Source organism: Arachis stenosperma, chromosome 2, assembly GCF_014773155.1.
Source record: "Arachis stenosperma cultivar V10309 chromosome 2, arast.V10309.gnm1.PFL2, whole genome shotgun sequence".
Classification (NCBI taxonomy): domain Eukaryota; kingdom Viridiplantae; phylum Streptophyta; class Magnoliopsida; order Fabales; family Fabaceae; genus Arachis; species Arachis stenosperma.
The window spans coordinates 87,669,426-87,741,514 of record NC_080378.1 but is presented as its reverse complement, the minus strand read 5'-3'; the positions used below and the strand labels follow the sequence as shown (position 1 = coordinate 87,741,514).

Genomic DNA, 72,089 nt, shown 5'->3' with positions numbered 1-72,089 from the left:
CAACTAACGGGTATCAAGATTTTTTAGTATTGGATATCATGTTTCAGGGACCAATATATATATAAACACTATTCATGTTAAAACGTACCTCCATTTTCTTAGGCTCTAACAATTTTTCTTGAGCCACTAATGGAACCCACTTTTATCCTAAAATATCAAATACAAAAGTTGCAATGAGAATGAAACAAACCATAGGTGTATAATAATATACTAATAGATTTATTTAGTGATCATGATATTACATCAGAGAGTAAAATATAGTATACAGTATGACCTATTAAATATAGTTACTACTAAACTTACTCCCCTTCCAGGTTTTTGCGATCATTAAAGCCCCATGTAAGTTGTTTCAAAGTTGAAAGTTCTGCTTTATTAATCAAATGCACAGTAAGCACTAGACGGCAAAAAATAAAACTTCAAAAGTAGAATAAGTGTAAGTGATACATCAAATAATTAACCTTTTCAATGACAAAAATATATTTTACTCAATAATATGCCACCGTCAACAAAGCACATGAACATATTTATTTTCCTTAATCTTGTAGTTAACACACACAGTTTGAATTATACTAACCACCAAAGTTATTATACTATTCATTTATTAAAATTGTATCTTGGTTTAGTAAAGATATCACTCAGAGTATGTTAACTAATGGTAATTATCGAGTGAGCACGCAAATCATATGCAAATCTATCTACAATACTAACACACTCAATCCAATTGTAGGAACATTTAAATAAGTGAAATAACTCAAGTCTCACTCAATTCCTCCTACAATACATAATATGCAAATTCCAATTCCTCAAAATATTTCTATCCAAAAAGAGACAAGGCATTTTTCTTTAAGTTCAAAATGAAAATAAACTTCATAAAACTAAAAAAATATACAAACAAGCATAGAAACTGAAATAGTAAACTCAACCTTTACTTATTTTCACGAAGCTGACTTTTCTTGATGTCATCCTACACCAATTGGCAGGATGTTGGTGAGTTCGGCTTTCCATGAGTTAGAAGACCGTGAACTCATGCTTGTTTTGTGTCGCCATTTTAGGCCATTAGTGTGAACTTATTTTAGGCCTCTTGGAGGGCCAATTTTAATACTTTGCTTATTTAGCTTATTTGGATATCTATTTTGTTGGCTTCGGAGGTGATCGATTTTTTGGGGTAGCCGTTTAACTTATTTGGATATCCGCTTTATTGGCTTCGCGGGTCATCGATCTCCGGGTCACTGTTTTTTGTTATTTGAATATCCGTTTATTTATTTGGATATCCGTTCTATTGGCCTTGGGGTGATTGATCCCCGGGTAGCTGTTTAACTTATATGAATATTTGTTTTGTTATTTGGATATCCATTTTGTTGGCCTCGGGGTGATCGATCCCCGGATAGCCATTTACTTATTTCGATATCCGTTTTGTTATTTGGATATCCGTTCTGTTGGCCTCGGGGGTGATCAATCTTCGGATAGCCGTTTGCTTATCTGGATATCCATTTTCTTGGCCTCGGGATGATCGATCCCCGGGTCGTCATTTTTTATTATTTAGATATCTATTTTATTATTTGGATGTTCGTTTTGTTAGCCTTGGGGTGATCGATTCCTGAGTAGCCGTTTACTTATTTGGATATTTATTTTGTTATTTAGATATTTGTTTTGCTAGCCTCGGGGTGATCGATTCCCGGGTCACCGTTTTTTGTTATTTGGATATCCATTTTGTTATTGAATATCCATTTTGTTTCCCTCGAAGTGATTGATTTATGGGTAGCCATTTACTTATTTGAATATCTGTTTCGTTAGTCTCGGAGATGATCAGTCTCTAGAGTGGCCTGATAAACCACTATTTTATGGTTTATCTTATGCTCAATTGAGTGGTTTTTATCAACCCTTTACTCACTTATTCATACAATTCGCATGTTTTACATTTTTCTTCCTGATTTTGTGCTATGATTGAAAATATGCTTCTTTGATCTTATATTTGCTTATTATTAATCCTCTCTTATTACCATTAGATGCCTTGATATGTGTGTTAAGTGTTTTCAGATATTATAGGGCAGGAATGGCTCATAGGATGGAAAGGAAGAATGCAAAAATGGAAGGAATACAATAAGTTGGAGAAACTACTAAGCTGTCCAGCCTGACCTCTTTGCACTCAAACGGCTATAGCTTTAGCTACAGAGGTTCAAACGACGCGGTTCCAGTTGCGTTGGAAAGCTAACGTCCAGAGCTTCGATTTGATATATAATATGCTATAGTTGCCCTGACGCTAGGTGACGCGAACGCGTGATTCACGCGGATGCGTCGCATCTGCGAACTTCAACCCGCGCGGCCGCGTGGGCGACGCCTCCGCGTCACTTGGCCGCGACCTGTACGGACCAGAAAGTACTGGAAGTGACTTCTGGGCTGTTTTTGACCCAGTTTTCGACCCATAGAATACAGATTAGAGGCTATAAAGTGGGGGAATGCATCCATTCATGATCATGCTTTCATAATTCACTTTTCATGTTTTAGATATAGTTTTTAGAGAGAGAAAGGTTCTCTCCTCTCTCTTAGGATTTAGGTAGAGTTTTCAGAAATTAGGATTTAGGACTTCTCTTAGTTTTAGGAGTGACTCTCGATCCCAAGTTCAATGTTCTTTGTATTTATTTATTTTCAATGTTCCATGTTTGGATTGATTTTCTTATTTAAATATAATTTGAGGTATTTTCAGATCTATGATTTGTGTCTTTTATTTATATAAATAATTTGGATTTTTCTGTTACCCTTTTGGCTTTGGTTGAGTAATTGGTGACGCTTGAGCTGTCAAATAAAGCAGTGGTTGAAATTGGGAGTTGCTAATTAATTTGAGTTCTAATAACTCTAGCCTTTCCAAAGGAAAGACTAGGACTTTAGGTATCAAATTAATTAGTTGATGAGCGGATATTTTATACGCTTTTTGGGGGTAATTTCATGTAGATTTTAGCATGTTTTAATTAGTTTTTAGTTAAATATTATTAGTTTTTAGGCAAAAATCATATTTCTGGACTTTACTATGAGTTTGTGTGTTTTTCTGTGATTTCAGGTATTTTCTGGCTGAAATTGAGGGAGCTGAGCAAAAATCTGAGTTAGGCTGAAAAAGGACTGCTGATGCTGTTGGATCCTGACCTCCCTGCACTCGAAATGAATTTTCTGGAGCTACAGAATTCCAATTAGCGCGCTCTCAACGGCGTTGGAAAGTAGACATCTAGGGCTTTCCAGCAATATATAATAGTTCATACTTTGCGCAAAGATAGACGACGTAACTTGGTGTTGAACGCCAAGTACATGCTGCTGTCTGGAGTTGAACGCCAGAAACACGTCATGATCCGGAGTTGAACGCCCAAAACACGTTATAACTTGGAGTTCAACTCCAAGAAAAGCCTCAGCTCGTGGATAGCTTTAGTCTCAGCCCCAGCACACACCAAGTGGGCCCCAGAAGTGGATTTCTGCACCAATTATCTTAGTTTACTCATTTTCTGTAAACCTAGGTTACTAGTTTACTATTTAAACAACTTTTAGAGACTTATTTTGTACCTCATGACATTTTCAGATCTGAATTACATACTTTTTGACGGCATGAGTCTCTAAACTCCATTGTTGGGGGTGAGGAGCTCTGCAGCGTCTCGATGAATTAATACAATTACTTTGTTTTCCATTCAAACACGCTTGTTCTTATCTAAGATGTTCATTCGCGCTTAATTATGGAGAAGGTGATGATCTGTGACACTCATCACCTTCCTCAATCCATGAACGTGTGCCTGACAACCACCTCCGTTTTACATCAGATTGAATGAGTATCTCTAAGATTCCTTAATCAGAATCTTCGTGGTATAAGCCGGATTGATGGCGGCATTCATGAGAATCCGGAAAGTCTAAACCTTGTCCGTGGTATTCCGAGTAGGATTCTGGGATTGAATGACTGTGACGAGCTTCAAACTCCTGAAGGCTGGGCGTTAGTGATAGACGCAAAAGAATCAATGGATTCTATTCCAACCTGATTCAGAACCGACAGATGATTAGCCGTGCTGTGACAGAGCATAGGAATGTTTTCACTGAGAGGATGGGAGGTAGCCATTGACAACGGTGACACCCTACATAGAGCTTGCTATGGAAGGGACCTTGCGTGTGGGAAGAGGACTTCAAGGAAAAGTAGAAATTCAAAGGACAAAGCATCTCCAAAACTCCAACATATTTCTCATTACTGCACAACAAGTAACGATTTGATTCTCATTTATTTTTCTAATAATTCCAAACACTTTTACTTCTTACAATTAAATCCAAATAATCTTATTGGCTTCCTGACTAAGATTAATAAAATAAATATAGCTTGCTTCAAACCAATAATCTCCGTGGGATCGACCCTTACTCGCGTAAGGTATTACTTGGACGACCCAGTGCACTTGCTGGTTAGTTGTGCGAATTGCCAAAGAGTTAGATTGCATTTCGTGCACCAAGTTTTTGGCGCCGTTGCCGGGGATTATTCGAGTTTGAACAACTAAAGGTTTATTTTATTTCTTAGATTAGGAATAATTTATTTTTATTGTTATAGAGTCATTAAAATCTGATAGGATAGTTTCTTTTCAAAAATATTATTTTTCTTAATTAATTGTTAATTTTTCGTGAGTTTAGTGTCTTGTTCTAAGTTTGGTGTTAATTGCATATTTTATATTTTTCTTTGACTTTTCGAATTTGTGTTCTTTGTTCTTCATTGATCTTCAAGTTGTTCTTGTTGATCTTTCTTGTTGATCTTGAGTTTTTCTTGTTTTGTGTCTTTTCTTGTTTCGCTTGTGTTCTTTTTAAAGCATTAATCTTCCAAAAGGAATATACCTATTCAAAACAAGTGTTACATTTACTCCCAATTGGCTAGAACATTGGTTTATATTCTTGATGATTGGGCACCTGTTCTTTTGAAAATCTTTTTACAAAAATAATTTTTGCTTGATTTAATCCTGTGCCAAACTTTAAGTTTGGTGTTCTCTTTTTTATTTTAATATAATTTTCGAAAATTTTATTAAAGTTTTCTAAAAATTTTAAGTTTGGTGTTCTTCCTTTTGTTCTTGGTGTTCTTGTGAATCTTCAAGGTGTTCTTGAGTTTTTCTTGTGTCTTGATCTTAAAATTTTTAAGTTTGGTGTTCCTTGGTGTTTTCCCTCCAAAATTTTCGAAAATAAGGAGCATTGGATCTAAAAATTTTAAATCTTGTGTCCTTTATGTGTTTTTCTCTTTCATCATAAAATTCAAAATTCAAAAAATATATATATATATATATTTTCTAACCAATTTTAAAACTACATTTTCGAAATTTTTTACATAAAAATTCAGATTTCAATTTCAAATTCTTTCGAAAAATTTTCACAAAATATTTTCAAATTTTTTTATATTCCATTTTTATTTATTCCACATCTATAAAATAAATAATATCAACACACATACCATCTCCCTTGCTCCATCATGGAACTAAGTGGAAATGCACAGTCCAAGAGGACTTTGGGGTCATATGCTAGCCCCACTACTGCTTCATATGGGAGTAGTATCTGTATACCCTCCATTGGAGTTAATAGCTTTGAGTTGAATCCTCAGCTCATTATCATGGTGCAGCAAAATTGCCAGTATTCCGGTCTTCCACGGGAAGAACCTACAGAGTTTCTGGCACAATTTTTGCAAATTGCTGACACAGTACATGATAAGGAAGTAGATCAGGATGTCTACAGATTATTACTGTTTCCATTTGCTGTAAAAGATCAAGCTAAGAGGTAGTTAAATAACCAACCTAAGAACAGCATAAAAACATGGAAGCAGCTGTCAGAAAAATTCCTGAATCACTATTTCCCTCCAAAACGGATGACACAGCTAAGGCTAAGCATCCAAGGCTTCAAACAAGGAGATAATGAATCCCTTTATGATGCCTGGGAGAGATACAGGGAGATGCTAAGAAAATGCCCCTCTGAAATGTTTTCAGAGTGGGTGCAATTAGACATCTTCTACTATGGGCTTACAGAAAAAGCTCAAATTTATCTAGACCACTCAGCTGGTGGATCTATACATATGAGAAAAACAATTGAAGAAGCTCAAGAGCTTATTGATACAGTTGCCAGAAATCAGCATCTATACCTAAGCAGTGAATCTTCCATGAAAGAAGAAGCTAAAACAGTAACTGCTGAACTCAGTCCTGTAGATCAGGCTAATGAATTCAATCAGCAATTAGACTTTCTAACTCAGTAGTTAGCCGAATTCAAGGAAATACTACAGGAAACAAGAAATGCTAACAGGAATATGGAAGTACAGTTAAAGCAAACAGAAAAGCAACTGTCAAAACAAATAGCAGAAGAATGCCAAGCAGTTCAATTAAGAAGTGGGAAAACATTAAATACCTCACTTCAAAGCAGCAGAAGGCCAAGAAATGAACAAATGGCTACTCAAAATCCCTCTGAGGACAATCAGAGCCCAGAGAGGAATAATGCTGGCGCTGAACGCCCAGACCATGCTCATTCCTGGCGTTCAACGCCAGAAACGAGCATGAATCCGGCGTTGAACGCCCAAAGGAAGCATGGTTCTGGCGTTCAAACGCCAGTAACAAATAAGGAGGTGGCGTCTAACGCCACTCCAGCTTCCACCCCTGGCATTCAAATACCAGTGGAGGATCAGTCACATACAAGTGCTGATAACAACCCTTCTAAAAAGGCTTCCCAACCCACTTCTGTAGGTAACAAACCTGCAGCAACTAAGGTTGAGGAATACAAAGCCAAAATGCCTTATCCTCAAAAACTCCGCCAAGCAGAACAGGATAAGCAATTTGCCCGCTTTGCAGACTATCTCAGGACTCTTGAAATAAAGATTCCGTTTGCAGAAGCACTTGAGCAGATACCCTCTTATGCTAAGTTCATGAAAGAGATCTTAAGTCATAAGAAGGATTGGAGGGAAACTGAAAAAGTTTACCTCACTGAAGAATGCAGTGTAGTCATTCTAAAAAGCTTACCTGAGAAGCTTAAAGATCCTGGGAGCTTTATGATACCATGCACATTAGAGGGTATTTGTACCAAGCAAGCTTTATGTGATCTTGGGGCAAGTATCAACCTAATACCTACATCTACTATCAGAAAGCTTGGTTTAACTGAAGAAATCAAACCAACCAGGATATGTCTTCAACTTGCTGATGGCTCCATTAAATACCCATCAGGCGTGATTGAAGACATGATTGTCAAGGTTGGGCCATTCGCCTTTCCTACTGACCTTGTGGTGCTGAAAATGGAGGAGCACAAGAGTGCAACTCTCATTCTAGGAAGACCTTTCCTAGCAACTGGCCGAACCCTCATTGATGTCCAAAAAGGGGAAGTAACCCTGAGAGTCAATGAGGAGGAGTTCAAGTTGAATGTTGTTAAAGCCATGCAACATCCAGACACCCCAAATGACTGCATGAGTGTTGATATTATTGACTCCCTAGTAAGAGAGGTCAATATGGCTGAGAGTCTCGAATCAGAGCTAGAGGACATCTTTAGAGATGTTCAGCCTGATCTGGAGGAATCAGAGAGAATAGTAGAACCTCTGAAAATCCCTCAGGAAGAGGAGAAACCTCCTAAACCCGAGCTCAAACCATTACCACCATCCCTGAAATATGCATTTCTGGGAGAAGGTGATACCTTTCCTGTAATCATAAGCTCTACCTTAGAGCCACAGGAAGAGGAAGCACTAATTCAAGTGCTAAGGACACACAAGACAGCTCTTGGGTGGTCCATCAGTGATCTCAAGGGCATTAGCCCAGCCAGATGCATGCACAAGATCTTACTGGAGGGTGACGCCAAGCCAGTGGTTCAACCACAAAGGCGGCTGAATCCAGCCATGAAGGAGGTGGTGCAGAAAGAGGTCACTAAGTTACTAGAGGCTGGGATTATTTATCCTATTTCTGATAGCCCCTGGGTAAGCCCTGTCCAAGTCGTCCCTAAGAAAGGTGGCATGACAGTGGTTCATAATGAAAAAAATGAACTGGTTCCTACAAGAACAGTTACAGGGTGGCGTATGTGTATTGATTACAGAAGGCTCAATACAGCCACCAGAAAGGATCACTTTCCTTTACCATTCATAGACCAGATGCTAGAAAGACTAGCAGGTCATGAATACTACTGCTTCCTGGATGGATATTTAGGTTATAATCAAATTGCAGTAGATCCCCAGGATCAAGAGAAAACGGCATTCACATGTCCATCTGGAGTATTTGCATACAGAAGGATGCCATTTGGCCTGTGCAATGCACCTGCAACCTTTCAGAGGTGTATGCTCTCAATTTTCTCTGATATGGTGGAAAAATTTCTGGAAGTCTTCATGGATGACTTTTCAGTGTTTGGAGACTCATTCAGCTCCTGCCTTAACCATCTAGCACTTGTTCTAAAGAGATGCCAAGAGACTAACCTGGTTTTAAACTGGGAGAAGTGTCACTTTATGGTGACTGAAGGAATTGTCCTTGGGCACAAAATCTCGAACAAGAGAATAGAGGTAGATCAAGCTAAGGTAGAGGTAATTGAAAAATTACCACCACCAACCAATGTTAAGGCAATCAGAAGCTTTCTGGGGCATGCAGGATTCTACAAGAGGTTTATAAAGGATTTTTCAAAAATCGCCAAACCTCTAAGCAACCTGCTAGCTGTTGACACGCCATTTATCTTTGATAAAGAGTGTCTGCAAGCATTTGAGACTCTGAAAGCTAAATTGGTTACAGCACCAATCATATCTGCACCAGACTGGACATTACCATTTGAATTGATGTGTGATGCCAATGACCATGCCATTGGTGCAGTGTTGGGACAAAGGCATGACAAGCTTCTGAACGTCATTTACTATGCCAGCCGTGTTTTAAATGACGCACAGAAGAATTACACAACCACAGAAAAAGAGCTACTTGCAGTGGTTTACGCCATTGACAAATTCAGATCCTATTTAGTAGGATCAAAAGTGATTGTATACACTGATCATGCTGCTCTTAAATATCTACTCACAAAGCAGGATTCAAAATCCAGACTTATAAGATGGGTGTTGCTTCTGCAAGAGTTTGATATAGAAATAAGAGACAGAAAAAGGGACAGAGAATCAAGTAGCAGATCACCTGTCCCGAATAGAACCAGTAGAAGGGGCGTCCCTCCCTCTCACTGAGATCTCTGAAACCTTTCCGGATGAGCAACTCTTTGCCATCCAGGAAGTGCCATGGTTTGCAGACATTGCAAACTACAAGGCAGTGAGATTCATACCCAAAGAATACAGTAAACAGCAATCAAAGAAGCTGATCACGGATGCAAAGTATTATCTTTGGGATGAGCCGTATCTCTTTAAGAGATGTGCAGACGGAGTAATCCGTAGATGTATGCCTAAAGAAGAAGCGCAGAAGATCCTTTGGCATTGCCATGGATCACAATATGGAGGACATTTTGGAAGTGAGCGAACAGCCACAAGAGTCCTCCAAAGTGGCTTCTACTGGCATACTCTCTATAAAGACTCCCGAGTGTTTGTGCTTAATTGTGACAGTTGCCAAAGATCTGGCAATCTACCTCACAGTTATGCCATGCCTCAACAAGGGATCTTAGAGATTGAGTTGTTTGATGTATGGGGCATTGACTTCATGGGACCTTTCCCACCATCATACTCAAACACTTATATTCTGGTGGCAGTGGATTATGTATCCAAATGGGTGGAGGCTATTGCAACACCCACTAATGACACTAAAACAGTGTTAAAATTCCTCCAGAAACACATCTTCAGCAGATTTGGTACCCCTAGAGTATTAATCAGTGATGGGGGTACTCATTTCTGCAATAAACAGCTTTACTCTGCTTTGGTTCATTATGGAGTTAGCCACAGGGTAGCCACTCCATATCACCCACAGACTAATGGGCAAGCTGAAGTCTCAAATAGAGAACTCAAAAGAATCCTGGAACGGACTGTAATTAACCGTAGAAGGGATTGGGCAAGGAGCTTGGATGATGCTCTGTGGGCATACAGAACAGCATTCAAGACCCCTATAGGGACCTCTCCATACCAGCTTGTGTATGGAAAGGCATGTCACTTGCCAGTGGAACTGGAACACAAGGCCTACTGGGCAACCAGATTCCTAAACCTTGATGCCAAGTTAGCTGGAGAAAAACGATTGCTCCAGCTAAATGAGCTAGAGGAATTTAGACTCAATGCTTTCGAGAATGCAAAAATTTACAAGGAGAAAGCAAAAAGATGGCATGATAAGAAATTGTCATCCAGGGTCTTTGAGCCGGGACAGAAAGTTCTGCTATTTAATTCTAGGCTCAAATTATTCCCCGGGAAATTAAATTCCCGGTGGAGAGGTCCATATGTAATTACAAGTGTATCACCATATGGATACGTAGAGCTTCAGGATAATGACTCTAACAAAAAGTTCATTGTTAATGGACAGAGAATTAAACATTATCTTGAAAGTAACTTCGAGCAAGAATGCTCAAAACTGAGACTTAATTAGAGCTCAGTGGTAGTCCAGCTAAAGACAATAAAGAAGCGCTTGCTGGGAGGCAACCCAGCCATTTACAAAGTCTATTTACTAATTAAATAAATTTCCTTTTTTTACAGGTATGTGTCCAAGTATCTTCAAAGGGTAAAAATAGCAATTGATTGAATTCACAGAGTTACAGGGAAATTTGGAAGCTCACTGGCGTGAAAAAGCCAGTAAGAAACATTTTGGGCGTTGAATGCCCAAAAGAAGCACCCACTGGGCGTTCAACGCCAGTAAGGGTAGCCATCTGGGCGTTAAACGCCAGAAAGGAGCATCTTCTGGGCATTGAACGCCAGAAAGAAGCACCTTCTGGGCGTTTAACGCCAGATTGTTAGCATCCTGGGCGTTCAGAAAAACGCTCAGTGACAAAGGACTTCCTGGCGTTCAACGCCAGAAAGAAGCATCAGATCTGGGCGTTGAACGCCCAGGAGAAGCAGCATTTGGGCATTAAACACCCAAAACATGCATCGTTTGGGCGTTTAACGCCAGGATGGTGGGGAGGAGGTAAAATTCGTTTTTCTTTACAATTTTTCTAAACTTTTATGTTTCAGTTCATGATTTCTTGCATAAACATGTTTCAAAATGTCATCCTTCAAAATCAAATTAGTTTTCTAAGAACCCTAATTTCTAAAATCCCTTTTTCAAAAATATCAAATATATCTTAATCCATAAAGACAAATTATTTTCCAATCCAATCCAACTCTTTTAAGTTTGTTTTCAAAACTCAATTATCTTTTTTTAAAATCTTTTTCAAAATTAAAAATTCAGATTTATCTTTTTAATTATTATTCATATCTTTCTCTTTTTAAACTATAACTTTTTCTAATCATATCTATCTTTTCTAAATCATATCTTCTATCTTATCTTTTTCTTATTTTCAAAATTTCCCACCCCCTCCCTATATATTGAATTCGGCGCCCCTCTCATCATCACCATGCCACACTTGCTCTCCTCCTATCCCTCTCCTTTCTTCTCTTTTGCTTGAGGACAAGCAAAGCTCTAAGTTTGGTGTGGTTATCCGTGATCACAAAAACATACTCATTAAGATCATGGCTCCTAAAGGAAAACAACCCACCCCAAGAGGCAAGAAAGAGAATACTCCAAAGCCACTTTGGAATCAAGGGAAGTTCTTAACTAAAGAACACTCAGACCATTACTACAAAATAATGAGTTACAGATCAGTGATCCCGGAAGTCAAATTTGATCTGAAAGAAGATGAATATCCGGAGATCCAAGAGCAAATTCGAAACAGGAACTGGGAAATTCTAGCCAATCCTGAAACGAAAGTGGGAAGGAACATGGTTCAGGAGTTCTATGCTAATCTATGGCAGACAGACAGGCAAAGAATAATTGGAGCTGCTCTCTATGACCATCGGACCTTAGTCAGAGGAAAGATTGTTCATACCCATCCTGACAAGATCAGGGAGATATTTAAGCTTCCTCAATTGAAAGATGACCCAGACTCCTTTAATAGGAGAATGATGAGGGTAAATAAAGGTCTAGACAAGATTCTAGAGGATATATACATCCCTGAAGTCAGGTGGACCACCAGCACGACTAGCACCCCAATTCAACTCAAAAGAGAAGATCTAAAACCAGTAGCCAGAGGCTGGCTGGATTTCATTGGGCGTTCCATATTGCCCACCAGCAACCATTTTGAAGTTACCATTAAAAGAGCAGTAATGATTCACTGCATCATGTTGGGAAAAGAAGTAGAAGTCCATCAACTGATCTCATGTGAATTATACAAAATAGCAAACAGGAATTCCAAGGACGCCAGATTGGCCTATCCAAGCTTAATTTCTATGCTTTACAAAGATGCCGGAGTAAAGATGGGAATAACAGAGTATATCTCAGTTGAGAGGCCAATCACTAGAATATCAATGGACAGACAACTGCTGCAGGATGATCCAACCAAGAGGAGAGCACAGGAAGTCCTCCCAGAACTCCCTCAATTCGAATATTGGGAACATTTTGAAGCTTCTATTTCCAAATTGCAAGAAGCTATGGACCAAATAAAGGAAGAACAGAACAATCAAAGTAGCATGCTTTGCAAACTGCTTAAGGAACAGGAAGAGCAAGGGCATGATCTAAGGGAGCTAAAACGCCAAAAATTAATTGTTGAAAAGCACCCCACAGATTAGAGGAACATCTACTTCTCAAAACAACAGGTTGCTGTGTTCCAATTTTTAGCTTTAACTCTGTGATAGTGTTTTTATAGAAATTTACATTAGGAGATATATATATAGTAGTAGTAGTAATTAGTATAGTATATCTATTCTGGTTTTATTCCCAATTAAGTTATAATTTATTTTTCTCATCATCATCAGACATGAATAAAATAGTAGATAATTAGAATAAAGAAGTAATTTTCCTTTTTTTTGAATTCTTAATAATAAAAATTATAATTAACTATATGTGGTGGCAATACTTTTTGTTCTCTGAATGAATGCTTGAACAGTACATGATTTTGATCTTGAATTTTATGAATATTGGCTCCTGAAGGAATGAGGAACACGAAAAATATTGTTGATGATCTGAAAAATCATGAATTGATTCTTGAAGCAAGAAAAAGCAGTCAAAAAAAAAATATTTGGATCAAAAGGAATAAAAGCCAACAGCCCTTAAAACCAAAAGGCAAGGGTGAAAGGGATCCAAGGCTTTGAGCATCAGTGGATAGGAGGGCCTAAGGAAATAGTTCCGGGCCTAAGCGGCTAAATTAAGCTGTCCCTAACCATGTGCTTGTGGCATGCAGGTCCAAGTGAAAAGCTTGAGACTGAGTGGTTAAAGTCGTGATCCAAGGCAAAAGAGTGTGCTTAAGAGCTCTGGACACCTCTAACTGGGGACTCTAGCAAAGCTGAGTCACAATCTGAAAAGGTTCACCCAGTCATGTGTCTGTGGCATTTATGTATCCGGTGGTAATACTGGAAAACAAAGTGCTTAGGGCCACGGCCAAGACTCATAAAATAACTGTGTTCAAGAATCAACACACTACGCTAGGAGAATCAATAATACTATCTGAATTCTGAGTTCCTATGGATACCAATCATTCTGAATTTCAAAGGATAAAGGGAGATGCCAAAACTGTTCAGAAACAAAAAGTTACAAGCCCCGCTCATCTAATAAGAATCTGAGCTCCATTTAAAACTCTTAGATATTATTACTTCTTAATTTCTTTCATCCTACTTTATTCATCTAGTTGCTTGAGGACAAGCAACAGTTTAAGTTTGGTGTTGTGATGAGCGGATATTTTATACGCTTTTTGGGGGTAATTTCATGTAGATTTTAGCATGTTTTAATTAGTTTTTAGTTAAATATTATTAGTTTTTAGGCAAAAATCATATTTCTAGACTTTACTATGAGTTTGTGTGTTTTTTTGTGATTTCAGATATTTTCTGGCTGAAATTGAGGGAGCTGAGCAAAAATCTGAGTTAGGTTGAAAAAGGACTGCTGATGCTGTTGGATCCTGACCTCCCTACACTCGAAATGGATTTTCTGGAGCTACAAGAGTTCAATTAGCTCGCTCTCAACGGCGTTGGAAAGTAGACATCCAGGGCTTTCCAGCAATATATAATAGTCCATACTTTGCGCAAAGATAGACGACGTAACTTGGCGTTGAACGCCAAGTACATGCTGCTGTCTGGAGTTAAACGCCAGAAACACGTCATGATCCAGAGTTGAACGCCCAAAACACGTTATAACTTGGAGTTCAACTCCAAGAAAAGCCTCAGCTCGTGGATAGCTTTAGTCTCAGCCCCAGCACACACCAAGTGGGCCCCAGAAGTGGATTTCTGCACCAATTATCTTAGTTTACTCATTTTCTGTAAACCTAGGTTACTAGTTTACTATTTAAACAACTTTTAGAGACTTATTTTGTACCTCATGACATTTTCAGATCTGAATTACATACTTTTTGACGGCATGAGTCTCTAAACTCCATTGTTGGGGGTGAGGAGCTCTGCAGCGTCTCGATGAATTAATACAATTACTTTGTTTTCCATTCAAACACGCTTGTTCTTATCTAAGATGTTCATTCGCGCTTAATTATGGAGAAGGTGATGATCTGTGACACTCATCACCTTCCTCAATCCATGAACGTGTGCCTGACAACCACCTCCGTTCTACATCAGATTGAATGAGTATCTCTAAGATTCCTTAATCAGAATCTTCGTGGTATAAGCCGGATTGATGGCGGCATTCATGAGAATCCGGAAAGTCTAAACCTTGTCCGTGGTATTCCGAGTAGGATTCTGGGATTGAATGACTGTGATGAGCTTCAAACTCCTGAAGGCTGGGCGTTAGTGACAGACACAAAAGAATCAATGGATTCTATTCCAACCTGATTCAGAACCGACAGATGATTAGCCGTGCTGTGACAGAGCATAGGAACGTTTTCACTGAGAGGATGGGAGGTAGCCATTGACAACGGTGACACCCTACATAGAGCTTTCCATGGAAGGGACCTTGCATGTGGAAAGAGGACTTCAAGGAAAAGTAGAAATTCAAAGGACAAAGCATCTCCAAAACTCCAACATATTTCTCATTACTGCACAACAAGTAACGATTTGATTCTCTTTTATTTTTCTAATAATTCCAAACACTTTTACTTCTTACAATTAAATCCAAATAATCTTATTGGCTTCCTGACTAAGATTAATAAAATAAATATAGCTTGCTTCAAACCAATAATCTCCGTGGGATCGACCCTTACTCGCGTAAGGTATTACTTGGACGACCCAGTGCACTTGCTGGTTAGTTGTGCGAATTGCCAAAGAGTTAGATTGCATTTCGTGCACCATTAGTCCACTTGGCCTGCCTTTGTTTAGTAAAGGTTAACTAAGTGAGATCAAAATCCAATTCACATCACAGTTGATAAGGATAGGACTTCCAGTTCTTATACCTTGCCAAGAGTTTATTTTATAGTTATTTATTTTTATTGCTTTGAAAATATACTTGTGCCCATTGCCCAAATTCCAAAAACCCCAATTTTACCTTTTTCATAGCCAATAATAAGAACATACCTCCCTGCAATTCCTTGAGAAGACTGACAAATGGATTTTTGCCGGTATAGAAATTATTAAGTAGTCAATCGTAGTATAGTCTAAACCGACGCAAAATCCATCGTCAAAGTAAATCTACAATCTATAATCGAGAGTATTAGTCCCGAGTCGTTCTTCCCTAGGAATGCTACAAGGATGCATGTATTGGTTAAGTGGTCTTTTTGTGGTTTGAAGAGTGTGGCATAAAAGTGCGAATAAAAGAAAACAACAATCAATCAATATTAAAAGCCTTGGCCAAGGTTGAACATTGGAAGTCCCATCACTATAGCTTCCTTCAATTGCGATAACAAAGGAGTGTTGCTTCACTTAGTTAACCCCTAATTATAGAGGAAAGTCAAGTAAAAGTAATTAACTCAAGTCACAAGTCCTAGTCTTACCCTAGGGAAGTCTAGCTTTAGTGCACTCTAAGTCAATTAGCAATCCTCAATTCTTAATCAACAATTGACATCCATTATTCAAGTGTCTCCAATGACTCAACCACTAGGCCAAGTGAGGGAATTCTACTCCATATCTAAAGTTGGCATTTTCTCAAACATGTGGAGAGCAAGAATGAAAGACATAGTAAAATTGAGAAGAGATTTAGAATTAAAGCAATTCAACACAAGAGAAAACAACAATCAACAATGAACAACAATGAAAATGAAATCTTTATTGAATCAATAGAATCCAAAACAACAAAGCTAATTCTAAGATCTACAAGAATTGAACAATTACAACACTAATTGAGATTAGAGAAGAGGATCTACAACATGGACAAAGTAAATTGAGAGTGGCAATAGATCTCACCAAGGAGTGGTTGAGAATTGAGAAAATGAAGATGAATCCTAGAGAGAAGTTGGAGTTTCTCTCTCTACAAATGTAACTAACTACAAAAATATCTACCTAATGATCTAGAATTAGTCTATGGATGTGAATGTGTGAATGTTATGTCAATCCCCTTCAATCCTTGGCCCTTATACGCATTTTGGCGCCAAAGTTGGTTGCTGAAACCTCTCAAAATCGCCAGGCACGTGTTGTAATAAAAGAATCACGTGCGGGCTACGACGCGTGCGCGCACGATACGCGTGCGCGTCCCTGGCCAATTCTGCGATGTGCGCGCGGGCGCCTTGTGCGCGTACGCGTGCTTGGCCGAGATCAACTCTTTGGCTTTTTGTGCTTCTCTCCACTTGCATGCTTTCCTCCTTGCTTCCTTTGATCCATGCCCAGCCTATTTCAACCTGAGATTACTAGCAAGACATCAAGGCATCTTATGGAATCAAAGAGAAACTAGAATTCATCAAAATAAGGTCTAAAAAGCATGTTTTTACACTTAAGCACAAATATGGGATAGATAACAAAACCATGCTAATTCCTAGGCTAAATGTGACAAAAGGTTATCAAAATATTCTAAATTTAATACAAGATAAAGCCTCAAATTGGGGTTTGTCAAAGACGACCCGAGGTTTAAATACTCGGTTATCAATTTTTAAAGGGGTTTGTTACTTGTGACAACCAAAACATTTACACAAAGGGATTTTTGTTGGTTTATAAACTATATCTACAACGCGACTATTTTTTATAAAATTCTTTACTAGCAAAAATTCTAACGTCATGGCCGCTTTATTCGTACCGTTTGTTGTGTTGATATGAACGTAAAAGAAAAAAGGATGTTTTATGAATTGATAACTTGATTTATTGAAACTTGAACAAGATGGGGCCTGGTTAAAACCTCTTGTTGTTTTTGGGTAGGAAAGAGTGTCCTTAAACAAAGTAGAAGGAACATGAAATAAAAAAGAAAAGAAAGTTTACAACTTGGTTGGGTCTTTCCCAATTGGGGGTTAGCTTTCCCTCCCCAGGAGGGGGCCGATGTCATTACTTTAGGGCTTCTTTAGTTGGTGGGTTGTTTCGTGTGGTGGTGTTGCCGTGGTACCATTTACTGGCTGTTACGACCTGACTTACCTCTTCATCGTTTATGTACTCCCTTGCCATGATTTGAATTTCATGCACGTCCAGATCGGTTTGTTTGTGAGGTGCTTCCTGAAGTCCTTGTTCATTAGTTCATTAGTTAGACAAAGACTGACCGCGGACTCTGTGACCCCATCGACTGTCTGGTGCATGAAAATTAGAACTGTGCACAGCTTGGCCGGCAACTGCACTAGTTCGTCTAACTAATACCTCAGGTGAATGAAGGTCAAATCCCACAGAGATTGTCAGATTGAGCAAGCAATGGCTATCTTGTAGATCTTAGTCAGGCAATCAGAAAAGGGGGTTGTTCGTTGAAAACATAAAAGAAATAAATAAACAGAAATACTCTAGTCATGGTTGGGTCGCCTCCCAGCAAGTGCTTCTTTACCGTCACTAACTTCACTCCTTATAGTGAACTTCCTTCTTGTGCTCTCATGGATGAGCTCCACATGTTCTAGAGATAGAATCCTATTCATAGTGTGTAGAATGACTGGACTGTCAGTGAAGACCACTCTCATTCCAGGTGAGAGGTCTTTAGTGGGGATCTTCTTGCCCCTCCGGCCTTTAGGCACTTTCTTCTTACTGTCTTCCTTCTCAGAGCTTGATGATGGTTGCTCAACACCAAACTTAGATTTGGTGTCAGAGGGCTCTGTTATGCTTTGCAATGAGGGAATTGGTGGAAGCACTAAGTGCTTGCCAATTGTGCCTTCTTCAAATGATGTAGAGTGAGATTTATGAACTTTGAACACAAGAAAGTCCTCATACAATCTCAGGACTAGCTCTCCTCTTTCTACGTCAATCATGGCTCTTCCAATGGCAAGGAATAGCCTTCCAAAGATGATGGACTCATCCCTGTCCTCCCCAGTTTCAAGAATAAGAAAATCAGCTAGAAGGTACAGATTTTCAACCTTTACTAGGACATCCTTTTCTATGCCATAAGCCCTTTTCAGTGTCTTGTCTACCATCTCTAAGGAGATGTTAGCAGCTTGCACTTCTAGAATTCCCAGCTTCTTCATTACAGAGAGAGTCATGAGGTTGATGCTTGACTTAAGGTCACAGAGAGCTTTCTTAAAAGTTATTGTCCCGATGGTACAGGAAATAAAAAAGCTTTAAGGGCCTAGCATCTTTTGAGGCAGCTTCCTCTGAACCAGGAGACTGCACTCTTGAGTAAGTACTCCTAGTATGTGAGGTTGTTGGAATTACATTGTGCAAAATTTCTGCAATTTCTACGTAATTGGCAGTAGAATAAACGAATTTCTGGGAGCAATCCAGACAAAATTTTGGATGAAATTATTTTTCTGTAACACTTCAGTGTGTCTTGAATGTTCCATACAAATTTCAAGGAATTTGGCCAAGTGGTTTACAAGATATAATTTTTTGAAAACAGTAGCTGCTGCAGAATTTTTTTGGTTTTCTAGTTCTGCAGTGTCAATTTCAAACTACTGGAACTTTTGTTTTACTTAACATTTTGAGTTTATTTTAAAATGATTTTAAAGATCTGTAAGTATATTTTAAATGAGTACAAATTTCATGTCCATAGCTCTTTTGTAGAGTTAGTTATGCCTCTTGGAAGCTAGGCTGTTTGCAGGAACTTCAGAACTAATTTAAAGAAATAGGGCAGTCTTTCCAATTGACATTTAATTAACCAAACAAGGGATATGAACCTGAAACTTGTTGATTCTGAAACTTAGGGGTGTTGAGTATAATCTTACCAAAATTTAGAAGCAACATATTAGAATTGAAAGTATTATGGATTTTATAAAAACGCTGCTGCTTGCTGTTTTTCTGAATCTTTACAAGTGCAGCAGCAGAATTTTAAAACTTTGTATAAAATTCAATTCTAATTCAAATGCAGTAAAATCTAATTCAAAGTAAAGATTAGGATCTTTAGAGTGACCTTAATAAGAGAGATATTCTGTGTGTAAGCTTTCACAACGAAAAAAAAAATCACATAATAAGACAGCAAGGTGCTGTTCCAAAAACCTAGAACAACAGTCTCGGTTTCTCCTCAATAGCTGGTGTTAGACTACCCAAAAAAATATGGTTCTTAGTTCTTTAGAAACTTAAGTTTGATATGAACGCATAGACATAAAGTTTGCATGAATCTGAGTCCGTTTGTTATATTAATTATTAGTTATAAGATTGGTCGCCAAAAAGGTATTAGGCTAAATAAGTTAGGAAATGAATAAGAATGCAAATTATCCCTAGGAAGGTTAAAGTTAAAAGGTGATGCGGAGGTATGCTTAGTAATATGGTGATGTGGAGGTATGCTTAGTTATGTGGTGATGCGGAGGTATGTATGTTTATAAGGTGATGCGGAGGCATGATGAAAAGATAGGAAATAAGAAACAATGAATGAAAATGATAGTTGAATGTTATTTGTTTGACTGGTCCTTTGTGCCAAACTGCTAATGCAGAAGTGCCCGCCTGACTGATAGCCTAAGATTGCTAATGCGGGAATGTCTGCCTAACTGATAGCATATTGTATGTTGAATGGGCCTTTGTGCCAAATTACTAATGCGAAAGTGTCCGTCTAACTGATAGCCTGAGATTGCTAATGCGGAAATGTTCGCCTAACTAATAGCATTGTTTCTTACTGTGATACACATTAAAATGTTATTATGAGGAGGCCTATTGACACGGGTAACCATGATGCCAAGGTGTCTAACTGACACAGTAAAGAAACCATATTCGGGGTTCACTCCGAGTAACGTCGGGTTGCGGGTAGACAACCGATGCATGAGCTCATGGCCTGCACTAGGAACAGGCATGTATCATAAATTGTTTGCACATTTAATTGTGATTTTTACTGTTCATTCTTTCTGCAATGTGCCATTTGCTTCTTGTTAATTCTCTATTTTCTGATTCTTGTCTGTATTTTAAGATTATGACGTAACTTTCTCAAAGCTTAGAATAAGGTAATAGAGTTAGGAATAATAGTCATAGAGAATAGTGTGAGAACGACATTCATCCCAAAGAAAGATGCCAAGAAAGAGTTATGTCAGAACCCACGATACGGAAGTAGCCGAGAGACTTAGTAAGCGAGTTATTACAATAGAGGCAAAACTCTAGGTTTCACAAGAGAGATGCGCTTTCACGATGTCACCTTACTGGGAACCATATAGGTTCTCACCCCTTCCTTTTTCTTTTCCCACAGATGGAAGATCCAGACTTGATCGCCGCCACAGGAGTTATGCTCAGAGGGGTACCAGAGGAGCACGTGTTGTCGGACCCTACAGAAGATGCTCGAAACTACTCTTGAGTTGATGGTTGCAAAGTCGTGCCTCAACGGTAGAAAGAATGTATGATAGATGGTATTCATTCCTTAGATTTTGCTTTCCCTCTCTTCTGTAGTGTTTTTGAGGGATAGGACTTGATATTTTCTTTTCTTTTAGCCCAGGTACCAGCTTAGGGGTTTTCTACATGAACCAGGTATCTAGAAAGTTGTCAGTTGTATATATATGTGTGTGTGTGTGTGTGTGTGTGTGTGTGTGTGTGTGTGTGTGTGTGTCAAGTTTGTATGAACTAACTTAAGACGTATATATGTATGAAAGCTTTTCTGTGATCTTATTGCTAAATTTAAATTTTGCTATTAGTCTGGTGTTTATTTTATATTGTATATCTATGAAGATGTTCATGGTTTTGTTAATAGGTTTGTTAAAAAAAGTATGTGATAAAAATAAGTTAACATATGCAATTCTGTTAGTACGAAAAGCTTATATGTAGTAAATATTATCGAGTCTAGAGTTTTATAGGGCTACTGGGAAGTAACACCTGATGACTGACAGTGATCCAGACTTGTTGGAAAGTGGGTTGTTACAAAGTGCACCAGGTCGTCCAAGTAATACCTTAGGTGAGTGAGGGTCAAATCCCACAGAGATTGTCAGATTGAGCAAGCAATGGCTATCTTATAGTTCTTAGTCAGGCAATCAAAAAAGGGGTTGTTGGTTGAAAACATAAAAGAAATACATAAGAACGGAATACCAGATAATTGTGAAAGCAGTGATAAAGGTCAGTTAAGGCTTTGGAGATGCGTCATCTTTCTGGATTAACTTTTCTTACTGTCTACTTCAATAATGAATTATTCTTTCAATGGCAACAGTAATTAACTAACTCATATAGCATCCTCATCAAGTTAGTCTCTTCTCTCTCTGGCAGACCACCATATCCGAGTAACTCATGTAGCATCCTCATCAAGTTAATCATGGCTTCTTACTACAGCCGAAGACGAAGCTCTAAGCAATCCGTTTCCCTTCACGATCCTACTCAAAATGCCACAGATAAGATCGGATCTTCCAGATCAGAGAGTGCTGCTTTTCTGACTCTACCCTTAGTGCCACAGAAACCTTAGCAGCCCACGGTTAACGGAATTTCATGTCACGTATCCAAAGTTGCCCAGGTACTCTCTTGGAATCCGTAATGCATTCTCTAGCTGTAGTTCAATTCTATCTGGGTCAGGACTCTCCCGGAATCCATGTAGAACAAGGATGATTGTCACGGTTCATCCTCAATTCATAAGATAAAGAATGAGAATGCATAAGAGAATAGAATCAACATATTGAAATAGAATAGTACTATTATTAATCCATGAGAATCAGCAGAGCTCCTAACCCTAATTGAGGAGGTTTAGTTGCTCATAAGTTACAGAAAACAATCATGAAAGGTTCGAATGGGCAAAGATCCTAACAATGGTGATCTTTGTTGTATTTATACTAATCAAATAATGAAAGGAATACAGAAATATGACAGAGTAGACTCTTAGTGCAAAAATCCACTTCCGGGCCTACTTGGTGAGTGTTTAGGCTGAGCTTGGGGTGAATCCACGTGCTTAGACTCCTCTTGAGGCGTTGGGATGCCAGTTTTGGTCCTTCTTGGGCGTTTGGTCACTAAGGTTACTCCTTCTTGGGCATTAAACGCTAGACAGGGGGGTCAAATGGGCATTTAATGCCAATTTTGGACCTTTATTTCCAGAGAAAAGTATGAACTATTATATATTTCTGAAAAGCCCTGAATGTTATCTTTCCAAAACCATTGAGAATGCTCCATTTGGATCTTTGTAGCTCTAGATATGCTCATTTGAATGCACCGAGGTTAGAATCTGACAGCATCTGCAGCCCTTTCTCTGTCTCTGGATCAGACTTTTTCCAAAACTTGCCAGAATCACCCAAAAATCACCTAAAAACATAGGAAAAGCACCAAAACTCAAATTAGCATCCAAAAAGTGATTTATACACTAAAAACTACTAAAACTCAATGAAACTTACTAAACATAAGGAAAATAGTACTAAAAAGTGTATAAAATATCCGCTCATCACTGTCAGGCACTCATCGTTGAACCTGTCAAGATATTTTCTTGTGGGTTTATTTTGTCTTTGTGTGACTCTGAGCAGGCTGATCGGGTGTTTTGCTTTCGCAATCCGTGTGGTGAATTGCGTGACGAAATTCTTGAAGACATCATCTAAGCAGGATATCTAGCTTTTTGAGAGGGCGTTGAACCACTTGATGGCCGGTCCAGCCAATGTTACCGGAAAGGGTCTACACCAAACTGCATCGGCTGCTCCCTCTCGGTTTATCTTAGCTTCGAAGGCAGTTAAGTGTTCCTAAGGGCCATAGTGTCGACGTATTTCATGTCAGTTGGTTTGTTGAAACCCTTTGGCACCTTGACCTTTAGGACTTCGCGATCTGCTGTTATTCCGGCGCCTACCGTGATGTCGGTTTGGCAATCTCTCGTTTCTTTGTTTTTTTTTTTTTTGCGATACGATCCGGGAGATTACTTCACTCATGCGCTCCAGTTGGTAGTTGATCCGATCCTCCAAGGTCTGCATCCGATCTTGGAGCTCTTGGATTACCTAATTCGCTTGCTCTCCCAGACCGTTGAGCAATTCTACTTTTGTTACTGATCCGTCTTTGGGTCGTGAGGATAACCCAATTTTAGAATTGTCGAGTTCGATGATCGTTTCGAGGAAGGACTCAAAGATTGGGTCCGAAACACCATCTAAATTAATCTTACATTTTTTATTATTTTATAGATTTAATAAATAAAAATAAACTAATAAATATTGTTATACCTATTAGTATATAAATATTATATAATTATTGAACAGTTTTCGAAAGCTTTTCGAAAACCATCCTATCATGATTCAAGTTTGTGTCACTATTGTGCTTAAATATAGTAATTGACAAGACATCATAATGATACTAACATGTAATAGCAAAAGAAATAGTCACACTAACCAAGATTTTTTGGTATTTACTTCAAAATGGTTATTTTTTAGTGAAATGATATAAAGAAATTAAATGAAATACAATATTTTATAAATATCATGAATGATTCTAAGTTATATATATGAGTGAAATTAATTTTTTTGTATAAATCAAACCTACTAAGCTTGATTTTGACTATTTAATATTGGATTCGATTTATGTAAAATGAAGCTAATAATTTTGATTTAGTAAGAGTAACTTCTATGAAGGTAAATCAAAATTATAAGAGTCGAACCACCTAAGATAAATTGAATTCATTGTTCAATTTTTAATAGTTTTGATATCCATGGTAAATTAAAACCACTTAATTCGATTTATTGTATTTTGATACACGAATAAGTAAATCAAGTACATTGCAAATCTTTATAGTACCTGTTCTGGGGGTTATCTAAAACTTTGATTTGGGCCTGAACGTGAAGTCTAAATCCCTTTGGTGGCAGCATCCGACTTGACGATGCCGAAGTGTCACTGATAGAACGAATCCCCACACCTTTTCGTACTATTGTATCAGCAAGTGCACTAGGTCGTCCAAGTAATACCTGAGCGAGTCAGGGTCGATCCCATGAGAATTGTGGCTTGAAGCAAGCTATGATTGTCTTGCAGGTCTTAGTCAGACAGATCAGAAGGAGTTGGATTATATTATGTAAACCTTGTATGATTATATGTCATAAATGTTGAAAGTGGTAAAACCAATTGGATTAAATAATAGGAATAGAGTTGAGAGTTGGAGTTGCTTTGTCTTTCTGAAATAACTCTGGTATTACTGTCTTCTTTGCTTAAGAATGATCTTCTTCTATGGCAGGCTGTAAGTGATCAAAGCCATTGCTCATGGTCATTGATCTCCTCTGCTACAGAATGAACGCCATTGGCCGTGCTCATTCAATCTGACGAAGGGTGAAGCACTTAGCAAGTCATTCTTCTGGTGATCCTACTCAAAACACCACAGACAATGTCGAATCTTCCGGATCAGATAAAGCTGCTTCTTTGGATTCTAGACTATACCATAGAGATCCTAATCTCCCCAGAAAATGGCTGAACTGGTGTCTCGAGAATTCCCCAACGAAGTCGTGGATTAACCGTCTGAGAGATGTATAAACATAGTTGTTGGCTCATGCTTTTCTTCCAGGTATTCACACGAACCCAAGTAGACGTAGGTGTTTGTCAGGCACGTTCATCTTAATGTGATGAACAGAGCTAATTGATTAGATCATCCTATTCACCATGATGAAGATCGGATATACATCTTAGAGATAGATCAAACACGGATCAAAGAAGAAACAGTAATACTTTTATTAATTCATAGGACTCAGCAGGGCTCTTCCCTTCAACCTAGGAGGTTTAGAAACTCATACTGAAGTAAAAACAAAGCAAAAACATGTATGATGTGTAAAAGGTTCAAATATCTCTGAATTACATAAATAAAATCTCTTAAATACTAAACAGATGACTAGTAAGGATAAAACAGTCTATTTAAGTAAGGATAAAACAGTCTATTTAGTGCTAAAATTCACTTCTGGGGACCACTTGGTGAGTGTTTGGGCTGAGCTTTGATGAGATCCACGTGCTATGAGGACTCTTGGGCATGGAACACCAGCTAGGAGATCCTCCTTGAGCATTTGTACATTGGTCTCTGCTCTTTGGGCGCTGGACACTTGGAAGGGGGCAGGTAGCTGGCGTTAGACGCCAGTTTTGGGCCTTCTAATCCAAAGCAAAGTAGGAACTATTATATATTGTTGAAAAGCTCTGAAAGTCATCTTTCCATAGCTATTGAGATCACTCCATTCGAACTTCTATAACTCCAGAAAAGGTCTTCCGAATGCAGGCAGGTCAGATCTGGACAACATCTGTAGTGCTTTCTCTGTCTCTGAATTAGACTTCTGCTCCAACACCTCAATTTCAGCCAGAAATTACCTGAAATTGCCCAAAAACACAAAAACTCATAGTAGAATCCAAAAATGTGAATTTAACACTAAAACCTATAAAAAGTCAATAAAAACTAAGCAAAACTACTAAAAACTATATGAAAATGATGTCAAAAAGCATATAAAATATCCGCTCATCAGCCGCCTGTCCGAATTCCTCGTGAGGAGGTGGAGGTAGTACCTGCAAGAGACTCTGATGCTTAAGTTAGCAAGGGTTCTGGGCAAGTTTTTAGTAGATTGGAGAGTGAGTTATACCTGGGGTGCCAGTGTATTTATAGTAGAGTTTGATGACCTCTTTGGTGGCGGTAGTTCCATCTTAGCTTATCTTATATCTTGGAAGTTTGTTGGAGTCTATCTTTTGGAAAAGATAGAATTTGGGTCTATCTTTTGGAGAAGATAGAATTTGAGGCTTCTAAAAGCAACAGCCTGCCATGTGGAGCTGAGCCCCTTGGACGGTGTCTGACCTCTTCAGAGAGGTCGGGTAAGGGATAAAGGTCACCTTTCAAGGTTGGACCTTTTATCCTTATTGGGCCTAGCTTCATGTTTGGGCTAAGGTATGAACAATACCCACGACATCTTCTAAGTTATTTACAATAATTACAAAAAATTCTTACAATAAAAATTTTTAAAATTTTATAAAAATGCTTAGTTTAAAATTGTTACTAAAATTTTAGTTGTACTCGTTATAAAATAAATAATTACAATAAAAATTTTTAAAAATTATAATAATATATAAATGCAAAATAAATGAACGATTTTAAAATAGGACAATTTTTTTAATATTAAAAGCCAATTAATCTAAAAACGTGATTTAAAAAATAAATCCTTCTTTTAATTACATAATTATGAATTTATGATACGAAAAATAATTTTCAAAAAATTATTCTAATGCTTGATTTTTTGACATTGAATTATTTATTTAAATAGTTAAATTTTTATCTAACCCAATCTAATAAAATAAGTTTAAACCTAAATAATTATTACTATTATTATTACTATATTGTCTATATTCACTTATTGTAAATAATTTTATAAAATTTGAAAAATAAAAATTCTATAGAAGATGTTTTGAGTACTATAAAAATTTATAAGTCAATTTATGTAAACTCATTCACTAAAAAAAATTTTAAAGTACTCATAACATCTTCTAAAAAAGTTTTAAAATTTATAAATTTATTTAAGTTAGTTGTACCATATTAAATCGTTTATTTATTTTGTATTTATATATTGTTACAATTTTCAAAAATCCTTATAGTAATTATTCATTTTCTAATGATTATAACTAAAATTTTAATAACAATTTTAAATTAAACATTTTAATAAATATAGTAAATCGAATTAAGTACTTTCGATTCACCATTGGCATCAAAACCATTAAATCGAAACTAATAGATTCGATTTATCCTGAGTGTGGTTCGACTCTTATTAGCTTCGTTTTGCATGGAATAATCCAAATCGAGCTTAGTAGCTTCGATTTACGTGGAAAAGCTAGTTTTAGGACATGCATATAAAGTATCACTACAAGAAAAAAGGCCTGCCGGCACACTTTTTTCTTGCCACGCTTTAAAAGCGTGCCCAAAAGTAGTCAATGGCCACGTTTTTGCGAGGGTGGCCACTTATTTGAGATTTAACCACGCTTTTTTGTACCACGCTTAAAAAACGTGGCCATAGAAGAAAATCGGCACGCTTTTACGAGAGTGGCCACTTATTTGAAATTTGGCCACGCTTTTTTACTGCCACGCTTGAAAAGCGTGGCCATAAAGGGAAATCAGCACGCTTTTACGAGGATGGCCACTGATTAAAAATTTGACCACCAATTTTTTTGGCACGCTTAAAAAATATGACCATAGAAAAAAACCGGCACGCTTGAAAAGCGTGGCTATACCGTGTTTATTTTGGCACCGTAAAAAAAAGTGCCAATAGAATTTCCTCCCCTAAAATTTAGTTTCCCACCTATTTTTTCTCACACAACTTTTTTTTTCTAAGTTATCTTAACCCTAAACATGATAACAATAACCCACCTATTTTTTCTCACACTTAACTTTTTTTTTTCTAAGTTATCTTAACCCTAAACATGATAACAATAACACACTAACTTTACTTTTGTTACCAAATTCACTTTTCAAACCCTAAAAGGCGCCGTCACTCGTTCAGCTTCATCTTCTCGAACCATCTTCATCATTGCCCTTCATCGCCTTCATCGTCACCTTCATATCATTCATTACAGTGGTCTTCCTCGAGCTTGCCATCACCGTCACCGTCACCGTTAGTGGTCGTTGTCTTCCTCGACGCTGCTTTGAAAGGGTTTTGAGTGGCTTTTCCTTGAAAGGTTCAAAAAACCCTAACCCCAATCACGCCGCATCTATCTCACTATTGCCACCCTTCGCGCTCAAGATTGCAACCAGGTTCGTCGTTGTGTTAGCCAGCTCGCCATTCCTCGCCAGTTCACCGTTCTGGTCCTCGTGCTGCTAGCCCCTCTCTCTCACGGTTCTGCTTGCTTTTCTGTCGCGGTTCTGCTCGCCGTGCTACTCGAAGGTTAGTGCTCAATTGTGCTCCATCTTCGTTTTTTTTAAAATGCTCCAGTTAGAAATCAATCAAGAAAATTGGATGATTAATGGAATGTTTTCTGCTGTTAACTTTCTATTGAATTGATTAGTGATTAGCTCTTGCTGTGCTGCTGTTTTAATTTGTAAAATAGATGATTATCGAGTGTTTTCTGCTGTTTTATTGCTTGCTATAGAGAAGAAGGAACGAAGAAATTGTCAGCACGCTTTTAAAGCTTATTTTCCCATCGTCAGCCTCTAGCCGTTCTCAGCGCCCTGGTGTTTTCGTCGTTCTCAGCTTCGTCGTGCTCCATCGCAGTTCGTCAGCTGTCTTGCAATGTCCAGCCTCTCTGCCACCGTCCAAGCCTCTTTGCTTCTGTCGTTGCATCTTCTAGTCTCTCAGGATTTTTTATTTTTTCTGAATTCTGATTTTAACTTCTTTTTATTTGTCATAATTTGTTGTTATGATTCTGATTTTTAAATTTTGTTTAAAAATTTTCAAGTCTTAGGGTTTTTGATTTTTTTAATTCTGTTTTTTGTCGCAATTTGTAAATGAAAGTGCTGATCAATAATTCATTGAAGCTGAAAAAGTTCAATTTTTGATACTATGTTTTGATTCCCTGCATCTTCCACAGCGCCGTTCAGGTCTTAATTATTTCTTTTTTTTGTCGGTGGCTTTTTCTTACTGTTGATTGGATCTGGTTTTTTCTCTTTTTTGGTGTGTCTTTCTCTATTTGTTCTTGATTCATGCGTAGTAATTGAATTGTTCATTAGACACAATTAATACCGAATTATAATTGTCTCAATATGTGACTCACACTACTATTTTATGATTAAATTTAATCTTAGTAATTCTTATCTGATTGAGAAACAGTTGTGATTGGCTTGTTTGTAATGTATATAACTATATAGCTCTTCATTCTATGGATTAATTTGGTTGTTGGAGAAATAATAGGTGTTAATTCTAGACATTTCACATCAGATTATTTTGGGGGTGAAGTGTTATGGGTTGACTTTAGCTCTATAGAGTGCATGGCTGTAAAAGCATAGTTAGAGAATAAATTGAGATATGGATTATGAACCTCGATTTCCATAACTGATGCATGAGTTACAGTGTCACAAAATGTCAGAAAATTCAATGATGCACATACATATTTTTTCGGAAAATTATAATGGAAACCTGTGTTTTATTTTGTCACATGATGACTTATTAGGATTGTATGTTCTGTTGACACAAATTTATGGTGAAGATGAATAGTCATTTGGATTCTGGGAGCAAGGTACTTGAGTTTTTAGTTGCCCTTCCATAGTTTTTGATTGCGGATGGCGGCTCATGACGGTGAGCCAAAAATCCGCCATAAAGTTATAGCGGATGGCGTTGCGGAAAATGGCGAAAATGGCGGATTACCTAAAAAATACACATATATGTACAAAAAAACATGCAGAAAATTGCAAATATAATAAACTATAAAATCTATCTATATAAGCAACTTTCTAGTCATAAAACATCTAATTAATATAGCAAATAGAGTAGCAAATTTAGCAAATAAACATCAACAGGAGCAGCACCAACAGTAGGACTAGCAGAGGCAGGGGTAGGGGCATTAGAATTAAGGGCTTGTCTAGAAGTGGACATAGTATACTGAATGGAAAAAAAATGGAAGAAGAGAAGTTTAACACTGATTATTGATAAAGAAGGGGCAGCATGGAAGAGAGAAAAGAAAAAAAACAGGAGCAGAGAAGATGAAACACGTACGAACCAGCAGTGATGAACAGGTGATGAGCAGCAGTGATGAGAGAACAGAGACGAGCGGCGCGACGGGCGGAGCGACGGGCGGCTAGATGGGCGGCGGCGATGGCAGCGTGGTGAAGAAATCTGGGTCGCAGGGATGAGAGAACAGAGACGAAGAGAGGGATTTTTTTGAAGAGGCAAAGGAGGTAGTTTTTGAATGAGGGGCTGAAAATTAGGGTTAGTGGTTAGTGGGATCTGACTTAGGTTTATTAAATTACCCAAGCCACCCTCAAATTTTTTTGAAAAACCTGAGAAACCCCGCTATTTCCGCCATGCAGATTGCGTCCCGCCATGGCGCCACCGCAATTGCGGCCGCCATGGCGCCCTCCGTTATAACCCCATCGCGGCGCCGAGTAAATGGCGGCAGGGTCAAAACCCGCCACGCCATACCGTTATGGCGCCGCCATAACCGCCATTTAAAAACACTGTGCCCTTCTAAAAAAAATACAATGTACACTCTCTATTTAGATTTCAGTTATTTTTGTAACTTTTATGCCAAACAATTTATCCTAGCTTTATGTTCTAGCATTTGTTATTGATTAATATAGTTTGATGCAAGTATATAGTTGAGCCTTAGTTGTATTTTACTTAATACACTCTCTATTTAGATTTCAGTTATTTTGTAACTTTTATGCCAAACAATTTATCCTAGCTTCATGTTCTAGCATTTGTTATTAATTAATATAGTTTGATGCAAGTATATAGTTGAGCCTTAGATGTATTTTACTTAATACACTCTCTGTGCTTTTCCTTCTTTTGTCATTGTCCTTCCTCTTTTTTAATCTGTTACTTGGCCAGACAATGACTCAATGGGAACAATGAAAGATAGAAAGAAAGAATAATTTTAAGAAGAAAGGTAAGTTGGATACTTTACACGAGGTAAGTGTCATCTGTCATGTTCAAATTAGAAGTGTTATGTTGACGGATATAGAGGAGGTAGATGTAATTTCCTCTAACATTTATGAATGACTAATATTCCCATTCTATTAACTTCTATTGCAAGTCATCTATTTTTCTCCTTCTACACTCTTTCTGTTTTATGTTTTCTGTTTTTGTGCCTTCTTTCTCCTTTCATTATGCATCTAGTTCTTGGTGTTCTTTGGCTAGTATAAGAAGGCTTTCAAAGAGAAAAGGAATGAATTCTCTCCATTTTTGTTCCTTAATTCTTTTTGTTTCTTCAGGATGAGTTTTTGGATCCGGCAGTGAAAGAAACCCTCAATGTTCTTCAATCGTGTGAAATCGCAGTCGATGAAGCACATTATTTTAACTTCTTCAATTGCTGCTGTTACATTTAATGGAAGGCTTCTGACTCCTAAAGAAGTAGTTGATGACACCTGGTTTTCCGATCACGAACTTTGTAAGGAGTCGAAGGTATGTGCCATGTCCCTACAATTGTTATCATATTCACCTAATTAGGCCAAATTAGTAGGAGTGGAATTAGCTTTATGTGTTGCTGATTTAATTTTGATTCATATGAATAAGCTCAATCCCTTGTAAATTTGAGACTTTGGTACCACCAATTTTGTTTCCTATTATCCTTTTTTTTTCAGTCATGGTACTGGTATGTGCTTTCAAAGACATTGGCTGAAGATGCTACTTGGAAATTTGCAAAAAAAGAACAATTAACCCAGCAATGGTGATTGGACCTCTTCTGCAACCAATACTTAACACAAGTGCTGCTGGTGTTTTGAATGTAATTAATGGTAATTTTTAAAATTCTATTTTCTGCATGTGGAAATGAAAATTGAATAGTAAATGATAAAAGTACAATATATAATGTGTAAGTCTATAAAGCTTATCTTTCTCTTATGATGTGTTTGTCAATGTGATGTTGATTCAAGTGTCTTGATGTGTGGTTCAGGAGAAGAAGCCTTATTCCGATAAAGTTGCTAAGCTTAAAGCAGAATATGAGAAGGCTATGGAAAGTTATAATACTGCTGAAGCAGGAGGAGAAAAGGGAGAAGGAGAAGGAGAGTATGAAGATGCGGCCAGTGAAAACGAGGAGTTGATGATGAGGAGTAAAGTCTACTGGTTGCTATGCACAAGTGCTTAATTGTTTCTAGTGTAGTGTTGAAAATGTTTGGATGCACTTCACTCGGAGGGTTTCATCATTTAGATGTTAGTACTGTTCAAATGCCTTTGCCCTGCAAAATCTTTGTGTTGGCCTCTTGGAATATTCTTCAAAGGCACTTGGTTTATACTTATTTCATTGTTCTACATTTCTCCCCAATAGATGTGTTTGATTACTTTTATGATCTGTCTATGGCGACAAAGCAGAATTGTATTATTTGCTTATTATTCCTTTTTTTAAAATAAATTTTTCGTTGACCGATCCAATTAGCCTATTATAAATTCTGGGTTCGGTTGGTTAAGCATAGTCATATCTTTCTCTTCAACCACTACATTTATTATTATGTAGTTATATTTTTTCTTATCGGTACGCTTTAAAAGCGTAGTCATATCTTCTCCTATTGGCACACTTCAAAAGCGTAGCCATATTATTACTTATCGACACGTTTTTGAAGGCTAGCCAAAGCCAAATTAATGGGCACGCTTTTAAAGCGTGGCGATATGTCCACTTTTTGGCACGCTTTTAAGCGTGGCAAGAGATATAAGCGTGGCAAAAAAAGCGTGCCAATAGATCCACAAAAGCGTGGCGATAGAGCAATCGGCACGCTGGCGGATGTGAACCTTTTAAATATGTACTAATAGCTCAAAAAGCGTGGGAAAAGCTATAGGCACGCTTTTTAGCACTTTTCGGCACGCATTAAAAGCGTGACAGAAAACTTATTTTCTTGTAGTGTATGAACCTATGAACTACTTCGCTAAAATGATTTTTCATAGTAAATTGATTATAATGAATTTGATTTACTAGTACACTGATGCGTGAGCATCTTTCCTATATTTTCCTAGTGAATTTGCATTTAATTTGTTGAATTTAATAAAGAATTAATTATCTTTTAGCCAATATGGATGCTACTTTGAGTCTTTTGCAATTTTGTTTATTTTAGGTAGCATTCGGTGGAATTTGATGGAGTTTCTGCAGCATAAGAATCAAATGAGATGGCAGCGAAGAGCGACACGTACATGTGACTGACATGTACGCGTGATTTGGAGCTTTCCATGGCAACGCGTGCGCGTGACTGACGCGTACGCGTGAATTGAAGATTTGCTCAGCGATGCGTCCGCGTGACCGACGTGTCTGCGTGACTTGCGAAGAATACCAGCGACGCGTACGCGTGACTGACGCGTATGCGTGACATGCGCCACGTGTAGAAAATGCAAAAAAACGCTGGGGGCAATTTCTGGGCTGTTTTGACCCAGTTTCCAGCCCAGAAAACACAGATTAGAAGCTACAGAATGGACAAAATAAGTGGTCTCTACCCATCAGCTGAAGACTTGTTAATTAATTCAAATTTAAATTCAAATCTTATTTTTAGGAAAAGTTATTATTTTAGTTTTAGATAGATTTTAAATTAATTAGGACTAATTATAAAAGGAATGCCAACAGGGTTATTCCAACAGAACATTATTCCATTCCAATTTACAATCCTAGTTTTTGACTCTGAGACATGAGCAACTAATCCTCCATTGTTAAGGTTAGGAGCTCTGTCTATTTGTATAGATTGATTTTATTATTTTTTCTAATTTAATTCATGTTTTGATTTATATTTCAATAATTGTTTTCGCTCTTTATTTTATGAATTTGGGTGGAACGTAAGTATGACCCATGTTCTAATTGAGTTCTTGTATAACTTGGAAAAGCTCTATACTTGAACAACAACTTGAAAACATATTATCCTGAATTTCTAATTATTTGTATTTAACGGGATACGTGACATATAATCCCCTTATTTTTGGATAATTAGGATTCTTGTGGCATATAAACTAGAATTTGATCATCACCTTCTAATTGGAATTAATTGACCAAGGAATTGGTTGTTAATGAATTTTAGAGGAGACTAGGAAGGTCTAAGAAATTAGGGTCTAGTCACATATAGTTTGCCATGAATTAAATCTTGCATAATTAAATTAGTTAGTAAGAAAAATCAATCCGGAAAATAGATAACTCTGAAGTCTTAACTATTTTCTCCATATTTTATTCCCAACTCATTGCTGCTTGCTTTCTGAAATTCTTAATTTACTGTTTAATGCTCTTTGAATACCAAAACACTCTTTTCTGTTTGTATAACTAAACCAATCAATCAATCATTGTTGCTTGATCCATCAATTCTCGTGGGATCGACCCTTACTCACGTAAGGTATTACTTGGTACGACCCGGTGCACTTGCCGGTTAGTTTATGGGTTGTAAAATACCGCACCAAGTTTTTGGCACCATTGCCAGGGATTGGCTGTAATTAACAACTATCAATTGTTTGATTGCTTAGATTAGGCGTTTTAGTTTTAATTTTATTTTTAAAAAATATTTAAAAAAATAATATATAGCGCTAATATTTTTCCTTAATTTCTGAAATTAAGATTGGTGTTACCTGGTTAATTTTGTTTTAGTACTTCTATCTAATTTTTTTATTTTCAATTTTTTTTGAATAATTAGTATTTTTATTTTATTTCTCTACACAAGTTACCTCACTGGGAATTATTTGCACTCTGATGTAGAGATTCCCGTCTTTTCTTGTCTTCTGTTTGTGTATGAACAGGAACAACATCTCTTAGACTTTAATCCTGAACCTGAAAGGACTTTCAAGTGACGTTTATAACAGGCAAGACTTTACAAGGCTGCAGAATCCATTATGGACCCTAATGATGCTGATAATGCCAATGTGGCAAATCCGAATGGGCATGAACAACAAAGGAGAGTACTTGGCTCTTTCTCTGCTCCTACTGCATATTTGTATGGAAAAAGCATTGTGGTGCCTCCTATAGCTGCGAACAACTTTGAGTTGAAGCCACAGCTAGTCAGCCTGGTGCAACAAAACTGCCAGTATCATGGTCTTCCCCACGAAGACCCAAATCAATTTATTTCCAATTTTCTGCAGATTTGTGATACTGTGAAGACAAATAGAGTGAACCCAGAGGTGTACAAATTCATGCTCTTCTCGTTTGCTCTGAGGGATGGAGCAAAGCTATGGCTAGATTCCCAACCCAAGGAGAGTTTGGGCACTTGGAACAAGGTGGTTACTGAGTTTCTCACTAAATTTTTCCCACCAAAGAAGCTGACTAAGCTTAGGGTGAAGGTTCAGAACTTCAGGCAGAAGGATGGTGAGACTCTGTATGAAGCTTGGGAGAGATACAAGCTACTGATTAGGCAATGCCCTCCGGATATGTTCTCCAAATGGACTCAACTAGATATCTTTTATGAAGGTTTGGGTGAAATGTCCAAGACGTGCTTAGACAATTCTGCAGGAGGTTCATTGCACAAGAAGAAGACACCGGAGGAGACTATTGAGCTTATTGAATTGGTTGCTAGAAACCAATATTTATACTCATCTAACAGGAATCCTGTGAACTCTGAGGCTCCTCAGAAGAAGGGTGTCATGGAAGTGGAAGCTCTTAATGCTATTCTTGCTCAGAACAAGCTTATGTCTCAGCAAATAAATCTACTTACTCAACACACGGGTGGCATGCAAGTCTCAGCTATCAACACCCAAAATCCACCTCAAGAGATCTCCTATGACATGGGAGGAAATTTAGTGCAAAATGATAATTACGATTATCCTTAATCCTCATCTGAACAGGTCAATTACATGGGGAGTGATTCTAGAAATCCCAATAATGACCCATATTCTCAAACATACAATCAAGGATGGAGAAATCACCTAAATTTTGGGTGGAAGGATCAACCTCAGAGACCTCAGAATTTCAACAATAATTCTCAGGGCAGCTTTCAACAGAACAATTACAATAACCGCCAATCTCAGCCTCAGTAGGCTAACTCTAAATCCAAGAAAGATTCTAATTGGGAGATTATGAGGAGCTTTATGCAGGAAACCAGAGCCTCCATTAGAAACTTGGAAGTGCAAATGGGCCAGCTGAGCAAGCAAATACCGGAGAGGTCTACGAGTACATTTCCAGGTGATACAGTGGTGAACCCAAGAGAAGACTGCAAGGGTATTCGATTGAGAAGTGGTAAAACAGCTGGCTCTGAGACAAGGGCCAATGAAGAGCTAGTTGAAAAGTGAGCTCCAGAGGAGAAAAAGTGTACCAATTAAGTGTACCAATTAAGTATGGGAGATTGTGGGGACAAAGGATAATAAGGGAGTGTATCATGATAATATAATAGAAATTTGGACACCTACTCATGTGAAACTATAAGAATAAAAAAAATATCTATGTGCATTGATTAGCTATGTTTATTTTTATGTTATGTTAAAAAAAATATTTATTATTGAATAAATAAATAAGGGGACAGAAATTACTCCAATGCTGAGTTGAGAATCCAAAGATCAATGCATGTATGATAAAATTAAAATAAAAAGTTGATACATGAGTATGGAATGTGAAAGAATTTTGGGCAGCTAGGTACGAACTCCAAGGTTATATAAAATATATATAGGTTATGTTAAAGCTTGGGTTAATTAAAGATTCGATTTATAAGCTCACTTAACCATATATGTATCCTTATCTTTACCTTGGCCCCATTACAACCTTGAAAAGACCTCATGATGTTGCATTGGTATATTAAATGTTATTGATTGGTTAGGAGAAGAACAAAATTTAGGGACCATGATTAAAGAAGGACAGAGTGATTACCCTATACACTGGAGAGATTAGAATATACATACATCATCAGTGAGGGTTCAATGCTTAAAATTCTATGTTTCCCGCTTTCATGAGCTACCTTCTTGCATCTTTATCTGTTCTTACTGAATGAGAATTGAATTAGTGAAACTTGATTTATAATTGTTTGAAGAGCTTATTTATTCTTGATCAAATGGACAAGAATCATATACTTGCATTCACATATATAGGTTGCATTGCATTGCATGAGTTCTTACATGTTCCTACTCATTTATTCTATCTCCTTCAACTAAGCATGAGGACATGCTAATGTTTAAGTGTGGGGAGGTTGATAAACCACTATTTTATGGTTTACAATGTGTTTAATTGTGCGGTTTTATCATGGTCTTTTTACCCACTTATTCATATAATTAGCATGCATTTATATTTCCTTCCTAAAATTATTACATGATTGAAAACTTACTTCCTGAAGATTTTTAATTAGGTATTTTAATCCTCCTTTATTCCATTCGATGTCGTGATCTGTGTGTTAAGTGTTTCAGGCTTTATATGGCATGAATGAGTGGGAGATTGGGAAGGAAGCTTGCAAAAATGGAAGGAATACAAGAAATTGAGGAGATGACCAGCGAGAAGTGACGCGTATGCGTTAGCGACGCGACCGCGCGGAAGAGAGAAAATCGCAGTGATGCGGCCGCATGAGTGACGCGGACGCGCGGATTGGAAAAACAGAAGCGACGCGGAGGCATGGACGACGCGCCCGCATGAAAAAGCAAAACGCCGAATGACGCGTCCGCGTGAATGATGTGTCCGCGTGACGTGCGCGATCTGCAAAATTTCAGAAGTCGTTGGCAGAGTTTCTGGGCCGAATTTCAACCCAATTTTCGGCCCGGAATTACAGATTAGAGTCAGGGAACATGCAGAAACGAGAGACACAATTCATTTTGCATAATTTTTAGTTTTAGATTTGGATTTACTCCTCCCCCAGGTTTTTCACCCACTTGAGCATTCATAATTAGGATTGGAAGATTTTGGCTTTAGCTTTTAAGAAGAGTCTACCTCCGGTACTAGTCATCTTATTTTGTTATTTACTTTTTATATTTATTCTTCCATATTCTTAATCTCTCTAGAGTTGACATTGGATTATTTCTACAAGTTATTAATATAGACTATTTTTATTTTCAATTAATCCTTTTATTATTATTTATCATGTCTTCTTTTATTTTTACCATTAATTCTGTGGAATTTATAATTATGATGAGTGAGTAGTCCCATGACTTGATTGGGGATGATTGAAAGGAACCCTTGAGTTGAACTACTCAAGAGAGAAATTATAATTGGGTTTATTGTTGAATCACCCTCTAATCATTAACTCTAGTCCTTCCCAAGGGAGAGGATTAGGACTTATGATTAGAAACACATTTCCAACTTGCTTGACTTTTCTTTACCTAGTGAGGGTTAATTAAGCAGAATAAATTCCAATTATTAATTAATCTTGAGAGTATTTCAACAAGAATAAGGCTTCCAACTAATCTACCCCCAGTCAAGGCTTTTATTTAAAATTAATTGAATTCTCTAATTTAAATTTCTGTCTATCAACTCAACAATTTTTGAAAACACCCGATTGATGAAATAGCACATCTCTCTGCAACTCGATGGGAGACGACCTGGGATTCATACTCCCAGTAATTTAATTTTCAATATTGTGACAACCCCTTTTAAATTGATAAGCGGATTTTTGGCTGGTTAAGGACTGTACTTACAACGTGTCCCTATTAATAAATTCTTAACTCGCCAATTTCCGCCACGTCACGTATCCTACGTTGCCAAAGGCTCTTGAATACAAGCCAAAAATGCCATTTCCTCAGAGACTTCAGAAGGCTTCCAAAGAAAAGCAATTCTCTAAATTTTTAGATGTCTTCAAGAAGCTACAGATCAACATTCCCTTCGTAGAGGCTTTTGAGCAAATGCCTCTCTATGCTAAATTTATGAAAGAACTGTTGACCCACAAGAGGAATTAGAAGGAGCAAGAAACAGTGGTGTTAACCAAGGAATGTAGTGTAATTATTCAACACAACCTTCCTGAGAAGATGCCAGACTCAGGGAGCTTTGTCATTCCTTGCACCATTGGACATGTCACCATTCATAGAGCTTTATGTGACTTTGGAGCTAGCATCAATCTAATGCCACTTTCAGTAATGAAAAAGCTTCAAATTGAGGAGGTAAATCCCACTCGTATTTCTCTTCAACTTGCTTATCTTTCTATTAAATTACCTATGGGTGTTGTTGAGGATTTACTTGTTAAAGTAGGACCATTCATCTTTCCTGTTGATTTTGTTATATTGGACATGGAAGAGGAGGTAAAATCCTCTATTATACTTGGTAGACCCTTTTTAGCTACAGGTAGAGCTCTGATTGATGTACAAAATGGTGAATTAACCCTGAGGGTCAATGAAGAACAGGTGGTCCTTCATGTTTTTGAAGCTATCAAGCACCCTAATGATTTTGAAGGGTGTATGAAAATAGATGTTATTAAACCACTTGTTCAAGAGGTACTGAAAGCTGAGGTGCTTGATGACATTCTGGATCCTATCTCTGAGTATGAATTAGTTGAAGTTGATAATTCGCCACCCTAGAAGGCTATGGTTCACACGCCTATTATTAGCTCAAGAGGAAGAGGAAGAGACGCTTATTAACTCTTCCCTGAAGCCTGAAGAGGAAGTGACGCTTATTTTAGTGCTCAAGAGTCATAAAACAACTCTTGGGTGGACCATTAGTGACTTGAAGGGGATTAGTCCAACCAAGTGTATGCACAAGATCCTCCTTGAAAATGATGCTAAACCAGTTGTGCAACCACAAAGGAGACTCAATCCAACCATGAAAGAAGTGGTCCCAAAAGAGGTAATGAAACTATGGGAAGCAGGAATTATTTACCCTATTTCTGACAATCTTTGGGTAAGTCCTGTGCAGGTAGTTCCCAAGAAAGGAGGGATGACAGTGATCAAGAATGAAAAGAATGAGTTTATCCCCACAAGAACAGTCATAGGATGGAGAATGTGTATAGACTACAGGAGGCTCAACACGGCTACAAGGAATGATTATTTCCCCCTGCCTTTCATTGATCAGATGCTTGAGAGGTTAGCTGATCATGCATTTTATTATTTTCTAGATGGATATTCTGGATATAATCAAATTGCAGTGGACCCTCAAGATCAAGAGAAGACAGCATTTACATGTCCTTTTGGAGTATTTGCCTACAGAAGAATGCTTTTTGGACTTTGCAATGCTCCAGCAACTTTTCAGAGGTGTATGCTTTCAATTTTTTCTGATATGGTTGAAAAGTTTATTGAGGTATTTATGAATGATTTTTCTGTTTTTGGTAATTCTTTTGAATCCTGCCTAAAGCATTTATCTCTTGTCTTGAAACGGTGTCAAGAATCAAACCTTGTTTTAAATTGGGAAAAATGTCATTTTATGGTTACAGAATGTATTGTTCTTGGACAACGGATTTCAAGTAAGGGAATTGAGGTTAATAGAGCAAAGGTGGAGGTAATTGAAAAATTACCACCACCAACTAATGTTAAGGCAGTTAGGAGTTTCTTGGGTCATGAAGGATTTTATAGAAGATTTATAAAGGATTTTTCTAAAATTGCTAAACCTTAAAACAACATATTAGTTGCTAATGTTCCTTTTGTCTTTGACTCTGATTGTTTGTATGCTTTTGAAACTCTGAAAGCAAACCTTACCTATGCTCCCATTATAGCTCCCCTTGACTGGGATCTACCATTTGAATTAATGTGTGGTGCTATTGACTTTGCTATAGGAGCTGTTTTAGGACAGAGAAATGGTAAGCTTGTACATGTCATTTACTATACTAGTCGTGTGTTAAATGATGCCCAAAAGAAGTACACAACTACAGAAAAGAAATTATTAGCTGTTGTGTATGTTGTTGATAAGTTTAGGTCCTATTTACTTGGTTCTAAGGTTATTATTTATATTGATCATTGACGTTAGGATTTTTGCTAGTAAAGAATTTACAAAAATATTTGCGTTGTAGATATAGCTTCTAAACTAACAGAAATCCTTTCGTGCGAAAGTTTTGGTTGTCACAAGTAACAAACCCCTAAATAAATTGATAACCGAAGTATTTAAACCTCGGGTCATCTTCTCAAGGAATTGCAGGGAGGTATGTTCTTATTATTGGTTATGAAAAAGTGTGTTTTGGGGTTTTGGAGTTTGGGCAATGGGCACAGGTATATTTTCAAAGCAATAAAAATAAATAAATAACTGTAAAATAATCTCTTGGTAAGGTATAAGAATTGGAAGTCCTATCCTTATCAATTGTGATGAGAATTGGATTTTAATCCCACTTAGTTAACCTTTACTAAACAAAGGAAGGTCAAGTGGACTAATTAATTTGATACCTAAAGTCCTAGTCTTTCCTTTGGAAAGGCTAGAGTTATTGGAACTCAAATTAATTAGCAACTCCCAATTTCAACCACTGCTTTATTTGACAGCTCAAGAGTCACCAATTACTCAACCAAAGCCAAAAGGGTAATAGAAAAATCCAAATTATTTATATAAATAAGAGACACAAATCATAGATCTGAAAATACCTCAAATTATAATTAAATAAGAAAATCAATCCAAATATGGAACATTGAAAATAAATAAATACCAAGAACATTAAACCTGGGATCGAGAGTCACTCCTAAAACTAAGAGAAATCCTAAATCCTAATTTCTAAAAACTCTACCTAAGTCCTAAGAGAGAGGAGAGAACCTCTCTCTCTAAAAACTACATCTAAAACATGAAAAGTGAATTCTGAAAGCATGATGAGTCTATGCAAGTTCCCTGACTTTAATCTGTGTTTTTGGGCCGAAAACTGGGTTGAAATGCGGCCCAGAATCTCTGCCAGCGACTTTTGTAATTCTGCAGATCGCGCACGCCACGCGAGCGCGTCATCCATGCGGACGCGTCATTCGCGTTTTTCCCTGCCACGCGTTCGCGTCGTCCACGCTTCCACGTCACTTGTGCTTTTCCAATCCACGCGGTCGCATGAGCCATGCGGCCGCGTCACTGCGGATTCCTTTCTTCCGCGCGGTTGCGTCGCTGACACGTACGCGTCACTTCTCGCTGGTCATCTTCTCTACTTCTTGTGTTCCTTCCATTTTTGCAAGCTTCCTTCCCAATCTCTCACTCATTCATGCCCTATAAAGCCTGAAATACTTAACACACAGATCAAGGTATCGAATGGTAATAAGAGAGGATTAAGATTAGCTAAATTAAGACCAAAGAAGCATGTTTTCAATCATGTAATAATTTTAGAAAGGAAATATAAATGCATGCTAATTATATGAATAAGTGGGTAAAGACCATGATAAAACCACACAATTAAGCACATTGTAAACCATAAAATAGTGGTTTATCAACCTCTCCACACTTAAACATTAGCATGTCCTCATGCTAAACTCAAGAAGACCAAATAAATGAGTAGGGAAAGGCAAGACTCATGTAATGCAACCCATGAATGTGAATGCAACTACATGCTAAAATGATTCTACCTACTTGGTGAAAAAGTAAATAAATCCTTCAAGAATAAATATGAACTGGATTTCACTAATTCAAATCACAAAGTACAATATAAGTAATTTGCAAGAAGAAGATAGCTCATGAAATCAGGGAACATAGAATTAAGCACTGAACCCTTACTAGTAGTGTATACCATTCTAACTCTCAAGTGTCTAGGGTCAATTCTCTCAATTCTCTACTAATCTTGCTTTCTATAGCTTGCTGTTCATCTAATAATCAACAAAAATTTAATGCACCAATACACAAATCAAGAGGTCTTTTAAGGGTTGTAATGGGGTTAGGGTCAAGGTAGGATTGTATTTGGCCAAGTGGACTAAAACTTTGAATCCTTAATTAACATAAACTTTCCACCTAACTCAAAACAATTCATTTAATTAAAATACAAAATCTAACTTCCCATTAACTGTGTTTACTACATATTATGCATTCCAAATTTTGAGTGCAGCTCATATGCATTGGTACCAACACTTACTCTGGGGCATTTTGTCCCCTTTTATTACTTGTTTTTTTTTTTTTTACTCTTCTCAATGAATATGATTAAGGTTTTGGATGCATAAACATGTTCTTAACATTTTTCATCTTTTCACACAAAGTCTAACATACTCAATTCCCAAACCAAACATTTCTAAATCCACTTTTCCCCACACTTAATTCATGAGCATTCTCACTAGTCTAAGTTAATCAAGGATTCAAATTAGGGACATTATTGTTTTTCGCTTAGAGTTAGTGATGAGCTAAAGTAAAGAACAAGGGGTAAAATAGGCTCAACATGGGTTTGCAAAGGATAATAAAAGGTAAGGCCATAAAGGTATGTAAGCTCAGTGAAACAAGGCCTCAATCATATAAGTGCATGCATACATCAAATAATGAAAATATAGAATTAAGCAAGATAAAGATCACAATTTTAGAGAGAGAAACACACACCAAAAATAAAATATTGGTTGATAAAATGTAACCAATGAAATAGGCTCAAAATCTCACTGGTTTTGTGTGTTCGAGCTTTAAACCATGTTCCAAAATAATATTTCTTTCATACAAGTTTTTCAAAAAGTTTTTAATTTAAATTAGTGAAATACTATAAAAAATTTCTTGAAAAAGAAAATATTACTTCAACCAAGTGGTAAAATATGCACAAAATCACGAGAATATGCGATCAGATATGCAAATGCAACAATGAAAAACAAAAATTGGTGTTGAGAAGGGACTAACTAACCCGTGGAGATCGGTATCGACCTCCCCACACTTAAAGATTGCACTGTCCTCGGTGCATGCTGAGAAGTACAGGTGGGTGGGTGTTGTGGTTCCTCAGCTGTTGCTCGTTGTAGAAGCTTTCTCTTTACCCGTTCTGGTGGCCAGCCTGAAAAAGGGAGAAGAGAAAGGGACATGAAGTCAAAGGGATAAAGCAAGGGAGAGGGCAATACTAGTAAGAATCATGCCAAAATAAAGAAGAATGTCATTAACACATGGTCGCGACTCCATGAAATTAGGACAACAATAGAAACAGGGCATGATAAAGTGAGGCAAGTAAATGCAAGATATTTATTGGCATGCTGGCAAAGGCATGAGTAGCATAGATCAAGCATCAAAAGCCTAGATGTATTATTAGTCGTGAGAAACTAACAATAACGTTTGTATTGACAATTATATTTAATTAATAAAATAGTAATGGAAATTTGTGGAAAGCAAGCATTGAATAGAAGAGAATAATTCAAAATAATGCACAATGCCATACGGGCTTTTTCACAAACACTTAGCATGCATGGTGAATATGTTATTGAAAATATTAATTAGGACATGCAAGCAACCCTTTAAAAAGTAATATATAATTGTCAAATAATCCACAAAAATATAGAAAAAACAATGACCCAAATAAAATTCCAACACCAATGAAAATAATGCAATGAATGAAAGTACGCAATTAAGTAAAAGAAAATAAAAGATAAGAGAAATGAGAAGGGGAAAGAAGGGAAGAAGAAGTAAGTAAGAAAGGAGGGAGGAAAAATTAGGATTGGGGAAGAGAAAATAAGATATTTGGCAAATAAGGTTAAGCTGTGCGGCGCAAGCGACGCGGACGCGTGGGCACGCGGTCGCGTGACTTGCGCTTTAAGTTAATCAACGCGGTCGCGTCGGTCACGCGGTCACGTGACACGGTTTATGCTACTGGCGCAAGGGCAGCATCGCGCTCGCACAACTCTCTGTTCAAAATCTTATTTTTGCCAAATTTTGGGTGACGCGATCGCGTGGATGGCCATTTTTGGAAAACGACGCGGCCGCGTGGGGCACGCGTTCGCGTCGGAGGGCTTGGGCTTCCAGCATGAATTCAGCCCAATTCCAGCACAACTTTCGGCCATACACCCTTTTACGTCGATTTACAGGGCCACGCGGTCGCATGGGTGACGCGGTCGCGTGGGAGGCCAAAGTTCCACATGACGCGGTCGCATGATCGATGCGGTCGCGTGGGGTCAAATTATGCTAAAGGCACACCTCCAGCCACGCTCTCGCGTGACTTTCTGTTCAATTCTTTTCTTCCCAACGCACTAGTGACGCGGACGCGTCAGCGACGCTGCCGCGTCGCGTGCGTGTTTTTCCATTTTTTTAATGCAATATGCAGATGCAAATGCAGTGCTTAATGTGAATGCTATGCATGATTCCAAGTTCAATAAAATAAAATGAATTTCAAAAACAAACAAAACTAAATAAAATTAAAATTGCAAAATGAACGACCATACCATGGTGGGTTGTCTCCCACCTAGCACTTTTAGTTATAGTCCTTAAGTTGGACATTTGATGAGCTTCCTGCTAGGGTGGCTTGTGCTTGTATTGATCCAGGAATCTCCACCAATGTTTGTACTTCCAATAGCCTCTGGGATCCCAAACTAGGCGCAGAAAGCCTTCAAGCAAGTTAAAGCAAGTGACAAGGCCCCAAGAGTATTGATAGCTAGACTGAATTTCGGGGTCCCAAACCGTGCTTTTGCACCCGTCTTCTTGTTGATCATTAGTGTTCCAACTGGGTAGCAGGCAATCTGAATTCTCACTAAAGCAGTCAGACAACTTCTTAGACCCATTCAGTTGAGCTCTACACCAACCTTTGCGTTTAAATGTTGAGCACACAACTATGTTGAACTTTGCAGGATAAATCTTATCACTGACCATCTTCTTCTTACTCTTAATGCCACAAAGAGCTCTAAGTTGACCATCCGTCTCCAGTAGCCCATATTCAAGTGGAATTAGAAAGCTAAGGGATACGAATTTTACCCACTTGAATGTTGTGAAGGATGATGACAACTTAGGGGAAGGTGTTTCTAATGAACATGCAAGCTCCACTCCCTTGTGCTCTTCTTCGACATCTTCCACCTCTTGGAAATATTCTTCAATATCAACCTCTTCCTCTTGGTGGATTTCTTCTAATTCAATCTCTTCTTCAGTGTTCACCAATGGCAAGGGAGGTTGTGCTTCTTCTTCTGTAATCTCCATGTCAAGTCCAATGGGAGAGAATTCAAATGTAGATAAGAATTCATTAATGATTGAATCCATCTCTTGATCGTCTCCTTCAAAGTCTTCAACCATGATATACTTTGGAGGTTGTACACCCTCCTCAACATCAGCTTCAAACGTCTTTGAAGGATGCTCTATAACTTGACTTTCCCATGGAGGTTCAGCATCTCCTAAGTCTTCAACCATTACCTCCTCTTCTTCTTCAATAATTCCAGCTTCCTCCACTTGTTCCAATATCAAATCGTGCTGCTTACTATCCACCGGAGTGCCCAATTTCTCCTTCCTGCTACATTCTTCAGTAGATTTCCCACATGAAACCATGGAGGTTCTTTGAATGTCTGAACGTTGGAAAGGTAATCGATTTCTTTCTTGATCTAGGTATTTAAGTACGCAATCGTATTTGTCCTCAATGATTTTCCTTCCAACTATTTCTTCACCTTTAAGCACAAAATCCTCCTTGTTGTCTTCTTTCACTAGTTCTTCAACCGCACTGTCAACTTCAAGGGTGTCTACTACCTTCACCTTTAGTGCCTCTTTTAGCTCCTTATGAAGTATGGATTCGCGAAGATGATCCTCTCTCTCTTGTTCCATGTCAATTGTATCAGTGGGATCATGTTGATCTTGGATTGATGGATGTGGGTGCTCTTCCATGGATGGTGGTGATGGGATGGATAGATCATTCTGTGGTTGAAAAGAAAGTGCACTAGAGATTGAGGGTTGATTGTTGAAGGGATTTGGTAATCCGATTTGGGCGACGAGAGCTTGTATAGTAGAGTTTAGATCGGCCAATGCTTTCTCCACGGAGGTTTGGGGTGGATAGGGGGGTTCATTTGTTGGGAAAAAGGGTTCATGGTAGGAATGTGGTTCATCTTGATAATGATAAGGAGATGGTGTATATTGATGTGGTGGTTCTGTGTATGGTTCATTTGGCTCATAAGGTGGTTGGTATGGTGGATACGGGTTAGGGTCATATGGAGGTGAATGGTGAAAGGAAGCTTGTGAGTGTGGTGGTTCGAAATTATGTCGAGAGGATGGTCTCTGAGCACAAGGTGGGGCTTGTTGGTAGTTACAAGGTTGTCCACCATATCTTTCAGCTGGGTATGCATTGTAGAATGGTCGTTGTCCATGATATCTTGGAGGGTGTTGTTGCCTAAAGGGTTGATTAGATCCTCTTGGCTCCATCCATCCTTGATTGGTCTAACCTTGACGCATATTCCTGCTGTGGTTTCTATTTCCTTCAACAAAGTTAGAACCAAACTCTAAGCGAGAGGGGTGAGAATTCATAGTAGATATCAGAAATAGAAAGTGATGAGCGGATAATTTGTACGCTTTTTGGCATTGTTTTTAGTATGTTTCTAGTAGGATTTAGTTAGTTTTTAGTATATTTTTATTATTTTTTAGCTAAAATTCACTTTTCTGGACTTTACTATGAGTTTGTGTGTTTTTCTGTGATTTCAGGTATTTTCTGGCTGAAATTGAGGGACCTGAGCAAAAATCTGATTCAGAGACTGAAAAGGACTGCAGATGCTGTTGGATTCTGACCTCCCTGCACTCGAAGTGGATTTTCTGGAGCTACAGAAGCCCAATTGGCGCGCTCTCAACGGCGTTGGAAAGTAGACATCCTAGGCTTTCCCGCAATGTATAATAGTCCATACTTTGTCCAAGATTTGATGGCCCAAACCGGCGTTCCAAATCAGCTCAAAACTGCCCAGCGTTAAACGCCGGAACTGGCACAAGAATGGGAGTTAAACGCCTAAACTGGCACAAAAGCTGGCGTTTAACTCCAAGAAGAGTCTCTACACAAAAATGCTTCAATGCTCAGCCCAAACACACACCAAGTGGGCCCAGAAGTGGATTTTTATGTCATTTACTCATCTTTGTAATTCTTAAGCTACTAGTTCCCTATAAGTAGGACATTTTGCTATTGTATTTGATATCTTGGTAGCTATCTTTAGTCTTATGCTATCTTAGATCATTGGGAGGCTGGCCTCACGGCCATGCCTAGACCTTGTTCTTATGTATTTTCAACGGTGGAGTTTCTACACACCATAGATTAAGGTGTGGAGCTCTGCTGTACCTCGAGTATTAATGCAATTACTATTGTTCTTCTATTCAATTCGGCTTGTTCTTGTTCCAAGATATCACTTGTTCTTCAAATTGATGAATGTGATGATCCGTGACACTCATCATCATTCTCATCTATGAATGTGTGACCGTCAATCACCTCCGTTCTACCTTAGATTGGGTAGATATCTCTTGGGTTCTTTAACCGGAATCTTCGTGGTATAAGCTAGAATTGATGACTGCATTCAAGAGAATCCGAAAGGTCTAAACCTTGTCTGTGGTATTCTGAGTAGGATTCAATGATTGAATGACTGTGACGAGCTTCAAACTCGTGATTGTGGGGCGTTAGTGACAGACGCAAAAGAATCACTGGATTCTATTCCGACATGATCGAGAACCGATAGCTGATTAGCCGTGCCGTGACAGGGTGCATTGAACATTTTCACTGAGAGGACGGGATTGTAGCCACTGACAACGGTGATGCCCAACATACAGCTTGCCATGAAAAGGAGTAAGAAGGATTGGATGAAGACAGTAGGAAAGCAGATAGACGGAAGGGACAAAGCATCTCCATTCGCTTATCTGAAGTTCTCACCAATGAATTGCATAAGTATCTCTATCCTTATCTTTATGTTTTATTCATAAATCATACATAACCATTTGAGTCTGCTTGACTAAGATTTACAAGGTGACCATAGCTTGCTTCATACCAATAATCTCCGTGGGATCGACCCTTACTCGCGTAAGGTTTATTACTTGGACGACCCAGTGCACTTGCTGGTTAGTTGTGCGAAGTTGTGAAATTATGTTTATGCCATGGTATTAAGCACCAAGTTTTTGGATTCATTACCGGGGATTATTTGAGTTGTGAAAAGTAGTGATCACAATTTCGTGCACCAAGTTTTTGGCGCCGTTGCCGGGGATTGTTTCGAGTATGGACAACTGACGGTTCATCTTGTTGCTTAGATTAGGTATTTATCTTCAGAATTCTTAAGAATGAGTTCTAGAGTTTCATGATGATCTGTTGAAGTCTGGCTAGCTGTGAAGCCATGTCTAATCTTATTGGACTGAGGTTTCAACTTATCATCACAAGAGCTTGTTGATTTCTATCAATCTTGCTATTGGAGCAACGATCTGCTAAGGCTTGGCTGGCCATTGGCCATGTCTAGTGTTTTGGACCGAAGCTTTCTTTGAAAGCTTGGCTGGCTGTGAAGCCATGTCTAATTCCTGGACCGAACTCTTAGACTAGCATTGCAATGATTCCTGAAATTCTCATTAAGAATTTTGATACCTTTATTTTCTTTTCCACTTAATTTTCGAAAAATCCAAAAAAAAATTACAAAATCATAAAAACCAAAAATATGTTATGTTTCTTATTGAGACACTAGTCTCATTTTAAGTTTGGTGTCTTGCATGCATTGTTTATTTGATCTTGGTTCTGTTTTCAAGTCAATAATACAGGGAACTGAAGATTCAGTACATGCAGCAGAGGAATTATACAGGAAAAGCTGGGCGTTCAAAACGCTCAGTGAAGAAGGAAAAACTGGCGTTTAAACGCCAACCAGGGTGCCTGGCTGGGCGTTTAACACCCAAAAGGGTAGAGCTTTGGGCGTTAAACGCCAGAATGTGCACCATTCTGGGCGTTTAACGCCAGGATGGCACAAGAGGGAAGATTCTGTTTTTAATTCAAATTTTTTTCAGGTTTCAAAGTTTTTCAAAATCAAATCTTTTTCAAAACATATCTTTTCAATCAAATCTTTTTCAAAATCAATTTCTTTCCTTTTTCAAAGATACTTACTAACAATTAATGATTTGATTCAACATTTCAAGTATGTTGCCTTTCTGTTGAGAAAGGTTTAATGTTTAAATCATATCTTTTCTTGTTAGCCAAGTCATTAATTTTTGAAATCAAATCTTTTTAAATTGTTTTTCAAATCATATCTTCTCAATCACATCTTTTTAAAACCATAACTTTTCAATCATATCTTTTTAATCACATCTTTTTCAAAATAGTTTTCAATCATATCTTTTTAATTTCTAATTTCAAAATCTTTTTCAAAAATTACTTGATTTCTTTTCCACTCTTGGTTTTCAAAAATCAATTAGTGTTTTTCAAAATGTTTTTAAAATCTTTTACTTAATTTTCGAAAAATCTCTTCCCCTCTTCTCACATCCTTCTATTTATGGAGTACCACTCCTCCTCAATGCATAATTCGAACTCTATCTCACTAAGTTCGAATTCTTCTACCTCTTCCTTCTATTTTTCTGTTCCTCTGACACCTCAAGGAATCTCTATACTGTGACATAGAGGATTCCACATTTTCTTGTTCTCTTCTCTTTCATATGAGCAGGAGCAAAGACAAAAGCATTCTTGTTGAGGCTGACCCTAAACCTAAAAGGACCTTGAAGCGAAAGCTAAGAGAAGCTAAGGCACAACTCTCTGTAGAGGACCTAACAGAAATCTTCAAAGAAGAAGAAGACATGGCAGCCGAAAACAACAACAATGCCAACAATGCAAGGAAGATGTTGGGTGACTTTACTGCACCTACTCCTGACTTCTATGGGAGAAGCATCTCTATCCCTGCCATTGGAGCAAACAACTTTGAGCTTAAGCCTCAATTAGTTTCTCTAATGCAACAGAATTGCAATTTCCATGAACTTCCATTGGAAGATCCTCATCAGTTTTTAGCTGAGTTCTTGCAAATCTGTGACACTGTCAAGACTAATGGGGTTGACCCTGAGGTCTACAGACTTATGCTATTCCCTTTTGCTGTAAGAGACAGAGCTAGAGTATGGTTGGACTCACAACCTAAAGACAGCCTGAACTCTTGGGAAAAGCTAGTCAATGCCTTCTTGGCAAAGTTCTTTCCACCTCAAAAATTGAGTAAGCTTAGAGTGGAAGTCCAAACCTTCAGACAGAAGGAAGGAGAATCCCTCTATGAAGCTTGGGAAAGATACAAACAATTGATCAGAAAATGTCCTTCTGACATGCTTTCTGAATGGAGCATCATAGGTATTTTCTATGATGGATTCTCTGAACTATCCAAGATGTCTTTGGATAGCTCTGCTGGAGGATCTCTTCATCTGAAGAAGACGCCTACAGAAGCTCAAGAACTAATTGAAATGGTTGCAAATAACCAATTCATGTACACTTCGGAAAGGAATCCTGTGAACAATGGGACGAATCAGAAGAAAGGAGTTCTTGAGATTGATACTCTGAATGCCATATTGGCTCAGAACAAAATATTGACTCAGCAAGTCAATTTGATTTCTCAAAGTCTGTCTGGAATGTAAAATGCACCAAGCAGTACTAAGGATGCTTCATCTGAAGAAGAAGCCTATGATCCTGAGAACCCTTCAATGGAAGAGGTGAATTACATGGGAGAACCCTATGGAAACACCTATAATTCTGCATGGAGAAATCATCCAAATTTCTCATGGAAGGATCAACAGAGACCTCAACAAGGTTTCAACAACAATAATAGTGGAAGAAACAGGCTTAACAATGGCAAGCCTTTTCCATCATCTTCTCAGCAACAGACAGAGAATTCTAAACAGAACCACTCTGACTTGGCAACCATGGTCTCTGATCTAATCAAAACCACTCAAAGTTTCATGACTGAAACAAGGTCCTCCATTAGGAATTTGGAGGCACAAGTGGGACAGCTGAGCAAGAGAATTACTGAACTCCCTCCTAGTACTCTTCCAAGCAATACAGAAGAGAATCTAAAAGGAGAGTGCAAGGCCATCAACATGGCCGAATTTGGAGAGGAGGAAGAGGCAGTGAACGCCACTGAGGAAGACCTCAATGGGCGTCCATTGGCCTCTAATGAGTTCCCTAATGAGGAACCATGGGAATCTGAGGCTCAAAATGAGACCATAGAGATTCCATTGGACTTACTTCTGCCATTCATGAGCTCTGATGAGTATTCCTCCTCTGAAGAGGATGAGTATGTCACTGAAGAGCAAGTTGCTAAATATCTTGGAGCAATCATGAAGCTAAATGACAAGTTATTTGGTAATGAGACTTGGGAGAATGAACCCCCTTTGCTCACCAAAGAACTGGATGACTTGTCTAAGCAGAAATTACCTCAAAAGAGACAGAACCCTGGGAAGTTTTCAATACCTTGTACCATAGGCACCATGACCTTCAAGAAGGCTATGTGTGACCTAGGGTCAAGTTTGAACCTCATGCCTCTCTCTGTAATGGAGAAGCTAGGGATCTTTGAGGTACAAGCTGCAAGAATCTCACTAGAGATGGCAGACAATTCAAGAAAACAAGCTCATGGACATGTAGAGGATGTTTTGGTGAAGATTGAAGACCATTACATCCTTGCTGATTTCATAGTCCTAGAGACTGGGAAGTGCATGGATGAATCCATCATCCTTGGCAGACCCTTCCTAGCCACAGCAAAGGCTGTGATTGATGTTGACAGAGGAGAAATGATCATTCAAGTGAATGAAGAATCCTTTGTGTTTAAGGCTCAAGGATATCCCTCTGTCACCATGGAGAGGAAGCATGAAGAGCTTCTCTCAAAACAGAGTCAAACAGAGCCCCCACAGTCAAACTCTAAGTTTGGTGTTGGGAGGTTCCATCATTGCTCTGAGTATCTGTGAGGCTCCATGAGAACCCTTTGTCAAGCTACTGATATTAAAGAAGCGCTTGTTGGGAGGCAACCCAATGTTATATTTAATCTATTTTCCTTTGTTATTTTATGTTTTCTGTAGGATGATGATCATGAGAAGTCACAAAATCAATTAAAAAAGCAGCAACAGAATGAAAAACAGAAAGAAAAACAGCACACCCTAGAGGAGAACTTGCTGGCATTTAAACGCCAGTGAAGTTAGCAAATGGGCGTTTAAAGCCCAGTCTGGCACCATTCTGGGCGTTTAACGCCAGAAAGGGGCACCAGACTGGCATTAAATGCCAGAAAAGGGCAAGCACCTGGCGTTAAACGCCAGAAATGGGCATCAGCCCGGCGTTTAACGCCAGAATTGGCAAAGGGTGCATTTTTTGCACGCCACTTGGTGCAGGATTGAATTTTCCTTGACACCTCAGGATCTGTGGACCCCACAGGATCCCCACCTACCCCACCACTCTCTCTCTTCTTCACCCATTCACCAATCACCTCAACACCTCTTCCCCAAAAACCCTTCACCTATTAAATCACATCTTTCTCTTCACCACTCACATCCATCCTTCATAAAACCCCACCTACCTCACCATTCAAATTCAAACCACTTTCCCTCCCAAACCCACCCATAATGGCCGAACCCTACCCCTCTCTTCACCCCTATATAAACCCATCTTCACTCCTTCATTTTCACACAACCTAAACACTACTTTTTCCCCTTTTGGCCGAATCACAAAGCTACCTTCATCTCCTCAATTTCTTCTTCTTCTACTCTTCTTTCTTCTTTTGCTCGAGGACGAGCAAACCTTTTAAAGTTTGGTGTGGTAAAAGCATTGCTTTTTGTTTTTCCATAACCATTTATGGCATCCAAGGCCGGAGAAACCTCTAGAAAGAGGAAAGGGAAGGCAAAAGCTTCCACCTCCGAGTCATGGGAGATGGAGAGATTAATCTCAAGGGTGCATCAAGACCACTTCTATGAAGTTGTGGCCTTGAAGAAAGTGATCCCCGAGGTCCCTTTCAAACTCAAAAAGAGTGAATATCCTGAGATCCGACATGAGATTAGAAGAAGAGGTTGGGAAGTTCTTACCAACCCCATTCAACAAGTCGGAATCTTAATGGTTCAAGAGTTCTATGCCAATGCATGGATCACCAAGAACCATGATCAAAGTGTGAACCCGGACCCAAAGAATTGGCTTACAATGGTTCGGGGGAAATACTTAGATTTTAGTCCGGAAAATGTAAGGTTGGCATTCAACTTGCCCATGATGCAAGGAGATGAACACCCTTACACTAGAAGGGTCAACTATGATCAAAGGTTGGACCAAGTCCTCACAGACATTTGTGAAGAGGGCGCCCAATGGAAGAGAGATTCAAGAGGGAAGCCGGTTCAACTAAGAAGGCATGACCTCAAGCCCGTGGCTAGGGGATGGTTGGAGTTTATCCAACGCTCAATCATTCCCACTAGCAACCGGTCCGAAGTTACTCTAGACCGGGCCATCATGATTCATAGCATCATGATCGGAGAAGAAGTAGAAGTTCATGAGGTTATAGCCCAAGAACTCTATAAGGTGGTGGACAAGTCCTCTACCTTGGCAAGGTTAGCCTTTCCTCATCTCATTTGTCACCTCTGTTATTCAGTTGGAGTGGACATAGAAGGAGACATCCTCATTGATGAGGACAAGCCCATTACTAAGAAAAGGATGGAGCAAACAAGAGATCCCACTCATCATGAAATCCCTGAGATACCTCAAGGGATGCACTTTCCTCCACAAAACTATTGGGAGCAAATCAATACCTCCCTAGGAGAATTGAGTTCCAACATGGGACAACTAAGGGTGGAGCACCAAGAACATTCTATTCTCCTCCATGAAATTAGAGAAGATCAAAGAATCATGAGAGAGGAGCAACAAAGGCAAGGAAGAGACATTGAGGAGCTCAAGCACTCCATAAGATCTTCAAGAGGAAGAACAAGCCGCCATCACTAAGGTGGGCCCGTTCTTTAATCTCCTTGTTCTTTATTTTTCTGTTTTTCGAAAATTATGCTATGTTTAGTGTCTTAGTGTCTATGCCTTAAAGTTATGAATGTCCTATGAATCCATCACCTTTCTTAAATGAAAAATGTTTTAATTACAAAAGAACAAGAAGTACATGATTTCGAATTCATCCTTAAAACTAGCTTAATTATTTTGACGTGGTGACAATACTTTTTGTTTTCTGAATGTATGCTTGAACAGTGCATCTGTCTTTTGAATTTGTTGTTCATGAATGTTAAAATTGTTGGCTCTTGAAAGAATGATGAAAAAGGAGACATGTTACTGAGGATCAGAAAAATCATAAAAATGATTCTTGAAGCAAGAAAAAGCAGTGAAAAAAAGAAAAAAAGAAAAAAAAAAAGAAAGAGAAAAAAAAGGGGGAGAAAAACGAAAAAAAAAAAAAGAAAAGAGAGAGAAAAAGAAAAAATTAAAGTTGTGATCAAAGGCAAAAAGAGTGTGCTTAAGAACCCTGGACACCTTTAATTGGGGACTCTAGCAAAGCTGAGTCACAATCTGAAAAGGTTCACCCAGTTATGTGTTTGTGGCATGTATGTATCCGGTGGTAATACTGGAAGACAGAGTGCTTTGGGCCAAGGCCAAGACTCATAAAGTAGCTGTGTTCAAGAATCAACATACTTAACTAGGAGAATCAATAACACTATCTGGATTCTGAGTTCCTATAGAAGCCAATCATTCTGAATTTCAAAGGATAGAGTGAGATGCCAAAACTGTTCAAAAGCAAAAAGCTAAAAGTCCCGCTCATCTAATTAGAGCTAAGTTTCATTATTAATTTGGAGTCTATAGTATATTCTCTTCTTTTTATCTTATTTGATTATCAGTTGCTTGGGGACAAGCAACAATTTAAGTTTGGTGTTGTGATGAGCGGATAATTTGTACGCTTTTTGACATTATTTTTAGTATGTTTCTAGTAGGATTTAGTTAGTTTTTAGTATATTTTTATTAGTTTTTAGCTAAAATTTACTTTTCTGGACTTTACTATGAGTTTGTGTGTTTTTCTATGATTTCAGGTATTTTCTGGCTGAAATTGAGGGACCTGAGCAAAAATCTGATTCAGAGACTGAAAAGGACTGCAGATGCTGTTGGATTCTGACCTTCCTGCACTCAAAGTGGATTTTCTGGAGCTATAGAGACCCAATTGGCGCGCTCTCAATGGCGTTGAAAAGTAGACATCCTGGGATTTCCAGCAATATATAATAGTCCATACTTTGCTCAAGTTTTGATGGCCCAAACCGGCGTTCCAAATCAGCTCAAAACTGCCCAGCGTTAAACGCCGGAACTGGCACAAGAATGGGAGTTAAACGCCCAAACTGGCACAAAAGCTGGCGTTTAACTCCAAGAAGAGTCTCTACACGAAAATGCTTCAATGCTCAGCCCAAACACACACCAAGTGGGCCCGGAAGTGGATTTTTATGTCATTTACTCATCTTTGTAATTCTTAAGCTACTAGTTCCCTATAAGTAGGACCTTTTGCTATTGTATTTGATATCTTGGTAGCTATCTTTAGTCTTATGCTATCTTAGATCATTGGGAGGCTGGCCTCACGGCCATGCCTAGACCTTGTTCTTATGTATTTTCAACGGTGGAGTTTCTACACACCATAGATTAAGGTGTGGAGCTCTGCTGTACCTCGAGTATTAATGCAATTACTATTGTTCTTCTATTCAATTCGGCTTGTTCTTGTTCCAAGATATCACTTGTTCTTCAACTTGATGAATGTGATGGTGACACTCATCATCATTCTCACCTATGAACGTGTGACCGTCAATCACCTCCGTTCTACCTTAGATTGGGTAGATATCTCTTGGGTTCTTTAACCGGAATCTTCGTGGTATAAGCTAGAATTGATGACTGCATTCAAGAGAATCCGGAAGGTCTAAACCTTGTCTGTGGTATTCTGAGTAGGATTCAATGATTGAATGACTGTGACGAGCTTCAAACTCGCGATTGTGGGGCGTTAGTGACAGACGCAAAAGAATCACTGGATTCTATTCCGACATGATTGAGAACCGACAGCTGATTAGCCGTGCCGTGACAGGGTGCGTTGAACATTTTCACTGAGAGGACGGGATTGTAGCCACTGACAACGGTGATGCCCAACATACAGCTTGCCATGGAAAGGAGTAAGAAGGATTGGATGAAGACAGTAGGAAAGCAGAGAGAAGGAAGGGACAAAGCATCTCCATTCGCTTATCTGAAGTTCTCACCAATGAATTGCATAAGTATCTCTATCCTTATCTTTATGTTTTATTCATAAATCATACATAACCATTTGAGTCTGCCTGACTAAGATTTACAAGGTGACCATAGCTTGCTTCATACCAACAATCTCCGTGGGATCGACCTTTACTCGCGTAAGGTTTATTACTTGGACGACCCAGTGCACTTGCTGGTTAGTTGTGCGAAGTTGTGAAATTATGTTTATGCCATGGTATTGAGCACCAAGTTTTTGGATTCATTACTGGGGATTATTTGAGTTGTGAAAAGTAGTGATCACAATTTCGTGCACCAGAAAGGAAGAGGGAAAAACAAATAAACAAGTAAAAGAAAAATATTTTTTTTTGAAAAATATTTACAATAACCAATAATAAGGCACACGTTTGCAATTTCCCGGCAACGGCGCCATTTTGACGTTAGGATTTTTGATAGTAAAGAATTTATAAAAATATTTGCGTTGTAGATATAGCTTCTAAACTAACAGAAATCCCTTCGTGCAAAAATTTTGGTTGTCACAAGTAACAAACCCCTAAATAAATTGATAACCAAAGTATTTAAACCTCGGGTCGTCTTCTCAAGGAATTGCAGGGAGGTATGTTCTTATTATTGGTTATGAAAAAGTGTGTTTTGGGGTTTTGGAGTTTGGGCAATGGGCACAGGTATATTTTCAAAGCAATAAAAATAAATAAATAACTGTAAAATAAACTCTTGGCAAGGTATAAGAACTGGAAGTCCTATCCTTATCAATTATGATGAGAATTGGATTTTAATCCCACTTAGTTAACCTTTACTAAACAAAGGAAGGTCAAGTGGACTAATTAATTTGATACCTAAAGTCCTAGTCTTTCCTTTGGAAAGGCTAGAGTTATTGGAACTCAAATTAATTAGCAACTCCCAATTTCAACCACTGCTTTATTTGACAGCTCAAGAGTCACCAATTACTCAACCAAAGCCAAAAGGGTAATAGAAAAATCCAAATTATTTATATAAATAAAAGACACAAATCATAGATCTGAAAATACCTCAAATTATAATTAAATAAGAAAATCAATCCAAATATGGAACATTGAAAATAAATAAATACCAAGAACATTGAACCTGGGATCGAGAGTCACTCCTAAAACTAAGAGAAGTCCTAAATCCTAATTTCTAAAAACTCTACCTAAATCCTAAGAGAGAGGAGAGAACCTCTCTCTCTAAAAACTACATCTAAAACATGAAAAGTGAATTCTGAAAGCATGATGAGTCTCTGCAAGTTCCCTGACTTTAATCTGTGTTTCTGGGCCGAAAACTGGGTTGAAATGCGGCCCAGAATCTCTGCCAACGACTTTTGTAATTCTGCAGATCGCGCATGCCACGCGATCACATCATCCATGCGGACGCGTCATTCGCGTTTTTCCCTGCCACGCGTTCGCGTCATCCACGCTTCTGCGTCACTTGTGCTTTTCTAATCCGCGCGGTCGCATGAGCCATGCGGCCGCGTCACTGCGGATTCCTTTCTTCCGCGCGGTCGCGTCGCTGACGGGTACGCGTCACTTCTCACTGGTCATCTCCTCTACTTCTTGTGTTCCTTCCATTTATTCAAGCTTCCTTCCCAATCTCTCACTCATTCATGCCCTATAAAGCCTGAAATACTTAACACACAGATCAAGGTATCGAATGGTAATAAGAGAGGATTAAGATTAGCTAAATTAAGACCAAAGAAGCATGTTTTCAATCATGTAATAATTTTAGGAAGGAAATATAAATGCATGCTAATTATATGAATAAGTGGGTAAAGACCATGATAAAACCACACAATTAAGCACATTGTAAACCATAAAATAGTGATTTATCAATCATGCTACTTTGAAGTACCTTCTAACCAAATAGGATTCTAAACCAAGATTAATCAGATGGTTGTTGCTCCTTCAGGAGTTTGATATTGAGATAAAAGACAGAAAAGGGTCAGAGAATCAAGTAGCTGACCATCTTTCCAGAATTGAGCCTGAAGCAGGAGTACAACCACCCACAGCTGTGAATGAGACGTTTCCAGATGAACAATTGTTCCTCATTCAGCAGGCTCCATGGTTTGCAGACTTTGCAAATTATAAGGCCATGAATTTTATTCCAAGGGAGTACAGTAGGCAACAAGTCAAGAAGCTATTGACTGATCCAAAGTACTACATTTGGGAGGAACCATACCTTTTTGAAAGGTGTTCAGATGGAATCATCCAGAGGTGTGTCCTAGATGAAGAAAAATAGCAGATTCTTTGGCACTGTCATGGTTCTGAGTATGGAAGCCACTTTGTTGGTGAAAGGACAGCTACAAAGGTCCTTCAGAGCGGGTTTTACTGGCCGACTCTCTTCAGAGACCCAAGAGCATTTGTAAAGCACTGTGACAGATGTGAAAAAGCAACGAATCTCCCTGCCAACCATGAAATTCCATAGCAGAGGATTCTTGAGGTTGAGTTGTTTGATGTGTGGGGTATTGATTTCATGGGACCTTTCCCACCCTCACATTCAAACAACTATATTCTAGTGGCAGTTGACTATGTGTCCAAGTGGGTGAAAGCTGTGGCTTTGCCCACCAATGATGCCAAAGTGGTAATGAGCTTTCTTCAGAGATATATCTTTAGCCAGTTTGGTGTCCCAAGGACACTCATTAGTGATGGAGGAAGCCATTTCTACAACAAACAGATGGACTCTCTTCTGCAGAGATATGGAGTCCGTCATAAAGTGGCGACCCCCTATCACCCTCAGACAAGTTGACAGGTTGAAGTTTCCAACAGGGAACTTGAGAGGATTCTAGAGAAGACCGTCAGTGTTTCAAGAAAGGACTGGTCTAGGAAAGCTTGATGATGCTCTCTAGGCATACCAGACAGCATACAAGACTCCCATTGGAATGTCCCCTTATCAGTTGGTCTATGACAAAGCCTGTCACTTGCCATTTGAGCTGGAGCATAAAGCTTACTGGGCAATCAGGTATCTAAATCTCGATTCAGAAGCTGCAGGAATAAAGCGAATGCTTTAGTTGAATGAGCTTGAGGAATTCAGATATTCAGCCTATGAGAATGCCAAGCTCTATAAGGAGAGAACTAAGCTACTGCATGACAAGAAGATTGCCATCAAAATCTTTGAGCCAGGACAAAGAGTGCTTTTATATAATTCAATGCTCAAATTCTTTCCCGGGAAGCTGAAATCCCGGTGGTCAGGACCGTTTGTGGTTACCAGAGCTTCACCATATGATCATGTGGAAATACAGGAAGAGAATTCTGACAGAAAATTTACAGTAAATGGCCAGAAGTTGAAGCACTATCTTGGAGGCGAGATTGATCACCAGAGGTCCACTCATCTACTGAACTAGCAGAACTGACCGTCAAGCTAGTGACATTAAAGAAGCGCTTCTCGGGAGGCAACCCGATAAATTCGTATCCTTAGATATTTTTCATAGTAGTAGTTTTTCTTTTTTTTTTTATTGAGTTTTAACTATTTTTCTGATCATGCAGCTATGTTATTCCAGGAACGGAACACCTCAAGCTAAAAAAAAAGCGCACACGGCGCGCAAGCGTCACTGACGCGAACGCGTCAATCATGTGTGCGTGAAAAACAAAATTTGACAGAGAGTTGTGCGGGAGTGGCACTGGACCCATGCTTGGTGCACAAACATGACCGCACGTACGCGTACCCCACGTGTGCGCATCATTTGCAATTATCGCCATCCACGCGTACGCGTCCTTGACGTGTACGCGTGGCCTGCAAAATCAACGTAAAGGAGTGTTTGGGCAGAGAGTTGTGCTGCCTTGGGGCAGGAAGCGTGCTAGAGGCACAAATTTACTCACGCGTACGCGTCCCTAACGCGTGCGCGTCAATTGCAAAAGTGGTCATCCACGCGTGCGCGTGCATGACGCGTACACGTCGTATGAAATTATTAGTTCCCAAGCCACACGAACAGAGAGTTGTGTGTGCGCGCGGCTGGCTTCACGCAAATCACACAAAACCCATGGCACGCAAACGCGTGCCTAACGCTAACGCATAATTAAGAAAATTCGTGACCCACGCGTACGCATGTTGCACGCGTACGCGTCGCCTTCGCCGCACAGTTTTTTACTTTTCTTTCTCTCTCTCCCAATCCTAATTCTTTCTTGTTCTTTTATCTTTATATTCTTCTTTCCTCTCACTATTTGTTTTTATTTTCAATTCTTCTTTGCTTGAGGACAAGCAAACCTTTAAGTTTGGTGTTGACGCTTCGCTTAAGTGTTTTTTTCTTTATTTTTCTGGCACAAGAGGGAGGCAAATCATCTTCACAAAAGAGCACAACCTGAAGAATAAAGCGACCGCTAGGATAGCTAAGGTGGTTGAGTTCCTTTCATTTTTTTCCTCCCCTCTTTTTCTATGTTATGTTCCGATTTTCTGCTATTTTGCTTTGTCTGTTGCATGATCCTTTATTAGTGAGAATCCTAGGTCTAGTTTAGTTTTTTCTTAAATGCTTTAATTCTGAAAAGATGTCTCATGTATTACCCACTGAGCTTGAATTCAAAAAAAATATAATACAGAAGTGATGTATTGCATGAGAAATTGAGTTAATTTATGAGTAATCTTATTTACTTAAATGTGGTGGTATTAATTGTAATTCTAAATGCATGATATGAACAGTGCGTATTTGAATTTAAATCAAAGGATGTTGATGCATAAGGAACAGGAATTTAGAGAATTATTATGATTTCTCTGAAATAAACAAAAATTTAATCCTTGAAGCAAAAGAAATAGCAAAAGAAAAAAAATAAATAATAATAAAAGCAAGGTCCAAGGCTCTGAACATGAATGACTAGGGAGATCAGACATGATTAAAAGCTCAAAGAGTTGTTTCTCTAGTCATATGCTTGTGGTGTGATTGTGTCAAGTAATCCTTGGGATAGAACACTTAGAGTCGAGACCAAGTGCGTTTAACAGAGTATGCCAAAGGTTTTGAGCACCACTGTCTGGGAGTAACTGAAAGAAAAATTAGGACTCAAAGAGAGTCCCCCAATTAAGTGCTTGTGGTGTTTCTGTGTCAAGTAATCCTTGAGACAAAACATTTAAAGTCACGGCTAGGCTCAAGGTGCAAAGCACCAAAGAAAAAAATAAATTAAAGTCAATTTTGCTGTGTTCAAGGATTAAACTGAAATGTAAAGATCAGAGAATTCATAATATTATCCGAATTCTAATTCCGAATGACAATGACATCCTCCTTATTCAAAGGAGAGTGAGATGCCAAACCTATCCAGGATTACAGTTATAAACCCCACTATAAAAAGAGACATGAGCCTAATCAAACTCTCATTCTCATGCAAATTCACATCCTAAGCTTATATTAGTTTTGGTTGCTTGAGGACAAGCAACAGTTTAAGTTTGGTGTTATGATGCGTGAGCATCTTTCCTATCTTTTCCTAGTGAATTTGCATCTAATTTGTTGAGTTTAATAAAGAATTAATTATCTTTTAGCCAATATGGATGCTACTTTGAGTCTTTTGTAATTTTGTTTATTTTAGGTAGCATTCGGCGGAATTTGATGGAGTTTCTGCAGCACAAGAATCAAAGGAGATGGCAGCGAGGAGCGATGCGTACGCGTGACTGACGTGTACACGTGATTTGGAGCTTTCCATGGCGACGCGTGCACGTGACTGACGCGTACGCGTGAATTGAAGATTTGCTCAGCGACGCGTCCGCGTGACTTGCGAAGAAGACCAGTGACGCGTACGCGTGGCTGACGCGTACGCGTGACATGCGCCACGTGTAGAAAATACAGAAAAATGCTGGGGGCAATTTCTGGACTGTTTTGACCCAGTTTCCAACCCAGAAAACACATATTAGAAGCTACAGAATGGACAAAACAAGTGGTCCCCACCCATCAGCTGAAGACTTGTTAATTAATTCGAATTTAAATTCAAATCTTATTTTTAGGAATAGATATTATTTTAGTTTTAGATAGATTTTAAATTAATTAGGACTAATTATAAAAGGAACGCCAACAGGGTTATTCCAACAGAACATTATTCCATTCCAATTTACAATCCTAGTTTTTGACTCTGAACCATGAGCAACTAATCCTCCATTGTTAATGTTTGGAGCTCTATCTATTTGTATAGATTGATTTTATTACTTTTTCTAATTTAATTCATGTTTTGATTTATATTTCAATAATTGTTTTCGCTCTTTATTTTATGAATTTGGGTGGAACGGAAGTATGACCCATGTTCTAATTGAGTTCTTGTATAACTTGGAAAAGCTCTATACTTGAACAACAGCTTGAAAACATATTATCCTGAATTTCTAATTGTTTGTATTTAACGGGATACGTGACATATAATCCCCTTATTTTTGAATAATTAGGATTCTTGTGGCATATAAACTGGAATTTGATTATCACCTTCTAATTGGAATTAATTGACCGAGGAATTGGCTGTTAATGAATTTTAGAGGAGACTAGGAAGGTCTAAGGAATTAGGGTCTAGTCACATATAGTTTGCCATGAATTAAATCCTGCATAATTAAATTAGTTAGTAAGAAAAATCAATCCGGAAAATAGATAACACTGAAGCCTTAACTGTTTTCTCCATATTTTATTCCCAACTCATTGCTGCTTGCTTTCTGAAATTCTTAATTTACTGTTTAATGCTCTTTGAATACCAAAACACTCTTTTCTGTTTGTCTAACTAAACCAATCAATCAATCATTGTTGCTTGATCCATCAATCCTCGTAGGATCGACCCTTACTCACGTAAGGTATTACTTGGTACGACCCGGTACACTTGCCGGTTAGTTTGTGGATTGTAAAATATCGCACCATACACCTACTAATTCGATTCAATTGAATTCGACTTACATTGAAAGAGTATTAATCGAATTAATTGAATTCAATTTATATAAATATGCAATTAAGACATATATATAACTTCTTTGCATTAAAAACATTGATGTAAATTTAGAATTCATTCTGTTTGTTTATGTAATTTATCATAGTTTTTAACATGTAATTATATTCAATATACATATGATCATCTCCAATTACGATTGAATTTAAAACATTGAAAACAAGACTATACTTAATACCCTATTTTTCTTATTTTTTTCAAACTTTTTCTAAAATCTATTTTCAATTGGATAGGCGATTGCTCAACCCGATTTAATCCGAATTTAATTAGATCGGATTGATTAGATTCACTTAAATCTCTTTCCCAATATCTAACTTGAACCAATTAAATTTTATCAATTAAGTTCTTATTTCCTTCTAGACCCAAACTAACCCTTAAACACCTCCAATAGCGCAAACCCTATATATTTTTTATTAAGGAATTACTCCTTCCATTTTGATCCGACCGTTACATATCCGACCTCATAACTCAGCGTTATGGTCAATAACTCGGCTCCACACCTCATAACTCGGTGACGTGCGTTATGGTCAGACACAACGGATGCATTCTGGAATAAAAACGTCCGATCATGCATTAAACTTGAATAACCAGTCTTCAATGCAAATGACTAGCAACAAGCTTAACCGACCTATCCTACCCCACCTATAAAAGTATGATATCTGACCCTTAAAGGACATATTGAATTCTCAATACTAACTTAAGTTTCGGAGTGCCTTTGCAGGTACACTCCCCCCTGTTTCTTGCTCACGCTCTGCGTGATTGGACATCTCCCCCGGAGTGGAGCTCGGAAATTTTCAAGGCTTAAAGATTGGCACCGAAGATAACAACTCAGCGCTGACTGCCAGAAACCGAGCTCCCCCTTCAGGTATCCCCATAGAAATAGTTGGCGCCCACCGTGGGCTGAGAATATAATTTTTTCTCTATATCATCGGCCTCGATGTTCTCGCGTGGAGCCATGGCTGAACAACTTCCACATATGCCATCTGAACTCCTTCAGATGGTGACCGAGTTACGGCAAGCCAACCAGTGCATAGCCAAAGAGAACCAAAGAATTGCAAATCAGATTTCTAATATGAATAATACTCAAGTCAAAAACAACAATGTTCGGCAAGAACAAATGGAAAAAGCCGAGCATTAATCAAGACCGACGCACGTCTCCGAAACTGCTCGGCATGAAGAAGAGCAACCTGAGCACAGTGAAGAAGCTCGGCTAGAAGACGAGGATGACAACCTAGAAAGCTCTCCTAGGCCATTCACGGCCGAGGTAATGAATTTCGTGTTGCATAGGAGGTTCACTCTGCCGACCACCCTAACCCCCTATGATGGGCTGGGTGATCTGAAGAAATACATCAAAAAGTTTACCTCCATCATGATAGTAAACAGTGCATCTGATAAAGTTTTATGTCGTTATTTTCCATCTTACTTAAATGGTCCTGCACTGGATTGGTTTTGTTCTTTGCCTGCAGGTTCTATTTCTCGTATTCGAGACCTATCAAAGCACTTCGAGGAGCATTTTGCTGGATCAGCCATCTATCTACATGACTCCGATTACCTAAACACAATCAAACAAGGCCAGCATGAAAGCCTCAGAGACTACATGACGGGCTTCACAAAGATAGCCATGAGTATACCCGATCACCATCCCAATGTGGAACTGCATGCAATAAAAAGTTGACTCCGACCAGGAAAATTCTAGGAGACCATTGCTGTAGCCAAACCTAAAACTATGGCCGAGTTCTATGAAAAGGCAAAAGATCAGATTGACATCGAAGAACTCCGACAAGCATAGAGAACAGAAAAACCACAATACAGAGATGATGACAAAGCACGAGATAGTAAGAAAAACTTCAAACCAACTCCACGATATGAATCTTATACTCAGTTCAACACCAAGCGTGACGACATCATCAAGGAGATCTTGAATTCAAAGTTGATCAAGCCTCTAAGAAAAGCCGGCAGCTATCCAGATTCAAAAGGCACAGACAGATCAAAATACTACTCTTTTCATCAAAAGTACGGACACACTATCGACGAGTGTGTCATCGCCAAAGACCTTCTAGAGCGGTTAGCTCGGCAAAGTCATATCAACAAGTATATCGACGGCCACATACAACGACGCGCAGCTCCCCCTGGTGGCCAAAGCTCGGCAATACAGCATGGCCGAGATAAAGATCGATCGAACACCAATCCTCCCGTCCAACCAAGATGTATTATTAACTCTATTTTTGGAGGTTTTGCAGGTGGAAGGGCAACAAGATCGACAAGAAAGCGGTCTTACCGAGCTATGCTTTCCATAGAAGCAGATCAACATCAACAGTAGGCACCTCCACATTTTCCTCAAATAACATTCTAGACCTCCAACCTTAACACCAATGTAACAAATCTAGACGACCCGGTCGTGATTAACCTGCAGCTCGGAGATCTCCTAGTTAAAAAGGTCTTACTAGACCCTGCGAGCAGTGCCGATGCTCTCTTTTACTCCATATTTCAGAAGATGAAACTGAGCAGCAACATCCTCCAACCATCCACTGGAGACCTGCTCGGTTTTTCAGGTGAGAGAGTCCCGGTTATGGGCTCTGTGTGGTTACAAACCACACTCGGTGAGGTTCCCTTATCAAAAACTTCAGATATTCAATACTTAGTTGTTGACTGTTTTAGTTCTTACAATTTGATACTTGGTCAACCTTTCTTAAATAGGTTCGGCGCCATTGTTTCTACAATTCATCTCTGTGTTAAGTTCCCTTTGCAGGATAACACAATTACAACTATTCACAGTGATGCCTGAGAGGCCAGAGAATCCTACAACAACAGTTTTAATAGACCTAACCAAAACATACAAGCTCATGTGCACAACATCGGCAACCAAGTCGACCTAGCAGTCCTGGCCGACCTTGATCCCAGGGCAGGAACCCTCGAACGACCAACCCCGAAAGAAGACTTGCATAAAATTTATTTTGCAAACAGCTCAGACAAGTTTACTTACGTCGGTTCCACATTAAGCTCCGAAGAAAAGGCCTTATTCCGAGAATTTCTACAACAAAATATCGACTTATTTGCTTGGACACCAGCTAATATGCCAGGCATTGACCCATCCATCATATCCCACAAGCTGGCATTAGATTCATCTGCCGACCTATAGCACAGAAAAAGCAAAACCTCGGCCATGACCGCAAACAAGCCTCTCTGAAAGAAACCAAGAAGCTCATTGATGGTTTTCAGTGGCTAAGAGAAAGGGGGGTTGAATCTTAGTCCCCCTTTTGCTTGATTACACTTGCTGGTCTTTGAGGAGACTTTTTGATTTTTGTCTCGTCCCTAGCCACGAGACTTTTAATTTTTTCTCGTCACTTGACACGAGATATTTTTTCAGTTTTAGCTCCTGTGCAGTAGAAACAAAAATGGAGTAGAAGAGAGAGAAAATTACACCCAGATATATCCTGGTTCAGCTGCTAAGTGCAGTGCAGCCTACATCCAGTCTCCATCACAACAATGATGGAATTTCACTATAATCTTCTTGATTACAGACTGTAAAGTGCTAACCTAACTTACAAGGAGATTCCCACAGAATCATGAAACACAACACAGATGTACAAAGGAACTCTAAGGACATCTATGGCTTTTTCTTTTAATTTTGCACTCTCTGCCTTTTTCCGCTCTATGGCTTTTTTATACAAACCTCACTGTTTGTCTTTTTTCATGAGACTCAAGACATGACAAAATTAAACAGAAAAATTACAAAACAGAATACATTGAAGGAGAAAAAAATATGTTAGCTCAGGTAGCTCTGAGAACTCTGTGCCTTGCACTCTCACCCTTTCTCCTTGCTTCAAACCGTGACTATTCACCCTTTTTATAGAAGGGGAAAGCCTCCACAGTTGAAACCAAAACACAAGCTTAGCTTCTTTTCCTTCACACATAACCAGTTAAGCCAGAGACAGAGAAGGGGTAACCCATGCAAAACCCAACATGCAAATACCTCTAGTTCTTCCTTGGTCATCAGACTTCATCAATCCGAGTGCTCCATCCTTGTCTTGCTCTCCAAGATGGATTTCTGGCCCTTGATGCTTCATGATGATGATAGCTTCATCTGCTCCAATCTCTGCCTCTTCCATCATGTAGCCATCCTAGCTACCTCCTGTGGTGGTTGAGCAAAGTCAGAGACAAGCCATCCCTCCAAGGATCTTCACCTTGATGGCCGAGATCTTTACTTCCATTTTTGGTATGGAGGAGCCAAGATCTCTTCACAATATCTTACCACAAATGAATGAGAATCTTAGCTACAGCATACTTTATGTTTTCTTTTTCTTGCCATCATTGAGATGGTCTTGTAGCTTGCCTTCCTTTCTTTTTGATTGCTCAAAGTCTCCATGGTTTGTTGTGTAATGACCGAAGAAGAGAAAGAAAGTGATGAGAAAGAAGAAAGAAATTTGAACATCATTGAATTAGGAAAGAGAATGAAATTAATTGAAATTATTCTTCCCTTGTTGAGTAGCATGTAGCATTAGATGCTGCAATCAAATCAGATGTCTTTTTCTCTCTCATTGTTCCCATGCAATAAATGATAATTGAATGAATTTGGAATCCATCACATGGTAATAAGCTTAGATCCGTTGGAAGCATTTTTTGCTTTCTTCTTCACTTGGTTTCGAATCAAGCATGAGTGATTACTCATCAAAAACTAAATTTGGGCTTTCTGTAACAACATTCAATCTGGCCCATGTATAATAATTAATTCAACCACACAATATAGAAAACATGCAATAAAAGCTGAATATATATTTTGATTTGGGCCTACAACAATTTTTATTTATCGGCCCAATAATAAACCTGCATCACAAAATTATTAACTAACACATGTTACATGAAAATCATAATTAATAATTTTGCAATCAATCATTTCAATAATGTTTGTTCATCATCAAAATAAATCTGAGTTTTTCAAACTCATCAATCTCCCCCTTGATGACAAACATTATTAAAATTGAAATGGAAAGAAATTTAAAGATTTGAGTATTGAGTACTCCCTTTGAAGATTTGAATTTCTCCCCCTTTTAAATTGTCACATGACTCTCCCTTAATATATGCCATGTTTACCAAGGGAAGCTCCAACCTGTAACAATTTTATCAAGTCTAAGGCAACAATGTTATTCAACATATTCAATGTAAGATGTTGAATGGCTTGATTTATGAGCAGAATTGGATGATAATCAAAACTCATTTGTTATCAATAATTTAATTTTCTTCTCAAACACACAACATAATTAACCAAAAAATATCTTTGAAAGTGAATTGCTGTTTTAAAATATTTTCCAATTAATTTAGAGCAACATACTTATGGTAAGAAAATATTTTTAATCACGGCATGATCACAGCAATTTTCAACATTTATTTTCATACCCAATGCTTAAAGGAACTGCCAAAAACAAAGTATTCAGCAAATATGTTTACCAAGATGAATCAGAATATTCCTATTCCACTAGTAGCAAGTATATTCATCAAGATAAATCCATTACTTTAAATCACAAGAATACATGTTAACAACCAGGCAGCCACATCATCACAAGCATTATATCATCAAAACAAATGCATCACAAGCATTATATCATCAAAACACAATATTTATAACAAGGATAATCATAAATCCACCCGGATTTTATTCCCTGTTTTCATGATTTCAATTTTCAGCACTTTCTCCCCCTTTTATCATCAATGGGTCTTGCAAAATAAATGAAAACAATATACAAAAGGCAGAATATTTATTTTTCACCAAAACATAATGGTCCAGTCAGCACACATGCATTTGAGCAAATGACAATCAAAGTTCAACTCGAAATTAATCCACTAACACAAAGTTCTCAAAACAGAGCCAGATCAGAGTATAAAACAGAGCAAAATATGTCTGCAAAACAGTGCAACAAATCAATGAAACATAACAGTTTCAATTTTCAATTAAGCCCAGTGCAACAAATCAATGAAACATAACAGTTTCAATTTTCAATTCAGCCCTTTTTTTTTCTCCTCCCCCTTTTGTCATCAAGGAGGGACCCTACAAAAATGAGGAAAAAGCAATGCAGTCTATACTAATTCAAGACAAGTAAAAATAGTTCCTAGAATCAAGGGATGAGGGAAGGATAAAGATTTGATTTGACAACTTTCCAAAAGTATAATTTAAAAAAAATGAGGAACGGGTCAGAGTGAGGTCAAAGAGATTTGGTGGGGCCCAAAATAATTAACTTCAGTTCAGTCTCCCCCTGTATCATGGCCCGTTCAACACATCCTGAAATTTGTCTCCTGCTTTTCTACGAGACAAAACCAAACAGAATAAAAAAGTTCACAAATTATCAACAGAACATAATTCTAACATTCTCAAACTACTGCTCAAAGTGCAGAATTGGTGCGCGAAATTGTGAACAGTACTTTTTCACAACTCTCATAATCCCCGGTAATGGCTCCAAAAACGTGGTAGCTCAATACCATGGCATTACACAACTTCGCACAACTAACCAGCAAGTGCACTGGGTCGTCCAAGTAATACCTTACGTGAGTAAGGGTCGATCCCACGGAGATTGTTAGCATTGAAGCAAGCTATGGTCATCTTGTAAATCTTAGTCAGGCAAACTCAATTGTATATGATGATGAACGAAAATAATATAAAGATAAAGATAGTGATACTTATGTATATCATTGGTGTAAGAGCTTCAGACAAGTGTATGAAGATGCCTTCCCTTCCGTCTCTCTGCTTTCCTACTGCCTTCATCCAATCCTTCTTACTCCTTTCCATGGCAAGCTCGTGTAGGGTTTCACTGTTGTCAGCAGCTACCTCCCATCCGCGCAGTGAAAGCTAATGCACGCACTCTGTCACAGTACTGCCAATCACCGGTTTGGTTCCCTCCCCTACCGGAATAGAATCACTCTTTTGCGTCTGTCACTAACGCCCAGTAGGTTACAGGTTTGAAGCACGTCACAGTCATTCAATCATTGAATCCTACTCAGAATACCACAGACAAGGTTAGACCTTCCGGATTCTCTTGAATGCTGCCATCATGTCCTGCCTATACCACGAAGACTCTGATCTCACGGAATGGCTGGCTCGTTTGTCAGGCGAGCACTCGGTTGTCAGGCGATCAACCATGCATCGTGCAATCAGGAATCCAAGAGATATTCACTAAGCCTCAGATGCTTGTAGAACAAGAATGGTTGTCAGTCACCTTGTTCATGGGTGAGAATGGTGATGGGCGTCAATCATCACCTTCATCATGTTGAAGAACAAGTGATATCTTGGACAAAGAACAAGCGGAATTGAATGGAAGAACAATAGTAATTGCATTAATACTCGAGGTACAGCAGAGCTCCACACCTTAATCTATGGTGTGTAGAAACTCCACCGTTGAAAATACATAAGAACAAGGTCTAGGCATGGCCGTGAGGCCAGCCTCCCAATGATCTAAGATAGCATAAAACTCAAAGATAGCTACCAAGATGTCCCTAATACAATAGTAAAAGGTCCTACTTATAGAAAACTAGTACATAGATGAGTAAATGACATAAAAATCCACTTCCGGGCCCACTTGGTGTGTGCTTGGGCTGAGCAATGAAGCTTTTTCGTGTAGAGACTCTCCTTGGAGTTAAACGCCAGCTTTAGTGCCAGTTTGGGCGTTTAACTCCCAATTAGGTGCCAGTTCCGGCGTTTAACGCTGGAATTTCTTGAGGTGACTTTGAACGCCGGTTTGGGCCATCAAATCTTGGGCAAAGTATGGACTATTATATATTGCTGGAAAGCCCAGGATGTCTACTTTCCAACGCCGTTGAGAGCGCGCCAATTGGGCTTCTGTAGCTCCAGAAAATCCACTTCGAGTGCAGGGAGGTCAGAATCCAACAGCATCTGCAGTCCTTTTGAGTCTCTGGATCAGATTTTTGCTCAGGTCCCTCAATTTCAGCCAGAAAATACCTGAAATCACAGAAAAACACACAAACTCATAGTAAAGTCCAGAAAAGTGAATTTTAACTAAAAACTAATAAAAATATACTAAAAACTAACTAGATCATACTAAAAATATACTAAAAACAATGCCAAAAAGCATACAAATTATCCGCTCATCACAACACCAAACTTAAATTGTTGCTTGTCCCTAAGCAACTGAAAATCAAATAAGATAAAAAGAAGAGAATATGCAATGAACTCCAAAAACATCTATGAAGATCAGTATTAATTAGATGAGCGGGGCTTTTAACTTTTTGTCTCTGAATAGTTTTGGCATCTCACTCTATCCCTTGTAATTCAGAATGATTGGCTTCTTTAGGAACTCAGAATCCAGATAGTGTTAATGATTCTCCTAGTAAAGTATGATGATTCTTGAACATAGCTATTTCTTGAGTCTTGGCCGTGGCCCAAAGCACTCTGTCTTCCAGTATT

The 72,089-nt window shown here is 38.5% G+C and overlaps 1 protein-coding gene and 1 non-coding gene across 2 annotated transcripts; one reads left to right on the top strand and one right to left on the bottom strand.

The window, feature by feature from the left end:
• The first annotated feature begins 38,931 nt into the window (after positions 1-38,931).
• Positions 38,932-39,369, top strand: LOC130963114 (uncharacterized). Its single transcript, XM_057889265.1, has 2 exons — positions 38,932-39,093; positions 39,196-39,369. Exons 1-2 carry the CDS (start codon positions 38,932-38,934, stop codon positions 39,367-39,369), a joined length of 336 nt encoding a protein of 111 aa, XP_057745248.1.
• Positions 39,370-50,770: 11,401 nt separating this feature from the next.
• On the bottom strand, positions 50,771-50,878 carry LOC130964049 (small nucleolar RNA R71). Its single transcript, XR_009080161.1, has one exon. It is a non-coding gene; the product is annotated as a small nucleolar RNA R71 (small nucleolar RNA).
• Between the last annotated feature and the right edge of the window lie 21,211 nt (positions 50,879-72,089).

Bases quoted from the DNA above. Each gene is read 5' to 3' on its own strand.
- LOC130963114 (XM_057889265.1), top strand. From the start codon at position 38,932: ATGAAAAAGCTTCAAATTGAGGAGGTAAATCCCACTCGTATTTCTCTT. The intron at 39,094-39,195 runs GTAAAATCCTCT...AATGAAGAACAG, and splicing joins TATTGGACATGGAAGAGGAG to GTGGTCCTTCATGTTTTTGA.